General features: G+C 44.9%; 3 protein-coding genes across 6 annotated transcripts; 1 reads left to right on the top strand and 2 right to left on the bottom strand.

Annotated features, from left to right (window-relative positions):
* Positions 1-15,764: 15,764 nt before the first annotated feature.
* Positions 15,765-22,583, bottom strand: LOC117060326 (complement receptor type 1-like). Its single transcript, XM_033172540.1, has 5 exons — positions 22,517-22,583; positions 21,234-21,407; positions 19,276-19,443; positions 17,003-17,206; positions 15,765-15,850 (listed from the first exon to the last, which is right to left on the bottom strand). The coding sequence occupies exons 1-5, from the start codon at positions 22,581-22,583 to the stop codon at positions 15,837-15,839; spliced, it is 627 nt and encodes a 208-aa protein (XP_033028431.1). The 3' UTR covers positions 15,765-15,836.
* A 2,784-nt stretch (positions 22,584-25,367) lies between these two features.
* On the bottom strand, positions 25,368-37,279 carry HINFP (histone H4 transcription factor). Of its 4 annotated transcripts, none has more exons than XM_033171946.1 (10): positions 37,183-37,279; positions 35,448-35,623; positions 34,436-34,662; positions 33,821-33,932; positions 33,077-33,229; positions 29,909-29,986; positions 29,697-29,817; positions 28,415-28,553; positions 27,382-27,506; positions 25,368-26,565 (listed from the first exon to the last, which is right to left on the bottom strand). In XM_033171946.1, exons 2-10 carry the CDS (start codon positions 35,611-35,613, stop codon positions 26,091-26,093), a joined length of 1,596 nt encoding a protein of 531 aa, XP_033027837.1. In that variant the 5' UTR covers positions 35,614-35,623; positions 37,183-37,279; the 3' UTR covers positions 25,368-26,090. The 4 variants fall into 4 exon arrangements, with proteins under 4 accessions (XP_033027837.1, XP_033027836.1, XP_033027838.1 ...); XM_033171945.1 differs by lacking the exon at positions 37,183-37,279 and adding an exon at positions 36,871-37,022; XM_033171947.1 differs by lacking the exon at positions 37,183-37,279 and adding an exon at positions 36,150-36,231.
* A 3,105-nt stretch (positions 37,280-40,384) lies between these two features.
* Positions 40,385-55,256, top strand: C15H11orf53 (chromosome 15 C11orf53 homolog). The gene is made up of 5 exons (XM_033172539.1): positions 40,385-40,394; positions 46,388-46,497; positions 52,993-53,035; positions 53,983-54,284; positions 54,828-55,256. Exons 1-5 carry the CDS (start codon positions 40,385-40,387, stop codon positions 55,233-55,235), a joined length of 873 nt encoding a protein of 290 aa, XP_033028430.1. The 3' UTR covers positions 55,236-55,256.
* Positions 55,257-60,948: the final 5,692 nt, after the last annotated feature.

Here is a 60,948-nt window from a genome sequence, read left to right as displayed (position 1 = left end):
GAGATTTCATAGATAAAGAAGAGACAAGACCAGCCTCAAAGGAAAACTGTTGAACAATTCCCATAGATTGCAGCCACAGCAGAAAATCGAGCCTAGCCTGCGCCAACAGCAAAGCCTCCATCCTTGCTATGAATCGAATGCAGAGCTGGCCACTCAATCTAGGAGCAAAGCTAGAAAGAAAGAAAGGGTACCACAATGGCAGAAGCTGTAGTGCAGGAACAGGGTGCACCGTGCACGGGAGAAGGCGTGCAAGCAAGGCAGGCTAGGGTGGTACAGTCAGCTCTTACCATCAGCTCTCAAGGCAAAGCAACAAAAACGCTTATTGCCAGCTTGGCTGCAGGTAGGCAGGCTATGAGAATTGGCCTCCTCTCTCCCTGTTCTGGAAGCTTGGATTTCGAAACGGACCCTACAGGGTAATAATAAGCAGAGAGCTGGGAGGGTTTCTGGGGAAGTGTGCACCCGTGGGTGGGCAGAAGAAAGCCGGCGGGACCCTCCTCTTCTCCCTACCCCCCTCCCCTCCCCTCTGGGCTCAGCCCACTCTGCTCCTTTGCAATTCTTTAACCCACATTTCTGAACACTGCAGTTTCCTGTGCAGTACGGAGGGAGGCACAGAGAAGCAAGCAGCCTCCTTTTTTTGGGATGGGCTGGCACCTGTCCTTGACATCAGAAGCACCATGGGGCACTGTCTATTTCACCAAGTGTCCTTTTCCTCCCCCCCCCAAAATAAATAAAACGTAATCAAGATCTCTCCCCCCCCCAAATACAAAAGCATCCACACCACAAACACACATTTTTCTTAGTCTAAATGTTCCTTAGAGGAGGGCAGAAATGCCACTGAAAGAGGGTGAGAGGCGTGGGTTGGTCTCCTAAAGACCCTCTCTAGCCACAGGTTTCAAACCACATGTGATCATGTTTCAGGGATTTCTTTTATTTCTGGTTAAGCCAGCAAATGGTGTTAAGACGCACTGCTTATTTGCAATCTGATCTTGGATCTATTCAAGAACTGGCCAATTGGCCTTTTCCTGTAAATCTTGCCTGCTCTTTACTGAAAACTCATCAATTTCCCCACCCCACGGAATCCCAAAACAGTGCCCCCTAGAGGAGGGGCAGCTGTGGATTTTGAACACTTCTTCCCATTTTTTCCTCTGCATTTGAGATATTTAACAAGTGAAGCCTGGCTCTTTGCATGTTTCCTGGGAAGACAAGTTCCACCAAGATCAGTGGGGGCTTCCAAAAACATGCAAATGATCCGGTAGCGATAATCTTTAGATAATCCAAATGTTGAAATTCCTGAAATACCCCCTCCCTTCGGGTGAAGTGATAGTTGAGAGTTGCAAGCCTCATTCCTCTAGTCAAAATCTTTTTTAAATGGCTTCCAGTTGAGGCAATTATTTGAAAACAAAACAAATGAAGTTCTGAAGGCATTTTTAGGGCATCAGAATTGCTTGTCTTCTAGGTTTGGGTGGGATATTTTATATGTGTATTTAACAACAACAACAACAACAACAACAACCCTTTTAAACCAGCTTAACGCAGCCATCATAATCACACATTTCCACCACCCCTTCCCACAATCTTCCAAAACTACAGGATGGGAAGTTGATGTTTGTGTGTGTTAGAGAGAGAGAGAGAGAAATTCTGGCAAATTGAAATCCACTCCCACCCTTGAAGCTCATCTCAGGCTTTCATGATGCTACCAGAATGAATTCCCTTTCCAAGACTGAGAATTCCATCCTCATTCTCTTCTCTCCACCCGCCTCCCCAAATTTGCTGCATCCCAAAAGAGCATCCTGCAGAGAGGGCAACTCTTAGACCAACTCAGGCCATAAATCCTCTCTCCCCCCCCCCACATCAAACACACAAGGACCTCCTAACAGGAATGCCAAAAAGTTTGCTGCACTAGAGATGGGGGGGGGGCCGGTGGCAGAGGGGGGGGGAGGAGCAGTCTCTCCACCTGCGCTATCCAGGAAGGACAGGCAGGATGGTAATCGATTTCACCTTGATTTCATTTATTATTATTATTATTATTATTATTATTATTATTATTATTATTATTATTAATCTTCCAAAAAAAAACCTTCTTCCTTGCCCCACCTCTTCCTTTTCCACCCCTATAAGTGAGGGGGAGGGCTTCTCATGCACACCTCCAGTGCCACTGATCTCAGTGCCACACCAACATCAGCTTCGGTTCAAGCCATGCATGGGGGGGGACACCCCCAATAATAAAGGGCTCGATTTTCAGCAGGGAAAAGGGAGGGGACGGTGTCAAAAGATGCTGCCTACTTCATCCCCCACCCCACCCCACCCCGCACACACACCTTAGTTCAGACTCACCTCGCTCTCTTCCCTTCCTTTTTATTGCTGGCTCAGCCCCCTCGTGTCTGAATGTGACGGAGAGCAGGCTCCCCTTTTCTGCTGGGGTGCTCCGGGCTTCTGGGTCCTGCCTGGCGCCACCCCCCAAGCTGCAGACATGTGGGGTGGGTGGGTGCTCGCGTCTTCTTCTTCTTCTCCTCCTTCTCCTTCTCCTCTCTCCCCCCTCCCTCTTCTCTTTGCAGCAGCAGCTGTTTTTTTCCTCCTTTTGGAGACAAAAGGGAAAGGATGCTGAGAGACGGACGGAGGTCCTGGGCTCTCCTCTCCCTCTTCCCAAAGGATGCTCTGCTGCGATGGGCTGGGCAGGGCAAGGACCAGCCCGGCTGCCAAGAAGTGACTGCAGAGCAGACCGGGAGAGGGCAGCTCTCAGCTCCTGCAGCCGTCCTTCTCCATCCTCTCAGAGGAAGGTGGTGGTGGGGCTTGGGCTTGGGGGGAGACGCCAGCCAGTCCCCCCTGCTCCCCACTTTTCCTCAGCCAAGCAGCAGCCCCTTAGCAGCCCCCCTGCCCTCCATCAGCCCGACGCCGCCGGCTCCTCTGACTCTCCAGGTTCATCCCCTCCTTGCTGAATGTCACAGGCACCCAGCTAGCAGGGCGGGCCGGAGGTTGGGGGGGGGGGAGAGGGAGGGATTGCTGGGCCGGGCTTTCCAGGCAGGTTTCTGCTTTCTCAGCCAGCATAACAGCTTCCCTTAAAGGGACCAGCCGGCCTATGCTCTTAAAAGTGGAGGGGGAAAGAGGAGGAGGGGGAGGAAGAAGAAGGAAAAGAGCATCATGCCACCAACTGCAGCCCGGCAGGCCCCTGGGACACGCTTCCTCCTCGAGGGGGCGCTCCTGCTGCCCCCACAAAAACCCCAGCAAGCTGCTAGTCCTCTGCAGAGAGGGCTAGAACGTTTCCTCTGGCCTCCACTCTTAAAATAAGATTAATAATAACAGGTATTTTTTTTTAGCTTGTCATTGATTTAAATTATTTTCTGAATGTTTTTAACAGGTGGCTGGGGAAACCCAGCCAAATGGGCGGGGTATAAATAATAAAATTAATGTTGTTGTTGTTGTTATTCTTACTGATGGTTATCTTGTTATACTGGTGATTATACAGGTGAAACTCAAAAAATTAGAATATTGTGGAAAGGTTCATTTCTTTCAGTAATTCAACTTAAAAGGTGAAACTAATATATGAGATAGACTCATGACATGCAAAGCAAGATATGTCAAGCCTTTAGTTGTTATAATTGTGATGATTATGGCGTACAGCTGATGAGAACCCCAAATTAACAATTTCAACTTTGGGGTTTTCATCAGCTGTGCGCCATAATCATCACAATTATAACAAGCAAAGGCTTTGCATGTCATGAGTCTATCTCATATATTAAACTCCAGTAGCTAATGGAAACAATTGCTTACATAAATGGACTTTTCCACGATATTCTAATTTTTCGAGTTTCACCTGTATTGTTGGATGGCGTCTTGTATTTCTCCTCCAGCATCTCCTGCAGCCAAGCTGGTACCAGGTGTTCCTCTTCCTAGGGGTGGGTGATGGGTGGGGAAAGAAGCCCTTGCTAACACGTTATCAGGACTTCCCCCTTCTTCAAACCAAGTCTTCCTAAACCAGCCTTAAACTGAGGTGTCATTTCACAATGTTTTTTTTAGCTTCAAGTGAACAGTTGCAACTTCTCTCAAACACACGCTTCTCATGGGACTGACAGCATCTCTCCAGGGTTTCAGTCAGGAGTGTCTCCAAAGCCCTACCTGGCGATGCCAAGGATTGAACCTGCGGCCTTCTGCATGCAATGGAGATGCTTCCCCACTGACCTATGGCCCTTCCCTTAAGTTTGTTCCTATGGGCAGGTGGCTGGGCCACCTGTCATTTCCTGACTCCACCTGCAGCTCTATGAGTTTCTCATCTTAATAGAGTATTTCCACACAGGGCCATTATGCTAGGAACATAAAAGACCCAATGCACAAATTTGCATCACATTTCCACTTGCTAATTTACATAGTAACTGAGCAAATTAAGACAATGAGTTTCGGAGGTCTAACTGTCAACGTGCTTTGCAGAATATCTAGTTCTTACAATTTTTCCGTAAGCTTTATTTTTAAGGGGTGGCAAATTTAAGTTGCACAGACACAGTTAAAGCTGGTTTGGTGTCCTTGCTTAACAAATCCAATCTCACCTCCCATCCCAAACTGGACTTCTTGCAATAAGGAAGGTGGCAGGAAAATACCCTGGGAAAACATGGGATACAGTTACTTGATGCAACTTCATCTAACTTTCTCACAAACAAATCAGTGGGGGTGGACTTTGGGGCCTTAGATTTCGGCGTGGCCGTGTGACACCAAAATTCAGCATCCCCCTGCCCCTTGCATTCCAGTCTACATCACAGCTGAGATGCCCTCCTGCGGCACCACCGCTCCAAGCCCCCTAAATCCACCTCTGAAATCAGGATGAATGCTCAATAAATTGTCTAACCCTCTTTGCAAACTTGCTCAACAAATAGGTTGGTTGGAAGCAACCTTGGTGTTTACTCCAAAATAGTCATGTTTCCCTCACTCCCGTTTTATAGAATATCTGCATGACGTCATCATCAAATTGTTGTCCTCCTGTTTTCTCAGGCTGCAGACGATATGACTTTGGGGGAGAATCAGGAGTGCTACCTGTGCAGGTGAAGTTTGCCTTAGCACAACTTTTCCGCCTTTCTGAAAAGGAATGGCTTTTAATATATGCAGCGACATATTATGCATGTTAACCCAGCACAACACCTTCAGGACTTCATTACCATGCTGGTCACAGCCATTTCCACTGCATGTTTCCTCTTCTTTTAATTTTCACTTTCTCGTGTAATACTTTTGCAATAGTCTTTAGCAGGGCATCCCTGAATGGGTGATATCAAAGGGCAGCAGCGGGAGCGGGGTGGGGGGGCGAGAATCCCTTTGGGGTCATGTTGGAGGTGCCTCCTACTATTGTTATGTTTTGTTATTTCTGTGAGTATTGTGGGTGCTCCCTGATGATAGCAGAGGGAGCTCCATGAATCATGGAATTGTAGAGTTGGAAGGGACCCTGAGGATCATCTAGTCCAATCCCCTGCAATGCAAGGCAGGAATGTGCACCTGTGCCATACGGGGATCGAACCTGCAAGCTTGGTGTCATCATCACCATGCTCTAACCAACTGAGCTGTGGGGAGTGTGTCATTTTGTTCCATCTTTTAGTGTAAGCTTAAGATGGGGAGACAGAAACAGAAGTGAGAGTTCCACATGCGTGTCTATTTGCTGGGTGAGGCTAATTGCTTCTGTTTCATTGCTGTATTTTGGCTCTGCTAGTAGTTATTATGGGTCCCCATATGTTAGTTGTTCCAGCTTCTATTTATGTTTAGGAGGAAATCTTATCTAAGTGTGATCTGCACTGCACTAAAATGTGGATTCCCCTCCCCCCCCACGTTCTTTGTATTTGGCATTTATTTGTGGTATTTTTAAGATGCTGTGAACCGCTTAGAGGTTTTCTTTAAAATATGGAACAGTCTATGAATTACCTAAGGAAGCAAATATAATTTTAGAGCAGATTAAAAAAAACTGACTTTAAAAAAGCACCGCTCCCCGACACCTCAGTCTTTCTAATCAACATCTTCGTTTTATTTTGCTTTTATGCCTTCTTCTTTTTAACACTGAAGGGATTCTCCATTTTCTGCATCTGTCCCTGGTCTGGAACTCCTTCCCCAAACAGGCAGCTCTCATGGGACTCAGTTACGTTAGTCAAAAAACAGCACTTTGAATGTATTATAAACATGCAACACCAGATGGCGCTGGAGAGCAAAGAAAATTTCTTTGCAATTTCCCCATAGTGCTTTTTACCTTTCGTTTTAACGACTTAATTTCTGACTTATTTATAGCGGGGGGGGGGTTTCCCCTGTGCGTAGATCCACCCCGTGAACTACAATTCTCAGAGCGGTTTAACAACAGATCCCTCTTTTCAGGGAACTCTGGGAACCGTAGCTCTGTGTAGGGGCCTCCTCACAACTCTCTGCACCCTTAACAAACTACAAGTCCCAGGAGTCTTAGGGGAAAGCTATGATTGTTTAAAGCGGTATGCATGGTGCAAATGTGGTCCAACTCTACATGTTAAGGGCATTACTTAAGGAGGAGAATGTGAGGTCTGGTTTTACTCCATGGGCAGAATGCTGCCATCCCCTTGTGAGTCATCTGCTTCACCCAACAAAATCACCTTGCCTGGAAGACAAAAGGCATATGGAAAAATGAGTGACATTAATTTATCACCATCTGCTGCCAATCTTTCCCTGTGCCATGAAAAAAAAAAGGCTGGGGGTTGGGAGGAAACTGAGTGACGTGAGGGTAGAGATTGGTGAGCAAACTTGGAAACACATAAAGAGAAGCAAAGATCTCACACTGAGTCAGACCTCCAGTCCCTCAAGTTCAGGATTGGCTCCTCTGACTGACATCATCTCTGAATGACATCATCAGCATCAGGATACCGCTGTAAACAGCCATGGCTTTCCAAAGATTCCCAGGAGCTGTAGTTTGTTAAGGGCACTTAGAGTTGTGAATAGGCCCCCTATTCCTCTCACAGAGCTCCAATTCTCAGAACAGTGTAACAACCAGTCAAAGGGAACTCTGGGAATGGTAGTTCTGTGAGGGAATAGGGGGCCTCCTACCGACTCTCAGCACCCTGAACTGCAGTTCCCAGAATGCTTTGGGGAAGCCATGACTATTTAAAGCAGCAGCATAGAATCGTGGAGTTGGAAGGGATCCCGAGGATCATTGTTCAACCCCTTGCAATGCAGGAATATAGTCAGGGTGCTGTCAGCAGCTCCTGGCTAGTTGTCCAGGAAAGTATAAAGACAAGGAAAAGTTTCTTACAGTCCTTTTTTATTTCATACTTTACAGAGAGGCTATAGAACCCAGCTACTTGTTGTCCCAAGTAAATCACCTCCTGTCTCTCCCACTTCCTCATTTGTCACTTCTACCGGTGCTGCTACGTGCCCTCTGTCTTTGAGCTCTTTGCTCCCCTACTTTTAAGGCTCGCCGGGTTCTGGGAGAGCTTTCTAATGACAACATGTCAGCCAGGTGTTGTTCTGGCTCTTCCATGATCTCCCAACTTTCCCCCTCATCTGCCTCTGAGCTGTGACTTCCCTCAAATCCCTGTTGTAAATCTATACTGTCTTCCTCTTCCTTTTCCCTGGAAGGGTCAGGATGGGGAGGCGATCTCCACCATTCCTCCTCTGCCCAGTCCCTGACACATATGCACCCATACGCGGATCAAATCTGTGGCTTTAGTGTTATCAGCTCAGGAGGGGGGGGGGCTGAGGGAAGTCCCCATACAATGGAAAATAGCAATGTGATGGATCGTGAAATGTTTGTATTTTGTTTGTATGCTCTAACCAACTGAGCTAATTGGCCATCATAGTGCTTTAAATGTATAGTGTGAATGTGGCCTAGAATGAGTGGACTCTGCCTGTCGTTCGCTGTCTCTTGTCTGTCATTAACTCTGCAGTGGCAGACTTTGGGCTCTCAAATTGTTTTTGCACCCCCACCCCACCCCACAGCACCTCTTGTACTCCATTCTACAGCATTCTGCAGTGTGGCACCCAGTGTGACTGCACCCGTTGTGCTACCCAAAAACCACCTCTGAACTTTGGCTCCACCTACTGTCAGCTTCCTGCCTTCCACCCCAATAATCCCAATGAGCACCAGCCACCGCTGGCCTCAGAGAGAGAAGGGTCTTTGCCGTCCCCAATGGGGTGATTTTTCTACTTCATAGGTGGGAAACCAATGACCCTCCAGATATGAGATGTTGCTCAGACCAGCCCAAGCCAGCAATCCTGTATACCTGAAGGAGCGTGTCCACCCCCATCGTTCAGCCCAGACACTGAGATCCAACGCCGAGGGCCTTCTTCCCTCACTGCAAAAAGCAAAGCTACAGGGAACCAGGCAGAGGGCCTTCTCGGTAGTGGCACCCGTCCTGTGGAACGCCCTCCCATCAGAGGTCAAAGAGATAAGCAACTACTTGACATTCAGAAAATACCCGAAGGCAGCCCTGTTTAGGGAAGTTTTTAATCTGTGACATTTTAATGTATTTTAGTATTTGTTGGAAGCCGCCCAGAGTGGCTTGGGGGACCTAGCCAGATGGGCGGGGTACAAATAATAATAATAATAATAATAATAATAATAATAATAATAATAATCAGGACTGATGAGAGTCGTAGTCCAACAACATCTGGAGGGCCATAGATTTCCTATTTCCACTGCTCTGGTGGGAAATGCCAGGGATTGCAACCTCCTGCCTGTGAAGAAGGCATTATGAGCAGCTGGGAAGGGAAAGCCAGCCCTAGAATGGTGCTTGATGAGGAACATCTAGAAAACTTGCCCATTTTCGAAACACCCTTGGCCCCGTTCACAAGGCAATTTCCATCCTAGCGTATAGCTTGAATGTGCCCTCTTGTGGCAAGAGCAGAGATTTACCATTCCAGAACAAGCTACTGTAAAAGGCACTGGCAATCTGGAACTCACTGCAGCTGTCTCCAGACTGCCCGTATTTTGCAGGGGAAATTCAGTCACATAACAGAACCCTGAGGTTTGTGCAGTACAAACGGATTGAAAGCACTCTGTCGCCCCGGTGCAACGAATTCACTTGGAAAAAAAAAAAGTAATCAGACTTTTTTTGCACTTGAAAAGTGTGAGATAAACCATTTATTTACCGGAAAATGTAGTACCTTCCTGCAAACAAATCAGGATGAATACAGGCTGAATGCGCGATAACGACTGGGCATCATCTAACCTCCACCTAAGGTGCACCTGCGAACAAAATTCTGGATGCATGTTCCAGAAATAGGTCACCTGCAGGATCCCGTGGATGCATCTTTACAAATCTACCCCTGTTGGCATTGTGTTCCCCATGCCCTCTTTCTGGCCAGCACTCTTTCAGATGCAATTCAGTATGTCTTTGTTGTTGTTGTTCAGTCGTTCAGTCGTGTCCGACTCTTTGTGACCCCATGGACCAGAGCACGCCAGGCACGCCTATCCTTCACTGCCTCCCGCAGTTTGGCCAAACTCATGTTAGTAGCTTCGAGAACACTGTCCAACCATCTCATCCTCTGTCGTCCCCTTCTCCTTGTGCCCTCCATCTTTCCCAACATCAGGGTCTTTTCCAGGGAGTCTTCTCTTCTCATGAGGTGGCCAAAGTATTGGAGCCTCAGCTTCAGGATCTGTCCTTCTAGTGAGCACTCAGGGCCGATTTCCTTGAGAATGGATAGGTTTGATCTTCTTGCAGTCCATGGGACTCTCAAGAGTCTCCTCCAGCACCATAATTCAAAAGCATCAATTCTTCGGCGATCAGCCTTCTTTATGGTCCAGCTCTCACTTGTCTTTAACATGCGGCAACTGTACAAAGTGGGGCAGGACGTGGACGAATCCCTTCTGGGGTCTTATCTTTGAAAAGGTAACCCCTGCCCCATGGCACCATAGCATTAAGACATGCTTTTGCAGCATCATTTCATCCCTCCTTCCTATCTTCTTTGCTTCCCTCCACTCTGTTCCTTTTGGTTATATTCCATCCACCCCCCCCCCAATAGAGGCAGGAACACTGTTTCCTCTTCCTGTTCAAAAGCCAGCACAAAATCCTCCCAGGAATCTTCATGAAAATTCCCCCTTCGGGAGCCAAGCTGCTGCTGGAGTAAGCATTGAATGTCCAAGAGAGAGAGAAGCCCCGGGGAGTTTGCATATTGCCAGCTTTGTCCCTGGTGGTTTATCCACAGGGGAGAATCCAGTGGGTAATTAATATTGCTTCTTGCGTGAAAACAAAGTACAGTAATTCAAATGTAAGCTTTCCCTCCACTTTCCCCGTTACTCTTCCTAAGTGTAACCACAAAAACAGGGAGGGGGTGGGTGATTTGCTTATTTTGTTGTTGTTGTTGTTGTTGTTATTTATTATTTGTTATCATTTGGACTTGTACCGCTCAGCTTTGCAATCGGCGCTGCATAAACTTTTAAAGCACATTTGAAGCACACACTCTCCCTTGGGGAATTCTGGGCACTGTAGCTTACCCCTCACAGAGTTAAAATCCCCAGCAAGCTTGAGGAAACTACAGGGCCCAGAATTCTTTGAGGTGAGGCATATGTTTTAAAGGTACAGTATATCATTTACATAGCCCTAGTGTGAGGCCTGTCCTGCAATTAGGCAGAGCAGGGATGGAGAGCGTTTTTCATGCTGAGGAATGCATTCCCTCATGGGCAACTTTCTGGGGGATGTGCACCAATGGTGGATGGGGCCAAAGATATTTGTTTAAGCTCTCTAAATTTTTTAGTAGGGACAGCAGATCTGGCTGCCAAGGAATGCATCCCCTGCTGCCGCCGCCACTGCCACAGTAGCAGCAACAGTTATGGTCCACTCCTTGGAGGCTGGATCTGCCATATCTTTCACATTCAGCCCCCAGTGGTACCTCTACAACTGCCTCTAGGTCTCCTCTCCTACCCTTTTTCCTTGACACCACCCTTCTGTATTCTACATAGGATAGACAGGTTGTCTCTCTCTACATGCACAAACACACACACAGAGGCAGATTAAATCAGGCCTCTGAAATGGGAATTTCAAAAATCCATTGGGAGATTTCAGCTTCTCCAGATACTCTTGTCACTGACTTTACATACCCTCCAACCGATTCTTCTGTTGGGTTATTGTTTAGGGGCATTTTATTGCTGTTATTGATATTTTAAAAATTGTATATTTTTAAATCTTATTGTGATTTATGTGGCAATTGTTCCATTTGGCTGTGTACTTTTTGATGTGTTTCATATATTGTTTGCGACTGTGTTGTTGTTCAGTCGTTCAGTCGTGTCTGACTCTTCGTGACCCCATGGACCAGAGCATGCCAGGCACGCCTATCCTTCACTGCCTCTCGCAGTTTGGCCAAACTCATGTTAGTAGCTTCGAGAACACTGTCCAACCATCTCATCCTCTGTCGTCCCCTTCTCCTTGTGCCCTCCATCTTTCCCAACATCAGGGTCTTTTCTAGGGAGTCTTCTCTTCTTATGAGGTGGCCAAAGTACTGGAGCCTCAACTTCAGGATCTGTCCTTCTAGTGAGCACTCAGGGCTGATTTCTTTAAGGATGGATAGGTTTGATCTTCTTGCAGTCCATGGGACTCTCAAGAGTCTCCTCCAGCACCATAATTCAAAAGTATCAATTCTTCGGCAATCAGCCTTCTTGATGGTCCAGCTCTCACTAGCGTTCATTACTACTGGGAAAACCATAGCTTTAACTATACCTTTGTTTGCGACTACTTTTGTTATATTTGTAATTATGGGGTTTGTTTGTTTTTCATTTTGTAAGCCACATGGAGTGTTTTGTTAACTATGCAAAAGTGGCCTACAAATAAAATATATATGTGTCTATGTAATCAAAACCAGCTGCCTACTTTTAGGACCCGGGCAGGGGCGCTGTAGGGTAAGTTTAAAAGATTCAAATCTGCATATATCAATTTCTATGGATAGATGCAAATTTAGAATTTAAATGTCAAAAGCGACAAGCCTACTAATTTCTCATCCAGATCATCCCAGATAAATTCTTCAGTTAATTTGCACTCCTCCCGAATCACTCCAAATCAGTTCCTCTTTGATTCATTAACCCCTAATTAATTTCCCAGCGGATCCCGTTCCAAATCAATTAAACCCCCCTTCGATTATCGCCCGTTCATTAACACCCTCACCCCATCTAAAGAAAATCTTAACATTAAATTCTTCTCCAAAATTGAAATGCTACCCAGTGGCATAGATCACCCCCACTGCAATTTGATTTCTGCAAATCCATTAGCCACCCAGAAAGACCTGGGGGGCACTTTGGGAAATGTAGACGGTGTGGGGATGGGCAGAGATCCCCCTGGATTGGTAGTAGCATGCAGTGGAGGATTCCCAGGTCATGGGGCAGTGTTTTCTCAGCATGGTTAAGGTCAGCGGTCAGCAACCTTTTTCAGCTGTGGGCTGTCCCTGACCGTGTGGTGGGCCAGACTATTTTTTTTTTTGGGTGGGGGGAATGAACGAATTCCTATGCCCCACAAATAACCCAGAGATGCATTTTAAATAAAAGCACACATTCTACTCATGTAAAAACACCAGGCAGGCCCCACAAATAACCCAGAGATGCATTTTAAATAAAAGGACACATTCTACTCTTGTAAAAACACACCGATTCCTGGACCGTCCGCGGACCATATTTAGAAGGCGATTGGGCCGCATCTGGCCCATGGGCCTTAGGTTGCCTACCCCTGGTTAAGGTCCTCCAACTTGAGGTGTCCACCTTTCTTTATATGTGCAATTGTTAAGAGTTGTGATTATTTTTCAGCCGGTCACGATTTTTGTGTGTTTGGCATAACGTCAGTTGTGATCTTGGTTCTTTTGTGTGTTTTTTGCTTATGACCAGGTCAGTCTGCAGCACATCCCACCGAGAAGTCTGTTTAGGCAAGGAATACATGTCTGCAGCATTGGGGGCGAGTAGAGAGGTGAAGAGAAAATGTAGTTTGAGGAAGCTGCGTGGCTTTGCATTCTGAAATATACTCGGAGTCCAGTGTGATTTTCATGCTCTTTATTCAGCTCATAGTAGTGAGGAATGCAGTTTCCCCAAAACGTTTGCTTTATATACACTATTTACACAATGGGCCCCACGTGATTGGCTAATTCCGGGATACTCCTGTATGCCAATCGGAATGCGGATTCACTTCCACCTGGAGCTGGATTGGGTGGCTCCTGCGGACCAATCAGACTGCTGCAATCTCAATCCTATTGTTCTAGGACCAATCAGACTGCTGCAATCTCAATCCTATTGTTCTGGGACCAGTCAGACTGCTGCAATCTCAATCCTATTGTTCTAGGACCAATCAGACTGGTGCATTTTGGATCCTATTCAACTCAGTACATAACACATTCTCAGCCTGTCCTTCGTGCATTTCTCTGGGCCTCCTCTCTCTCCCCTCCGGTCTGGAGGGAAGGGAAGCTCTGGGCAGCACTGCTGCACTGAGAATATTTCCATTGAAAACCCAGCGTTTCCCCCTCTTTCATCCTCTGCTTTTATCCCCTCTCTCTCCTGGTTAACCTTGGAAGGAGGATCTGCTCCCATCCTCCCCAGATCCCTCTTGTCACCAGCCAGACTGCAGGCAGCTGGCAGCAGGGAGAAAAGGCATCATCATACAATGCAGAACACATACCGGTAGAAGGAGGAGGAAGATTTCCCACAAAGCAGGGACACTTTGAAATGCTAAAGCAAGCTGAGAAGTTTATCAAGTCTTTTTAACGAAGAAGGTGAGACCTATGCACTCACTGCTATTAAGGCAGCTTCTCAAATTTGGGAAAATACTAAATCACTGTCAGAGGCTGGCGGACAACTTAGAGAGGTGAATGCACAAACTATTAAGGTAGGAAAGTCTGAGGTGCGAGGTTGGAGGAAAATACAAGGGAGAGTAGAGTAAGATTGGTCTATAACAGGCTTCTTCAACCTCGGCCCTCCAGATGTTTCGAGACTACAATTCTTATCATCCCTGACCACTGGTCCTGCTAGCTAGGGATCATGGGAGAAAATGTTGAAAATGACTTTGGTTAATAAAATTGAAGCTATGATCCTGGAAGGTACAGGACTTAATGGATTTACCATGCAAAAAAGATTTTGTTCCTGCGTATATACTGGGACGCATCTTCTGGGGCCGAGCTCGCATGTGCCATGCTCTCTTGTGAGATTGCGGCCCTGGAAAAAAGTGTGACTTTCAGGGCTGTGCTCTTACATGTTTTGGGGCACTGTGCACAACCCCCCCCCCCCCCATGAGATGTTCCATTTTAATCAGGCCATTTGAGAGGTATGTCCCTGCCTTCCGCTCCACCAATCTCAAAGAACACCAGTTGCCAGCGCTCCAAGGTCTCAAAGTGAGGTTCTCTCTCAGCACTGCTACCAGGTGGTATTGAACCGGCCTTCCCAGGGATCAATTCTAGAGACTTCTGCATGTCAAGCAGGTGTCCTGCCACCAACCTGTGCGTCTTGACAACTAAGGATTCCAGTCCCCTGGGAACCTCCCCACCCTAAAAGAAAATGGCTGCTTACAGGCAGAGTCAGGACGCATGGGTTCTTTGCAACAGGTTTATTCGCACACAATTAAAAAATTTCCAGTCGCCATTCCAGAAACTGGTTAGGAAGAGGAGATGAATCCAGCGGGGATTATTTCATCAGTGAGCCACGTTCCTGAGAAAACAAGGATTGCTTAAGACCTGCTGAAATCAATAGGAAAGATTATGGAAGGAAACCTTAGCTAATTAGACAACTTGAATGCATTCATCAGTCATATAAATTTGCATACAAATGAATTAGTCATTTTGAATAAATAACAGATTTTCGATGGTGCTTGTATAGCAGGGATGGGGAATCTGGGTGTCCTGTGTCCTGATTTACAGAGGGCAGTCTTATGTGGAGACTTCCTCAGTTTCAGGAGTGGGGAACCTGTAGCCCCCAAGATGTTGCTGGACTACAGCCGCCTACAACCCTAGCTAGCCTGGTCTATGGTGGGTGATGCTGGGAGTAGTAGTTCAGCAACCTCTGGGAGGCCACAGGTTCCCCATACTTGCTCTGTTTGAAGGGCTCTCTGGTCTAAGTTGGGTTTAAAAGACAAAGAACTGCTGGGGAAAAGACCAGGCAGGGGCCCATCAATAGTTGTATTGATCAGGCATACAGGTCGCTGCGTTGCAATCAGTTTCGTCATAGTGGGGAAGACCGTATCTCTTCAAATTATAGTAACTTTTTTCAAAGTTTTGATTTTTTTCTACATATAAATAAGCACGTGCAAATTTTATTTATTTGTTTGTTGCATTTATAACCCATCTTCCCCCCCCATGGAACTCATAGCTCTCCCATTCCTCATTTAATCCCAACAACAACGCTGTGAGGCAGCTGGGCTGAGAGGTAGTGACTGGCCCAAGATCACCCAGTGAGCTTCATGGCTGAGTGGGGAATTGAACCCTGGTCTCCCAGGTCCTAGTCCAACACCCTAACCACTGCACCACCACTGGCTCTCTATTTTACGGGGTGTGCAAGCAGCCACTATATGGGGAACCTGTGGTCCTGCAAGTGTTGCTGGACTCCAGCTCCCATCATTCCCCACCACTGGTCACGCCAGTTGCAAGGCCTGATGGGAGTTTGAGTCCAACAACACAGAGAGAGCCAAGGGCGTCTCCCCCCCTCCCCCCACCTTGCAGCAGGCACCATCTTGGATGAGGTCTTCCCTCCTGTGTGAGAGCAAATGACTTGCTAAGGCGCTCTGCCCGTTGTTAAAATTATTAACATTTTAAGTAGATTTAAAAGGATTCCTAAGCAATTATTAAAATAAGTTAAATAGATTAAATGTCACAGCTCTAGGTGTGAAGGGTGCCTAAAACTTACATAAAAGTCATGTGTTGCAGCGCGCAGAGCAGCCACTCCACAGGGGTTGGGTTTTTTATCCTGAGGAAGCTGCGGAAGAGAAGAAATTGGGTGGTAGCCTCCAGGTTCCCACCAGTACAACTACTGGGGACCCCCTGTGGTGAATACCAGGGCCCCTATTTACTCCACAAGCTCATATTGGCTTTGTATCACTTTCCTCCCAAAGGATGCTAGGAAAGCATACTTTGCTGTGGAGACTATTCTGAGAGAGATTCCTATTGCCCTCCTAGAACTACAGTTCCCAGGATTCCTTGGAAAGCGTGTGTGATGGTTAAGAACATCCAGGGCTAGTCCAAGATATTTGGCAGCCTGAGGTTAAAAAAAAAAAAGGACAAGATGGCAGCCCTTGGACTCCATGCTTCAAAGCCAACTAGACTGATAGCTAAATCTTACTTTAGCACCGGTCAATATTTTTCACCTCACCTTGAGGAAACAAAGCTATCTTAAGGGGCGCAGAGCAGGCCGCATACCAGAGAAGCTGTTCCCTATCATTATCCCCCGCCTGAGGGAGCTGCTTGACTCTGTCTAATAGTAAGGCCAGAAAATGAGAATATCCTAAGTAAAGGTAAAGGTAAAGGACCCCTGGATGGTTAAGTCCAATCAAAGGCAACTATGAGGCTGTGGCGCTCATTTCGCTTCAGGCCGAGGGAGCTGGCATTTGTCCACAGACAGCTTTCTGAGTCATGTGGCCAGCATGACTAAACTGCTTCTGGCGCAACAGAACACCGTGACGGAAGCCAGAGCGCACGGAAACACTGTTGCCCTTCCCACCACAGTGGTACCTATTTATCTACTTGCACTGGCATGCTTTCAAACTGCTAGGTTGGCAGGAGGTGGGGCAGAGCAACGGGAGCTTACTCCGTTGTGGGGATTTGAACCGCCAACCTTCCAATCGGCAAGCCCAAGAGGCTCAGTGGTTCAGACCACAGCGCCACCCGCGTTTTACCTCTAATATCCTAAGTACCCTGGCAGGATCAGAGCAAAGTTCCATCTAACCCAGCATCCTGCTTTCCACACCAGCAACAATCAGATGCCACCATCCCCTCCAAAATTTCTCCAATGAAAACAGGGACATCCTAAGGAAAAGCAAGACATTCTGGGATGAAATCAGAAACTGGGACAGCTTCTGTAAATCCAGGAGTGTCCCTCGAAAATAGGGGCACTCGGAGGGTGTGTACTCACCGCAGGGGACGTAGCAATCGCACTCACAAAAGTCACAGCGAGAGAACCATCGGGTCCAGCCAGATTGCTTGGTGACGCAGGAGGAGATCTTGACGCAGCCATGATTGAGAAAGGCCCCTGGGTACACCTTATGGGGACAGGTGGAGGAGCAGCTCCCATCGATGTCCCGCTCGTTTATCTCAATCCGACCCCGGAGGCAGATCCCTTCGCAGAAAGACAGAAAGCAATAAAAGCAGGCATGACACCAGAATGACTCGTTCAAGAATATGCGGAAATGGCTAAACTTATCGGAAAAATAAGAAAACAAGATAACAAACTTTTAAATAAAAGAATAGAAACGGTTTATTGAATATTTACAAATAAACTGTAAACAGATAAGAACATTGGCAGGATTCCTGTAATAACCAACAGTTTGATAAGAGTATATATTTAAAGTAGATGAATAAATGAGCAAATCAAGTTAATTTTCGGATTTGCAGAAAGTATTAAAAACAAATTTAAGGAACCGCAGAAAGAGGGGGAAGTGATTGTAAAATTACTGAAATGCATAAAATTGAAAATCATTGATAAAATAATAAGAATAATGACTCGTTCAAAGGGATTACAAGAAAAACGAAAAGGTGGAGACATGTAGGGGAAGTATCAGGGCAAGGGGCTGTATCCAACTAGGGTATACAGTACGATCGCATCCTGCACAGGGGTTACAGTTTGAGGATGGTGCATATGCGGCAAAAATGCATTAACTTGAACCAGCCCCTTGGAACCGCCCCCACATGAGCATCCTTACTTTTCTTGAGCCAGGTGTCAAGCAGGCTTTAACCCGCAAGCAAGACAGATAGAGCTTGTGAGATCTCACTGGGTCATCAAAGTTTCCATTAGATCTCGCAAGAGCATCCCAGAGCCCAGAAAGCAAGGCAGAGAGAGCTTAATAGCTTGTTCCATGCCAGGGAAACCCTGCTCTCCGCCATCCATGAGTTTAATTTATGTGATTTCAACCAGCTGGCCTTCAACCACGGAAGGTTGAAGCCGCACAAGTTCAATGCGTGCACGATGTGATCGCAGTGTACTCAGAGGAGACTTGCTGAAATTAATGAACTCAGATCAACCATTAACTGCAATGGTTCTATTGAGACCAGAGAGGAAAATGCAGTGCTATTTTTCTAGAAAAAGAGGTGCCGGAACTCAGCATTATTTTTCTCAGGATGGCAGTGGTGCCCTATAATTCCATAATTCTTTTGGGAATTATAGGGGCAGAACTACCTAAATTGTGTAGAAATTTATTTATGTATGCTACTACAGCAGCAGGAATGCTACTTGGCCCAAAGTGGAAAGAAGCAGAAGTCCCAGTAAAGGAAGAATGGATATGAAAACTTACGGAATATGCAGAAATGGCGAAACTTACCGGAAGAGTAAGAAATCAAGGTAACAAACTTTTAATAAAAGAATGGAAGTGGTTCATTGAATATTTACAGATAAACTGTAAACAGATAAAAACATTAGCAGGATTATTGTAATAACCTCCAGTATATATTTACAGTGTATTAGTAGAATGAGCAAGTTAAATGAATTTGGATATGCAGAAGATATTAAAAATAAATTTAAAGGTAAAGGTAAAGGGACCCCTAACCATTAGGTCCAGTCGTGTCTGACTCTGGGGTTGCGGCGCTCATCTCGTTTTACTGGCCGAGGGAGCCGGCGTACAGCTTCCGGGTCATGTGGCCAGCATGACTAAGCCGCTTCTGGTGAACCAGAGCAGCACACATTTACCTTCCCGCCGGAGCGGTACCTATTTATCTACTTGTACTTTGGCGTGCTTTTGAACTGCTAGGTGGGCAGGAGCTGGGACCGAGCAATGGGAGCTCACCCCGTCGCAGGGATTCGAACCACAGACCTTCTGATCAGCAAGCCCTAGGCTCTGTGGTTTAACCCACAGCGCCACCTGGGTCCCTAAAAATAAATTTAAGGAACTGCAAAATTTAAATTTAAAATTTATTTAAAATTTAAATTTAAATTTAAAACTTATTTAAAAATTTAAATTTAAAAATAAATTTAAGGAACTGCAAAAAGAGGGGGAAGTCAAATTTTCAAATGTTATATTGATTGTAAAACGAATTAAATGTATAAACATGAAAAGTATAAATAAAAACTTTTTTTAAAAAAGAAAAAGAATGGCAATGGTGCCCACCTGAGAGGTGCCGGAACTGAGTTGCAGCAAGTTCCCACTGAAAACAAAGCTCTGGATACATGCAAGAAAGGCACACAAATATACATACTGAGGCAAGTAGGTTTGGGGGTCCAGCGGCCACTCGATTGGCAGGCGCTAGCTGGATCCCCCACCAGCAGGTATCCAGGCCGGCAGCTGTAGCGCACCACCGACCCGACCCACCAGTCGTTCCCATAGACCACCGAATTGAACTCCGTTTCTGGTCTTCCGCAGTTCACTGTGAAAGAAAAAAGGCACACACAGGGACCCTCCAGATGGTTGCTTTGTGGCAACTGTGTTCCGCAACATGCCGTTGACGCAATAATTGTGCATTAGCAGTGGGTTTATAACGGACCGTCCGCACTTCATTCTGCTCGACTGGCCATTCAGCTATGCTTCCTCCTCTCGCCTTCGAGAGCGACACTTTTGCCCAGCCGTGTAATGGTGGCAGGACAAAATCAAAACAAACGGGGAACATCTGCATTTGAAAAAGTTGCAGGATTTAGCAGGAAGTTTCGGGACATACACTGGTTGGAAATGAGGTGGTATGCCTTCCTCAAAACGTTTGCAGGCATATCCACTATCAAAGATTAAGTGTAACTCCCCAGATGCGATCTTGAGAACAAATCATAATGCAGAAAAAATGTGATTTTGCTGGTTTCCGGTGCTGAAACTTACATAATCCTCGGAGTCCGAATTTCAGTTGGCCTCATTCCATTTTCAGTTCATGTTCCCCCCAAAGCATCCCTCCACCCCAAACATTGGGCCCTGCTTCCATTCCCAGGCCAGCATACTGCTGAAGTATTGTCTCACTGGATCAGAGCAAAGGTCCACCTGGTCTAGCATTCTGCTCCCAACCAAGGCCAACCAGATGTCTCTGTGAGCTTCACCACCAGGGAGTGTCTTTCCCTCGAGTTTGTCCCACCTGTATATCAAGATAGACTATCTAGTCACACGGAAGTTCTGTTTAACTAGGATGACAGCCTGCCTGATCAGCCTCTCCTCCACCATGAATCTGAGTAATCCTTTAAAAAAAGAGAAGTTTAATCCTCTTTAAATCCTCCACATCGCCCCTTTCCCCTCCCAGTTACTACTATACGATTAGCTAAATGCTTTACAATCTCCATTCTGTTTTGCCCTTATTAACAACACAATCATTTCCAAGAGCGGTGATGACGTGATTGCAAGATGTACATGTGCTAAATTATGAATTCCCCCCCCCTAAAATAAAAATCCTAAAAAAACCCTCAACCCCATATTCCTCATCAGCAACAAGTGATATTGCTACATTTTTGTTTTGTTTTGGGAAAAGTTAGTTGCATCCAGTGATGCCGTGGCAAATTCAGAAGTACAGGGTCCCTTCATGACCCACACGCTCTCCAAAATTATTGTATGATCTTAGAAGGTTGTATAATCTTATATACAATAATCTTATACTTATACAACAACAACTAGGGATGCAATGCAACCATCAGTTCAGATCTCCAATGTGTTGCCTTTCAGCTAGGTTTCTTTGCACCTATGTGGGCAAATGAATTCGAGTGCTCCAACATCTTATTTTAAAGTGGCTTAAATTTTGTTTTCCATGATGTTCCATTGCACACCATTCTCTTGAAACTGCAGCACTTGGTGTTCCTAAATGTGTGTCCCCCCTGCCCCCACTCTCCCCCCCCCCAACTTGCAGAAAATATGGAGGGTGATGCTCTAAGTATCGAGGGGGGACACACAGAGATCAGGGCCCCATAGAGTTGGCGCCTATACTTTGGAACATACAGAACTCCTCCCCAATCCTCAATGGCTGACTCACCTCCTTTCACTCTGATTGGTTCCAATAAGCATCAAGGATGAGAACAATTTTTCCCAGTGGCTAAAAAATACCCCTCCCCTTTCAGGATATTGGCAACGGGGATCCTGCAGCAGAATTAGTAATGGCCTTTGACCTCTCATGAAGCCTAGACCACTACAGCGCTGGTTGCAGCTTGCTGCATAATTGGGATTTGAACCTAGGTATTCTGGATTTGCACATACCCCGGCAAAATGATTTGTACCCCAACCAGCAGCAGCTTCCATTCCCACACGTGCTTTTCTTCAGTTCTTTGTGCTTTCCTTTACAGCCTCCCATGCAGATGGGGGCAGTTCCAGACCAGTAAGTGTCCAAGTTTGCTGGAAAAAGGATTTTTTTTTTTAAAGTGTAATAATTAGCTGTCTCATAAAAATAAATTATAGTATGTGATTGTTACACCCATTTCTGGAATGCAGAGATCTAAGCTGTAGCCCCAACCATGTCTGTTCAGAAGGAAATCCTACTGAATGCAATGGAGCTGACTCCTAGGTAAGTGAGGTTAGGATCACGGCTTCTTTCTGTCAGCCAGATTGGTATAAATGAATGAAAATGTTCCAACATTCAGTAAACCCCAGCATTTAAGTGACAGAAATAAAACTAGGTAGTGTACATACTTATTGCCAGTGTCATAACGTTTCATTTATTTATCTGTTTAAATAGGAGTTTGTACTTTCCTACTTTAGAGTCTGCAAAGTGTCCCACAACAATGCTGGCAGAGGCTGATGAGAGTTGTAGTCCAAAACATTTGGAGGACACTAGATTTAAGAAGTCTGCCTTGAAGTTTGGCCAAAAAAGAAAGAAAAAAATCTCACAAGATTTAAACTTGACATCAGAAAAATTTAGTTTCAAATTTTTCAAAATCCAAATTTGTGAACTATTTAATATTAGTTTAAGTTCCTGGAATTACACAGCACAATAAACAACAATGGCTTTTAGCATCAAAACAAGCAGAGCAATTAAGTTATTATCTTGATAATCCTTTTTTACAGGACAAGCCTATCCATGTCCCATTGAGTTCAATGAGGCTTGCTCCCAAGTAATCAAATAAGACTGCAAACTTAGCCACCCTATAAAAGTGCCTTCTTTTTAAAAATTTGCTATATAGTAGGATTTTGTGTGTGTAAACTTTTATCATCATCTTTCCCTTGAACTACAATAAAAAGGTCAGTATTCTTCCCCCATTTTACAGATGTGTAACTGAGGCTCAGATAGATTGTAGTTTGTCCAGGGTCAGCCAACTAGTTTCTGGCAGAGTGAAATATAAACCAGGGGCTACCTGGATCATTTAACTATGCACCATGAGTTGGAAACTTTATTTGCGCAACTGACTTGTAAGACTCGCCACTCCTTCTGCAGCCGCTGACCCAGAAATCAGTGCCTCTTAACCCAAAGAGCTACTTTAGCATGGATGAAGCTAAGGAGGAGGACGCTCAGCCCTTCCCTTGTACCTTGGTTCCCTGTGACTTACCTTCCAACTCCTCGCCTGAGAGGAACTCGCAGAAAGAAAGGAGGAAGAAGAGAATAATCAGTGCCATGGTGGATACAGCAGGGCTGGCACCCTGCCAGGGGACAGCTTTTCAGTGGCTTCAAAGGGAGAGGTGGAATTTGGGGAATAAGTTTTTTTTCACCTGCCCCTGTGGGCATGGCAAAGTTGAACTGATCGCCAGAGGGCCTTGCAGCAGCCCAGATCCATTCAAACTGCAGAGAAAATCGCCTTCGCTTCCTTTTTTTCCAAGATACTGTGCAGCGCAGGGGCAGGTTGGGAAGCTTCCATTAATCCCTCCACAAACCCTCCCCGCCTCACCCAGCCTCTCCATGCCACAGATAATCCCACAGCAACAAGAGCGATTATTTTCTCTCTCTTCCGTAAACCTTATGATACCACAAGTCCTGGAACCTCACACAGGAGCACCAAACATAGATGCTTTCCTAAACCAGCCATTTTCAAGTAGTCAGTGTGGGGAAGTGGTAAAGGTTTGGAGACCACAGAGAATGGTGAGACACACTGGATAGAATTTGGGGTATGGAGACCTAGCACTGGGTGGCTTTTGAGCAAACCACGTCCTATCAGCTGCCTTAAACCTACCTTACAGGGCTGTTGCATGTGAAAATGTAACAAGACAATACAGAGAAAAAGCATTTCAAAGAAAGCAACCTGGGATAACCTCTGGAACAGAAGGCAGCTTCTTTGCAAGACCGCTCCATAAAGGGATGGGTAAGGAGATTACAGGAGGGTCTCCTAAGGATATTGGCTGTGTCTCTCTCTCTGTGTGTGTAATGGACTGTTTTTAAAAGGGGGAACCCAGGAAAGCATGTAAATACTGTCCCAGATAGCTGCTCCAGTCTGTCATTTCCAGGTGACAATCTTAAGGTGAAGGGAGGGAGGGAGAGTCAACTTTCCAAGTGCGAGTTATATTGCAGGAACCTTGGTCCAGAGTTTCCTGGGACAAAACCTAGAATGCCAAGCCCTGGATTAAGAGCCTGCACTGGGAATGTGCTGCAAACAGAACCAGCTGTTCAAGATATATCCCAGATTAAGGCTGAAGGGGAATATAAAGCAGATGCAACATGCATTTTACAAATTTCCAGCCCTTTCTTTACCAGGCTTCAAGTACTCATCATGAGGCTAAAGCAGAGGGACCTTTTTAGCCCTGTGAACCACTTTCCCCCTTGGGAAACCTACCAGAGGCATCAGTGGGTGAGGTCAGCATCAATAATGGGTGTGGCCCAAGGCAAAAGCAACAGTTATGACTCTTGCCTTTGTGCAGCCAGCTATGTTTCAACCACACAAGTGTCAGATTCTTGTGCACACACCTGTCATCCTCCATCCAGGCAAGTAATAGGTTTCATCACAGGTCAAGAACATACTACAGTCAGGCAAAAGCACAGAGAGCCAGGTCTGTGGCAGGCATAGCCTGAGCAGAGTCCCAAGGCCTGGAGCACCTGTATTTGGCTCCCAAATCAGAGATTCCCCACCCCTGCATAGAGGATTTCTGGAGTCATCATATGGGTATCTCGGGGGTAATGGAAAATCACCCCCGAGATACCCATATGACGACTCCAGAAATCCTCTATGCAGGGGTGCAAAGTATAGATACAATGGGCAGCAACGGGGTTGTCAGGAGTGGGTAGATTTTTGAGGCTGGCAGCTGCTTGGTCCTGCAGGAAGGGAGAGATGAGCAGGAATTTGTTTTTGACCTCATGCTGGGTCAGAGGAGCGAGGACAAGTCTTGCTGCTGCCAGTCCAACGCCAGAGACAAGTTGCCGTTTTTCACCCAATCATTCTGTGTGGAGGGGTCTGGTAGCTACAACAAAAATGGCTGGCTACTGAACTCAGCCAAAATTGGTGGACCCCTGACCAGGTGACACCATGGCAGGTGTTGGCAGAGAAAATGAATCCAGATGAGGCAGGAAATGAAGCCAGCTGCATGCAGCAGAGGAAGGCAACCTCCCCATACCCCACTTTTAGAGAAGCCATCCCAGAAACTTCTTCCTGGCTGCAATACAGCCACTTGTTTTAAACTGTTTTTAATGTTGTATTTTAAATTGATGCCCCTGGGACCTTACGGTGAAGAGCAGGAAAAAATATATATATTAATGGGCGGTATTCAACAAACTTGTTACGCCTCCCCCTGTGCAGTCCCTAGATCTGTTCTGGGGTTTTCCCCAACCCTCCAGAGCAGATGTTGGGAGGGCACTGGAAGACGAGAGCAGGGGAAAGTTCCATTACATGAGCTTGAATGCTTGCATTAACAGAATGATCATATAGTGCTACATTTGATACCACATAATAATGAATCACGATGCCAAGCATGACCACAAAACCCATCTCCAAGTCTTCATGCAGCTCCACGCCGTTCATCAGTTGTGGCAGCCACCCCACCCTGGCCACCAAATCAAGGATTTGGGCTCTTGAACTGCCATCTGTCTCAAATCTGACCCAATCACGTGCACCTACAGGACAGATTACAGCAAGTCTACCACAAGACCTGGTAGTGTTGTTGTTCTTTAATTAATATTTTTTGTAACACAAACCTTGCACGCCAGGAGCCGGAACCCCAATGTGGGGGAAGGACCACAGGGCAAGAATTAGCACCCTGTTTTGTTCTGCTCTGCCTCTCTGTGCTGTGGGAGCCACTGCAACACACTGCTTCCTGCACTGCTCAGGTAACATGAAAGCCTGCAGCTTTCTACATTACCCAAGCGGCTCCCATGCTACAAAGATAATGCAAGCAGAGGTCATGCCAATGACAAAAATGGCAGTAAGCAACTAACTGTGGAGTAGCAGGTGGGAATAACAGGGTCTCAAAATCTCACACTCCAGAGCAAACACAAGAGTTTATGAGATAACAGTGCTGTAACTCTCTTGGAACACTCAAATGCAGAACAGTCTGGAACGGGCGGAGACTGCATCAGGTATTACTGTCTATGCTGGGCAAACGGGATAGCAGAAAGCATCTCAAAAGGCAGGGGTACCAACAGTTGAGAGGCAAGAGGCGTACGAAACAACTACAGTGTCCGAATGTGGGGCTCACAGTAAGGAACGAGGCTGGCAAGGATGCAGCCAAAAGAAAAGTAAACACTTCTGGCAGGGGCACTGGTAACCATCAAGGCAAGGAGCATGAGTTGGTGTCTTGGAAAACCCACTGCTTTGACTCACCCCTGATATTTTGTATTCTCAGGATGGTCTCCACAGCACAGGGTACACCAGAGGCAGCAGCCGTCCTCGCCTTCCTAAGTAACTGACAGGTGAACCAGCCCCTGCCCTCTGTCCTGACCATCTCAGAAGGTGGCTTCCTTCTTCCTTTTTCCAGACCACCCACCAGATCCCCATGGCAGGAGAAAAGAGGAAGAATCTGTTGGGTCTGGAGCCTAAGGAGTACTGCTTGAAGGGTGGGGAGAAACAAACAGTCCCCTTCTCCCTTCTCCAGGTAGCATCATCTGGTTCTCACGATGTGCCACAGAGGAGCACAGGGAGCCAAAGCATGGCATTCATGACTCCAGGCCACCTAATGGATTGGTGGAAAGGACCTGATAATTCATCACACAATCTGGATGCCCAGTTCCTCAGCTGTTTTCTGAAGCCTGTCCATGACGTTCTCCTCCAGGTCCGTGGCAAACCCACTAGGCGCAGCAGCCCGGCTCTGAGAGGGTGCATTGGCCATGACGTAGTATACAGTCTCGCTCTCCCCATGCTCGTTGGTCCTGTTCACAACGCGGATGATGGGGCTGGATGGCGCACTTGGTTCTTGGTCTGGCAACGCATCAGCCTCTGGCTGAGCAGGCCCCTGGGGGGGTGTGGCAGCTTGCAAGTCCACATCAGCATCTTCCTCCATTGACGGTTCCAGTATGATGCCCTGCAGGCTGCCCTCGGCCCCCGCCAGCACCACACACTGGGCTGTGTCGTCCAGGACCTCACCCTGCTTCTCCCGGTCCTTCAGCAGCTGCTCTGTCAGTTCCACGCTTTCATAACGCACCAGCTGCAGCCTCATGTAGCCGTCCTCGTGTTCCTTGTACCTGGGGGAGGAGTGTTGTGGGTTGGTGGGGAGAAGGAATAAGCGAGGTGTAAGCCATTATGGAATGCTGCATTCTAAGCTGATTGTGCACAGTATCTACTAGGGCTGAAATCACAATGCCAGACCAGGTGGAGATGGCTGATATAAGAGACGGCCAATTTCTAAAGATCCAAGGGACACGCTGGAAAGGTGTCATGCCACCTATGGGGCAAATTCACATGATAATTCTTTATACGGAAATCTCACCTCAAGGTGAGACAATGCTTTAAGCGCATAAGAATCCCAGAGAAAAATATTCCATCCCACCTGGCTATTAAAGTAATGGGAAATGAGTCAAAATTCTGTAAAAGGCAGAATATGAATGTTTTTGCAATGCAAAGGCTAATTGGCAAGTTTTGCAATGCCAACTGCCCCACCTAGTGGTTCTTGCAAGGAGCACAAGAGCTGGTGATTTGGTGATTTTCAGCCTGTTTTTGCAGATCACAAGCCACTGTACTGTGGTAACCACAGCCATTTTTGTTTGTCGCCTTGGCTCCAACAGCCCAGCTTTGTTTGCCTTTTAGGGGTGGGGGGCACATGATTTAAGAGGGGACTGGCTAGAGCTCCTTGAAGTCTGGCAGCTCTGATTTAGCTTTTCCCCAGAATGCCATTGGGTACAAGATGGCAGCCAACAGCCTACTGGAGTAGCAAGTTGATTTCCCCCCTCAAAATCTTGCAAACCCCGCCCCCCCCAAATCACTCAGGCTCTCATTGCCTGCAAATGAGGGCCACAAAAAAGAGGAGGGAAGGATGAAAGCCCATCCCTAAGCCTACGTACCTGAAGCGAGGATGACCCGAAGGCCACTTGAATTGGTGTTTTTTCCTGAGGTGCACAGTAAGGTTGTTCCCACGAGTGAAGCACTTGTCACAGACGTGGCACTTGTAGCGGGGCTCCGAGTCACCCTGAGCAGGTGCGGAAAAAGAGAAAGCAAAGGTATGCATCTTTTGGTTTGCTGGAAACTTCCTATACACCATCTGCATTGAGCGTGCTTTCTGGTCACCACAGCAGTGGCGAGGCACAAATATCTTCTACCAGCGCATCATTCAAGAGCACACGGTTTAAGTCCTGGATGAGAAATCCAGCATGCTGCAAACCTCAGCTTTCATTGTTTTAAAAAGCAAGTTTTTAGATTGGGTAGACAGCCTGTTGCCCTCTGGATCTTATTGGGCTATGATTCCCATCATTCCTGACCACTGGCCATGCTGGATGGGAATGGTGAGGAACTGTAGTTCAACAACAGCCTGAGGGCTTCACATTGGCTACCCCTCTGCCCAAAAAGTCAGACTGGTAATATCTTTAAACAAGGGACTGAACTGAAGGGGAAGAATCCCAGTTATGCTTCACCCCTCCCCATGGCTGCAGTATTTTCAGGGAGATAATCACACAAAATTAGCTGGTGCAAATATTATTATTATTATTATTTATTAAATTTGTATACCGCCCTATACCTGCAGGTCTCAGGGCGCTTCACAGGATAAAATCAGAATATAAAACCTCAAAATAAAAACAAAAACAACCCAATAACCCTCCCCCAACACATATTAAAAGGGCACAGGATGTCAATTGACCAAAGGCCTGGTTAAAGAGGAATGTTTTTGCATGTTACCTAAAGGTGTATAATGAAAGTGCCATATATCCATATGCCCTTTTGCTGGAAAACTGAATTTCACTTTAGCTGTAGCTGTTGGCATTGTAAAATCTCAACCATATCCTTCATGAACCCTGCAAAGATTTTTATTGTCCTCTGGGCCTCAATGCCCTTTTGAAAACCAAAGAGTAAACAGCCCCAGGCTCTGTGACTCCATCTCACCTCATGAACCTTCTTGTAGTGCAGCTTGATGGAGCAGAGGGACCGGGCGCTGAAGTTGCAGGACTCAAACTCGCAGTGGTAGGCCGGCTCTTTGCTGTGTGTATCCAAGTGCTTCCGTAGATCAATGAGATTCTTACAGCTGGAAGGAATAGGCAAAAGGAAGGATCTCAATCTCTGGCACACTAGGACCGTATCTGATAGTCTGCAGAGGCTCCGAGCCAGAAGGTGCACATGTTGTATCTGCGCTGCTAATGAAAACAGCTCTACTATTTTCAAGTGCAGGAGAGTTCCCAAGAAGAATGGCTTGGTTTTGCAAGAGTGAAAAATGTTATGCAGTGACTCAATAAAAGCATGCACTAAGGCTGAATTCTCTTGCCACTTTTGGATCCGAGTACTAGAGGGACTTCCTTCCACCAAACAACCCCCTGTTCCACATTCTATGATCACCCCCAGAAGCCACCCTCTGTTCACCCTGCAGATTGTGACCAGGAAGATGGTCTTCTCAGTTGTGGTATCCCATTTATGGAATGCCCTCCCCAGGGAAGCTCACCCGGTGTCAATTCTGATGTCAATCCAGCATCAAACAAGGATGCTTCTATTTACCCAGGCACTCCAACATTTAACATGTGCTAGTTTTCAGAAGGCTTTTCCTGCTGAGCATTTTTTGTTTTGACTGCTGCTGACCTGCTAGCTTTATGTTTGTAGTGACAGACATATATTTGTTTTTACCCCTTTAATGTATGCAGCCCTGAGAGTTTTATACTGAAGGGTGGCATAGAAATTTTTAAAATGAAAATAAATAAATACATTTTCCCCAGAGGACGGGACAATAGCGGCCTGACAGATCAACCCCTGAATCCATAGATATTTGAATATCATTTGAATTAAGTATGGTGGCTTCTTTTATTAAAGTTAACAACACCTACGTTGGGAAGGTGGGTAGATTAGAAATTTTAGGCAACAATAACAATAATACAATTCAGGGCCAAACAATGGGAAACAGTTGTCTGTATGTTTCCATCCTACATTTCTGTCAACACTCGGGCCTCTGTAATTCCCAAAATCTTAAGACAGTGAAAAAGAGCCAGCTGCTTTTGAAAAAGTGAACAGAAAGCACATGGATTTCCCTACCACGCAGAAGAAACCTTCATGTCAATTGCAAAAAATGCTGCTTCCTTCCTTAATGTTCAGGGCTCTCATCCAGCCTCCCTCTCTACCTTGCTCTGCAATTCCGTGCCCACCCTCCCCCTGCTTCCCTCTCCCTGGACCAGCCTCAGTTTACCTGTGGTCACAATAATTGCACTTGAAGGGTCGCTCCTCGCTGTGCCGGAAGCGGATGTGGTTGCGCAGGGAGGAGGGCAGAGGGCAGGTCATGTCACACAGAGGGCACTTGTAGTGGTTGACTGCCAAAGAGGAAGAAGTGGAGAGATTAGCACCGGGAGGGGAGGAGGGATGGAGGAGGGAAGAGAAGGAGAAGCTCCTGCCACCACCTACCATGATTCCTCATATGATCACGCAACAACCTCTCTGTGGCGAACCTCTTCGAGCAGTGGGAGCACTGGAATCGCTGCTCTGTAAAGAGGAGGGAGAAGGTGAAGATGAATCAGATACGGAACAGAGAGGGGCAAGACTCAAGTGGAGAGTGTTTCTTGCCCTTGGAAACTTTTGGCAGCAACTGGCCCCTTCTAACTGGGTGCAAAGCCTTTCTAGTTTCTTACTGCAAAACCCACAGAGGGTATCCTGCCCCCCCGAACATCCTCCCTCCCATGTGCAGTTCATGAAGTGGAAACAGTAGCAAGCTTCAAACACTTCTTTAAGACCCATCTATCTATGCAGTCTTTCCCTGTCTCACAAGATTCATCACACTGCTTTGTTTTACTGATGCAAACTTTCTATTCACTGGAATTTGTTTTAACTTTGTTTATAAATGCTGTGATATGGTTTTTTTTAAAGAAATGATCTCATTGTGCTTTATGTAAACCACTTAGGGACCTCACATAGTAAGAAGAATAGTTCTTAACAAAATGGTTGAACCTAGGAATTGACAAGTTGTCAGGCATCATGGAACTGCCCCGTCTGTGGGCATGTCTAACAATTTCTGCTGCTTCTGGAAAGACATCTCAGGAGTTCCAGCATCGGCTTAATTGTTTCTTTTAAAGGACTGTTTTTAGACCTCATTTTGATGCCCATCAGAAGACATTTTCTTTTTTTTTTTTTTTAATAAGATTTTATTATTTTTCCATGAAACAAACAAAACAACATTAAACCTACATACATAAACACCATAAAAACATAATAGACAAGCAATAACACAAAAATACATCAAAACCATATAACAAAACAAACTTATACAAACCTTACTAAATCCTTATCTCTGTTTCTAGACTTGTTTTAACTTCTTAGGGGGACTTCCCCTGGTCCCTCCTCTGTCTTCAAAAACCTATATACTTTTAAGGTAGCTTCATTTCTTTTATCATTGACTTAAACTCAACATTCTAATATTTCTTAAAATTATCTAAACGAAAATATTCCTTATCATATATTCTACATCTTATCATCAGCTTCTTATACAAATAGGTCTATCCGATCAAATATTATCTTCTTTAACATTTATAACTCTACTTAGACTTCAAAAGCCGATTCTTTTATATATTTCTGCACAAACATTCAGACATTCATTTTAACATGATTAACTAAATAGTCTTTGAATTTCTTCCAATCTTGTGACACCTTCTCCTCCCTCTGGTCTCGGACTCTGGCGGTGAGGTCCGCAAGCTCCATATACTCCATCAATTTCTTCTGCCATTCTTCAATAGTCGGTATCTCTTCGCCCTTCCAAGTTCTTGCCAATAAAATTCTAGCAGCTGTTGTGGCATACATAAAAAACACTCTGTCCTGACTGGGTATCTCCTCGTTGGTCATGCTCAAGAGAAAAGCCTCTGGTTTCTTGCAAAAGGTAATTTTCATTACCTTCTTAAGCTCATTATAAATCTTGTCCCAGAAGGCCTTTACCCCTGAACACGACCACCACATGTGATAAAAAGTTCCTTTTGACGATTTACATTTCCAACACACGTCCGACATTTTTGAGTTCATTCTAGCTAGCTTAACTGGTGTCAGATACCATCTATATATCATTTTCATTACATTTTCTCTTAAACTATTGCAAGCTGTAAAATTAATATCTTTCCTCCACAATCTCTCCCAGTCATCCATCATAATATTATGACCAACATCTTTTGCCCAATCTATCATTGTTGATTTAACCAACTCATCTTTAGTATGCCACTCTAGCAACAAATTGTACATCTTGGAAAGGTTATTTGAGTTCGATTCAATCAGTTCTGTTTCCAGTTTTGATTTCTCTACCTGAAAACCAACTTTTTTATCTAGTTTAAAAGTTTCGTGTACTTGATGATATTGCAACCAGTCAGGGACTTGACTTTTGACTTGATCATAACTTTTCAGCTTAAATGAGTCCCCTTCTTGTTGCAATATGTCCATATATCGCAACCATCTAGCAGACATATTTGGTCTCTTGTAGGCCTTAGCCTCCACTGGCGATATCCATCTAGGTGTCTTTCTCTCCAATAAGTCTTTGTACCTAATCCAAACCTGATACAAAGATTTCCTGATTATATGACTCTTAAAAGTTCTGTGAATTTTAACTTTGTCATACCAGAGGTATGCATGCCAACCAAACATGTTATCGTGTCCCTCCAAGTCCAACACATCTACGTTCTCTAATTTAAACCAGTCTTTTAACCAGCAAAAGGCAGCTGCTTCGAAATAAAGTTTTAAATCCGGCAGGGCAAAACCACCTCTCTCTTTGGAGTCTGTTAACACCTTAAACTTGATTCTCGGCTTTTTGCCCTGCCATATAAACTTCGATAAATCCCTTTGCCAAGTCTTAAAGCAGTCCATCTTATCCAAAATTGGTATGGCTTGGAATAAAAACAGCATCCTTGGTAGAACATTCATTTTAATGGCAGCTATTCTTCCCATTAACGACAGTTTCAATCTTGTCCATATCTCCAAGTCTTTTTTTATCTCTATCCACAGTTTTTCATAATTGTCTTTGTACAGGTTCACATTTTTTGCTGTGAGATTGATACCTAGATATTTTACCGATTTAACAAAAGTGAGGCCAGTGCCCTCCTGTAATCTTTGTATCTGTTCTGCACTCATATTTTTACTTAAAACTTTGGTTTTCTGTTTGTTTAGTTTGAAGCCAGCTACACGTCCAAATTGTTCAATTAATTCTAAGGCTTTGGGGACACTGCTTTCTGGTTCTTGTAGGGATAGCATCAGGTCATCTGCAAAGGCGCGTAATTTGTATTCTTTCTCTCCCACTCTGATTCCTTTTACCTGTTTCTCTTTTCGTAGCATGTTTAAAAGGACCTCCAGGACCGTTATAAATAAATCAGAAGACATTTTCACAAGCGGCACAACTAATACACTTTCAGTCCCAGTATGGTTTTACATAACGTGTAAATGTAGCTGACCTTTTATGTGGAGTGATGAAAAGTCTTTTTTGTGGACAATCTTTTTTGTGGGGCTCTGGTGACCAGACGTTCCTTAAAATACCACCACCAAGTGTCACTTTTCCCAGAAAGAAACTGTGTCTAGGCCCTCTGACTGCTTGGCTGCTCAGATACTCACGTTCTAAAGCTGTCTGCCGGCGGATGTGGTCAAAGAACTTGGTGTTGTTGGAGAACATCCCGCCGCAGGTGGGACATGCCACCACCTTCTCCTGCGTGTGGCTGCGCAGGTGTTCGCGCAACTTACACCGGCCTTTGAAGGCGCAGTCACAATCTAGACCCGGGAGGAAAAATGATTAGAATCTTATTTGTTCTGACCAGGTCTAAGGATGCTAGTTAAGTATGATCCATTATGAAATCATCCAGAGGAGCCTTCTGGGTTGTCTCCCGTGTTACAGAGGCCTGACTGACCTCATCTAGAAGCTGGGCATTTAGTGTTGCCCACCCCATGCTGAGGAACAGTCTTCCAGCAGAGATTCCACCGGCACCCCCACGTTTGACTTTCTGGTGTCTCTTGAAAATTTATTTATGCCAAGAGCTTAATGATTATGTGGATTGTTTGCAATGGTGTGTTTTATTACTGCCTTGAGATTTTACCACATTGCAGTATAAACAAATAAATAACAAACACACTCTGAGATTTTGCTGCCCTGAGATTTTACCACATTGCCGTATAAACAAATAAATAACAAACACACTCAACAGAACTGTGAAAAAAGATTTTCTAAATCCCACAGTATTTTAGATCTTTTGTTCTGGCTCAAAGCAACAGGAAAACCTGGGGTTGCCAAGATGCTCTGAATGCCACTGTGCAGATACACCTCACCTCAAACCCCAGAGACTCTCATACAAGGTGAACTCCTACCTTTCCAGCCACAGAAGAACATGTGGTTGTCCTTCCCAATTGCCTTGTACTCTGTGCAGAAACTGTGATCTTCCACATGCCTGTAGAACCACTCGGGGTTATCAAACCCTCTCTGATGAGAAGACAGGGAAAGGAAGATAATTTCCTAATGAGCTGCAAGTAGGGCAGCAGAGAAATAGTAACATCTTGTAACCCAGCCAGAGAATATTTGGCAGGCCAACTTATCAAAATTAAAAACCAATAGGATTTATATACATGTCAATCTCAATTTCAATCTCCAGATGTTTTTGGCCTACAACTCCCATGATCCCTAGCTAGCAGGACCAGTGGTCAGGGATGATGGGAATTGTAGTCTCAAAACATCTGGAGGGCCAAGTTTGAGGAAGCCTGTTCTAGAACTTTATGTGTGTTTACTCAGTAGTGAGAAGCATTTGTACAAATTGATAGTTTTGTTTTTAAAAAAAAGAAAAGTGCAGTTTAGCTATAGTCCATTAACAAACTCCATTGCCTTCCTCATTGAATCTGGCTGTTCTCCAGCTTCATACACTAAACAGTCTACCCACACCACCCCAATGCTTCCCCTGGAAATACTTCAACATCCATCCTGTCTCTCACCTCACAGTACTCCCAGAGGCAGAGGAAGTTCTCTTGGATCTCGGGAATAATGTTGCGACTCTGGAAGTCCAACTGACAGGGGGTTAGGTCCGACTGGCTCTGTAAAGCGTGTAGTCCCCACTGCTTTAGCTTGGTGTGGTAACAATGGAAGTAAACATGGCGGACCAGCTCTGTAGGGCTCTCGGGAGAACAGAATCCACACTCCTGCCAGAGGCAGGAGTATTCTTCTGAAATGCAAGAATACAGGAATTCATACTTGCAGATAGATGAGGTCCTGCAGGTCCAAGGAACTTGTATGCATGGAACTAGAAGACCTTTCAAAGGCAGTTCTCATCCATAAGTATGGGAATGACAAGCTTTCTTCATAATGCAAACAACAAAAGTGTCTTTCTCACAATGTATCTGGTTTGTGGCAAGTGCTAGTTTTAGAGTCTCCCCTTCCCTTCTCTTTTGGGAAATACCACCCTAACTTATGTGTAGGGCTGCTAACACTACTTCATTTTTTTAATGTGAAAGTCTATGTTTCCCATATTTCATCAAACTGTGTTCCCCACTTTTTAAGCCTACTGGGATGCCCACATTTTCACTAGTCACATTGAAACTATACTGTGTGTTATCTGCTTGGTTCTTGCACTCCTGATCTGCAGCTCCATGCTACTTAAATTCTAAACACAGAGAATTGAGGGCACAGCAGTGAAGGGCTTGCAAATTCACTCCATACAACCCTAGTGTGATCTTGACCACACTTTGGCATATCCCAAGCATTAAGTCTTTACAGCTGTCGTTTTCCCACTACTAGTGTCCACCACCAACCCTGGATACTGCTCTTCAGTTTGTCAAACCATTGATGATCCCACCCCCCATTCAATAAAATCAAGCAAGTCAATGTTATGGCAGGGCTGGGGAAAGAGATCTATCTTGTGGGGGACCACAGAAGTAGCAGTTTTCAGAGAGTAACATTGTAACTTACACTAAATTCAGGGTCAGTCTCATTTTATACTGCACCCCTTACCGAGAGAATCCACTTCATCATCCTCATCTTTGTCACGGAGATGCTGCTGCAAGTGCTTTGACACATGTTCACAGAACTCCTCCATCTTTGAGGCCACAAAGCTGCAAATTTCCCACTCACACTGCAGGACCAAGGCTACCTTGTGGCCCACCTTCCCAGGAGGCATGTTAAGAGCACTAGAGAAAGACAAAGAAGAAATTCTCTAGAGAAATACAATCTCTCTTAGATTCTGAGATAGAGACTGACAGCCTTCCTCTCATTCTCTACCACAATGCAAATTACCTCAACAAAAGCATATACAGGTATATACAGTATGTGTGTGTGTTTGTGTATCAGATAGATAAGAGTATCATCTTCTCCCATGTACCTCCCTTAGCCTAACATTATTTAGTGGAATTTTACTGGAAGGCTTTTGACTTTTCGTTTTTAGAAAAGTATCCAGCTTCCACAATTAGAAGAACATTGGCTCTCTTATATTCCCTCATCTGCAACACACACACAGCATTACACTAAAATTATATTTGAACTTCTAAATGTGAACTTTTACAGGTTTGCAGTAAAGTCATTTTTAAAACGAAGATTTTCCATTTTTTAATCTGATAGTTGAATTAAGGTTTAAACACCGGACAGAACAGAAATCCACACTTGGCAATTTACAGTTCAAGTGTTTTTTACATTATTGCAATCCAATGCAGAGTTTACCTGGGAGTAAGTTCCACTGAACTCAACAGTACTCACTTTCACATAGATATGCATATGATTACACTGCAAAGAAGGGGTTCGTCTAAAATGGGATAGTAAGAGAGAATGCAATTACTGTAACTGTTTTCTAATTTAAGGTATCTATACACTGTTTTGTAGGTTAGCTTCGCATAAAAAAATAAATCAGCCCGCAGAAATAAAAGTGATAAAATAATACAGAAATCTCTACATTGCGCTTTTCAAGCACTCAAAGTACTTCAGATACATTACCTTGGTCACCCTTGGAACCACCCTGTAAAAGTAGGTGGATTTTGTTATCTGACCGACTCTGCCAATGGGCAAGGTTGGCTCAGGTGTGGGGAACCAGATGTTGCTGAACTACAATTCCCATCAGCGCGAGCATGGAATGATGGGAATTCAACAACATCTGGAAGGCAAAGGTTCCCCATTCCTGCAGGAAAGCAGATTCCCTGAGGCTAGCTTGAAAAATTGGAACACAAGCCTTTCAGCTTCCCCAGTCATTTTACTTATTATTTTTAGACCACACATAAAGCCCTGACGGTCCTAAGTCTTTCGTTTAGAGTTCCTAGTAGGGAAGCTGCTGCTGCTGCAGCCTCTCCCAAAGCGAAAGGGTAGCTGCTGTGTCGACAGATAAGAGATATATTTTGTTTTTCAGCTAAAGAAGTGGAATTTGGTTATGTTTCATGCCGCTGCCCCTTACCTTCCTCAGATCAAGCTGTCCCCAAAGAAGGCCAAGGCAATCCCTCCATATACTGAATCTTATCTCCCCTCCTTCAATTCGGAAGCCACCCCCCACGAACGTCCCATTCTCCCCCCCTCCCAGGCTACTCCACCCTGCCCGATTTTCTAGGGCTCTAAGCAAGACAAAACAGCACCAGGCAAGGGGATTCCTACTCCCTCCCCACTCAAGAGCCCAACTGCCGAAGAAGCAAAAGCTCAGGGGAAGAAAAATACCTTCGGGCCTTGAACCCAGGGCTTAGAAGCAGGAACTAGGCCCCGTTTCCATAGTTACCCTCAGTTTTCCGCCCTTCCAACTTCCAGCGCGCGATCGCCTTCCCCTCCCACCTCCGCCACCTGTGCGCCGACGAACCGCCGGAATGAACCCTCTCGGCCAATGAGAGCGCCAGGAGCCGCTGAGACAGCCAATGGTGTCGCATGAAGGGCGGGCCCCAGCCGGGCTGTCAAAACATAAAGTGGGTATCGGGCTGTTGAGTCCGGCTGGGAACAAGCGGCTCCAATGTTTTGGTTCCGGGTTGTTTTGAAAGCCTCGTGGGTATTTAAAAGGGGACATTTGTAGGGAGAAAAACAAACAAATCAAAGAATAGAAAAAGACGCTGTGCGTGTAGTAACTAGTACTTATACGTTTTCTCCAGTTATTATGGACTGGAACGAAGACTCCACCCTTCAGCTTGTTCTTGTGGGTGCTTTTGTTTTTCTATGTAGTTGTGTGTTAGCCTGCTCATCAATAAACAGCCTCTTGTTTGGGGCTTCCAAAATGATTAAACTTGCCTTGTATTAAATAAGCACTGTACTATAAACGCCCAGGACCATCTCATGCCCACTTACAATGTAAACTTCTGGTAAAACACTCCCTCATCACTTTGAATGCTGTGTATAGTTTTGGTCACTGCATTTTAAAAGGGGTATTGGTAGGGCTGTAAAAGGTGCAGAAATGTGCATGCACAATGGAGTCATTTCCCTTTGGGGAACAGTAGCCTAAACAATGTTCGGTGCTTTTTAGTTTAGAAAAAAGTCAAGTATGCGGGGGACATGATTCAGGTTTATAAAACAATGCATGATGAGCAGAAAGTGGACAGAGACATTTTTCTTCTCTCATAATGTTAGCACCCAATGAGGTCACCCAATGAAGCTGAATGGTGGGAGACTCAGGACAGCGCCAAAGTGGGGCAACAGATGCCAGGGACATCAACAGAAGGTGAATGTTGTAAGATTCAGGATAGACAGAAGGGAGTCTTTGTTCACACAGCAGCACATAGTTAAACTATGGACTTTCCTTCTGCAAGTTGCAGTGATGGCCACAAATTTGGATGGCTTTACAGAAGATGAGACAATTGTGGCCACAAACTTGGATGGCTTTACAGAAGATGAGACAATTGTGGACAATTTTGCTGTCCCTGGCAACTAGCCACAATGGCTATGTTCTGCCTCCACTGTTGGAGTCAGCATGGCTCTGAATACTAGTTGCTGGGAATTCCAAGAGGTATCTTGTTGGCCATGGTGAAAAACTGGATGGGTAGGTTTTTGTCTGATCCACCCAGGCCTAATCCAGGGATTAAGAGCAGTCAAGAGTTAGGCAATCGATCTAAGAACAGGAGGTGGGAACAAGAATTAACCAACTGGGCATTGAGATACACAGCCAAATAGACCTATCCCATATTTAGCCATTACTGTGAAATACTTATACCTGGCCAGGGTGATCAAGGGCAAATCAGTACAAAATGGTGGCAGCAAGTGGTGGAGGTTACTCTGGAGATGGAACAAAGGCTATGTACACACTAATATATTTAAAGCACACCTCTTCCCCTAAAGAATCCTAGGAGTTTTCCCCTCATGGAGCTACAATTTCAAGCACCTTAAACTACAGTTCTCAATATTCTTTGGGGGAAAGTCATGTGTTTTATACATGCATGGTGTGCATGCAGCCAAAAAACACCTGCAGGCTCATAGAGGGGCATCTTCGTGGCAATGGCATCCTAGTCCTCTGAATGGCAAGGTCTAGGTTTTGAGAAGCATCACCTCTCACACTTTCTGCATTCAGAGAAAATAAATTGGGTATTATTCAACAAGAAAGGTTAAGCCTCATGTTCATATTAATCACATCCCCGACTGCTAAACTCTGATCTTGCAAGGCTTATCTTGGCTTACTGATTGCTAAGAATTCTGGTTTGATCAAGCAGCTAAGCTTCGTGAAGTTTCAGATGCTCACTGCTCATGCAGCTGGTTATCATGAGCTTTAGGGATTTCAGATACAGCAGAATCCACATTGCTTTTCCACTGAAATTTGACAAAGTGTTAACAAAACAAAAAGCTATTTCCTGCAACATGATATGCCATGTGTTGTGCTGCATTCGATCAGAACATGAAAAAGACGCTGAACTTGTGTAAACAACTTGCTCTTTACACCACCATCCCATAATATAATCCAGCTCCTGACAGCTGCAGTTCACTACCAAAGCAGAGTAAACATGAACCATTTGACTATTCATCAAGTAGATGGTTTTAGCTGAAAGATAATGTTATTGAACACAAATTGGCAAATACCCCCTTTACTTATAGATCTGAAATTCTGCATAGGTGAATTTGAATTCTGAGATGCTGCCAAATTTTGAATGTGTACATTTCATTTCAGTCCTTTTTTTTTTTTAGAGAGAGAGAGAGAATAAGGCAAGGAGCAAGAGCCTTCCCCTTGCTTTCTTATGAAAAATTTATTTAGATTTTTAAAAACTATAACAATAAATTATACTAGAAATGAAGGAGAAGAAACCTAACTAAAATTAGAACAAAAATTAAAAGTTTTGAGAAACTCCCTTTGGAAGAGGCTTCTAAAAATTGAACGTTGTTAATTGTTAAAGGTAAGGACTCGGGTAACTGGGCTTCTATGCATATAGTGTACTTAGCAGAATGGTTCAACTAGCCTTTGGGGGGGGGGGTCTCTTGGATAGCCCATCCTCTGTGGAACATTTAGTTCAAAAAGGGTCTCTGCAAGCAATTAAGTTACAAATGCTGAATAGCAGTTCTAAGAATAATCTAAGCAAACAGTTTTGAACAGGTCCCATCATCTTTAAACATTCATGCACTTGAGGAATGTTATGTTAGAACACACTACAGCAAAAGCATTTAATTTTAAAAGAACACCTCATTTATTTTATTTTTTATTTTCCCCTCCCCTGCTTCTTTCTTCTGAAGTATCCTTTTGGTCCAGTGAAAGAGCCTTTTCATGGTGTTCCTCGCCGGCCATGCAAATTGCATCTAAACAGACATCAAAGGATTTGCATGTACGCAAATCCCAGGCAAGCCATTTCAGAGGCATTGCCCCAAATTGTGGAGAAGGCCATTTCCGTCTGGCTCAGAATCAAGCTTGACCAGGAACACCCCTTTGCAGTGGCTTCATTTGCAGATAGGAGCTCATGAAAGTTGATCATCCCGCCGTAAAGTCCTGCCGAATACAGAGGTGGAAGTGAACACTCTTCGCCATGGAAACGGGTAGGTGTAATCGGCGGCACACTCTCTTGATGAAAGTCGTGTGATGATGGTTACACAAAAGATCAATTATTGAGAATTGAAAACATACATATTTATGTACTAATTTCTATAGACACAAGACAGTAAATGGGGCCCCAGACTGGGGTGATGCCTTTGAAGGACAGGTCCATGGTGAAGTTGGGAGCCTGATCATTTCATTCCTAACAGGGTAGCCTCAGGCAAGATACTAGCCCTCAGGCTTAGTCCTTCAAGAGCAGTATGATAACGAAGTCAGTCTTTCTACAGGGTTGTTGTAGCAATTACTAAGATAATGGCTACATTTGGGACAAATGTACTGTGGCTTAATAAGCTGAGATGTCCACTTTTGCCTATGCATGCAACTCTTTTTCTTCTGCTTCTGCAGCCTGAATGAAACATGGGACATCTTAAATTAAACATAGTTTCCTCTTTAGTCCAAACTAGGAAACTGTGATTACTTCAAGATTTTAAACCATGGTTTGAGATCCCGTCTTGTCCTAACCATAGTTTCTTTATCTGGACAAAATGAGAAACTGTGGTTAGCTGTACATTTCTGCAGTTCATTCAGGTACAACACAAAGAGAGAAGAGAGGTCATGAGAAAGGAGAAGAGAGGTCATGTGTGTAAGCAAAAGGTTCCTGTCTACACATTTCAGCCTATTAATCCAATGTATGATTGTTGAAATGCAGCCAATGTATTGTGTGAAGCATTTGAAAATGTGTGTTATGTAAATTCTACCTAGTATTTATTTATTTAGCAAAATTTATACAGTATGCTGCTTGATTGTAACAAAACCTTTAAGTGATTTAGAAGAATAAAACATTATCATTATCAAGAAAAGGCAATCACTGAACATTTGGCAGACTGGAACCCACTAACTACGCACACAGGTTTATGACAAAATCTGACACATAAATCTTCTGTTGGGTGGGGGGTTGGAACTGGGGAAGACTTAATGTTTTCTTCATATTTTGTTGAAAATCAATAAAAAAATCAATAAAAATATTTTATAAGAGAAAATTAAAAGACAATCAAAACCAGGTATTAAAAACATTCAAAATGCAATTAAAATCAACACCAATATAACAATAGATTAAAGCATATGTGATATTATCTACATGTCTCTGGACAGGTTGCCTAAACAAAAATGTTTTAAGCAGGTGCCAAAAAGAAGAAAGCGAAGGTGCCTGATTTCAGTAGGCAGGGAGTTTCAGAGTGTAGCTGTTGCCACACTAAAAGATCAATTTCTTACAAATATTATTTGGCACCAGTAACAGTCCCAGTTCAGCGGATCAAAGTGGTTGAGTGGGCATATATGGAGTAAGGCAATCCTGCAAATAAATGGTCGTCTTATTAATAGCTCAATTGGTTAGAGCATGGTGCTGATAACACCAAGGTCACAGGTTCGATTCCCATATGGGACAGCTGAATATTCCTGCTTTGAACTTGATGATCCTCGGGGTCCCTTCCAATTCTAAAATTCTGTGATTCTGGTCTTTTGTGCCAACTAGGAGTGGGTGGTGGCGATTACCTGACCTCCTGTTACCAACATTGCCATGGCTTATCAGGAGGGGAAGGGATGAGTTTGCAGTGGTGCTAATGTACCTACAGAGGCACTGGATTGACTCTGCTGCGTGTTTGCACTGTGCCAATTTCGGTAAGCTCAGCTCCTCAACTGACTACTACTGGCACCGACCTTGTACATATTACAAGAATCTTATTGGATTGCTCTGGGCTCTCACTGGGCACTCAACACAACAACAAGGTGCTTCCGGGTGAGTACTTAATGTGGGCTTGGCACTCCTTGTGCATGCAACTTTTTTGCAGTGATGTGATTGGCATCAAAACACTGGTCAATTTAAAAAAAATCCTTATGTAATTCTGATTTACTCTTTCTGGGGGATATCCAAGAATTTTTTTAAAAAACTCTCTTGCTAAAAAACCTGATCAAAACATTTCAGTGACTCATTTACAAATCAAACCCTCATCTGGAAGCATCCTTTGACTCCAGTTATTAGCTTAGGGTGGCAGCAGCACTGACCAAGCCTGCAGATGTTCAGGGCATTTGATGTCTACAAATATATGCTTGCCTTTCCCAGGTATTAATGCCAGAAGGTACCTGTGCTATAAAATGAAAAGTAACATTTATTCCCAGTTTTTATATATAACCAGGGCTTTTTTTCCCAGCCGGAGCTCAGCTCTGAGAGAACAAGGGAGAAGTTCGTTGTGAGCTCCAGCATCTCTTTTTCTAGAAAAATAGCAGTGAATATAGTAGAGAAAAAAGCAGAGCAATTCAAACATACCCTTTTCAAATCCATAAGCCTACCTTTGCCCAACTTGGGGACTTGAGATATTTTGGACTATGACTTCATCAGCCCCAGGCAGCATGGCCATTCTAGCTAGGGATGGTGGGAATTGTAGTCCAAGATGGCTGGAGGGTACCATGTTGGGGAAGGCTGCTTTAGCTTAAGAACAAACCATTTAAATCTCTGAATAGTATTGGTGGTAGTAGGGTAGATGAACCTTGTGCCCGAGGCTGTGTGCAATGCACAGACTGCTATTATTATTATTCCCCTTCCAACATATATAAACACATAAAGGAACATTAAACATTAAAAAAAAAACTTCCTGATACAGGGCTGCCTTCAGTCATCTTCTAAAGGTTGTATAGTTACTTATCTTCTTGACTCAGGGGTCACATAACTCCAGACCCTCCAACATTTCTCTGGTGAAAATAGGGATGTCCTAAGCAAAAGTGGGACATTCCAGGATCAAATCAGAAACCAGGACAGCTACTGTAAATCCGGGACTGTCCCTGGAAAAGAGGGACACTTGAAAGGTCTGGCAGCCTAAGCAGGAAATTGGAGAAAGCTAGAAACAAGATGGTCAGCTTCTTTTTTTCTTGTAGGTGATCTCGGGGCTCGTCCAGACCTCTGCCTAATGTGAGCTTTGAATCCCTGGTACCTCCTTTAAGTTACCTTCATCTGTGCAATGTTCCCCTCTAAATACTTCTGTCCCACACTTTCTCCTGCTTAAAGCTGCAGACTCCCTATATGCAATCAAAGTAGCTCTCCTATTTGGATTTTCAAAGCATAGGGAGACTCTGGATTTAAGGAGGAGAAAGAGCAGGGCAACAGTAGTTGGAGGAGAAAGCCACACGGATGATGAAGAGGAATTAAACGAGGCCCAAGGGGTTCACAATCCACATCCAGCCAAGGTATGGATAGGCCCCCATTCTTTGGGGGGGGGGGACTTCTGTTGAAGCTCCATCCCTTCCTAGCAAAACTAATCTGGCAGGTGAAACAAAAGCTCCAAATGCAAACCCACAAAAGGTCCGAATTTTGGAACAGCAAACCAGCACTGGAAAAGATCAAACAATTCCCCCGTAGGGCATTAATGTTTGTTTTAGCTCAGGAAATGCTCATCTTTTTTGTTTTCTAAAGGATTAAGCAGAGCATCACGCTCCCACCTGTAACATTTGACTAAAAGCTCTCCCCAGCCTGATGCAGGCTTCCATCACAGGTGCAGGTTCTTTCCACGGGCAGAACCCAATGGGGCAAATGGAAGAAAGGAGATCCTGCCTCATTATCCTGGGCTGGCTGGTACAGGGATGGGCACTCTGAAAAAGGGCAAAAACATACAAACAAATGGCCGGTTTAAAGGCACGACTCAGAGACATAATGAAGTGAACAATGGGCATTTTTGTGAGTGCGATACAAAATCCTTTGTTGCGAAGGGCTGGCACACGGTTCTCTGCACAAGGGGCAGCTGTTTGTAGGAAGAGGATGCACCACTTAGCCAAGCTGAATGTTTTATTCATAGCACTAGAAATCACGGACATCCAATGAAGCCGAATGATAGAGGATTCAGGACAGACAAAAGAAAACCCTTCTTCACACAGTGGAACTCACTCCCACAAGAGGGTACTGACAGCCACCAAACTGGAGGGCTTTAAAAGAGGGCTATATGAAGTCAATGGCTACTAGCCACATTCGCCAGAGGGGGCTAGAAACTGCAGGAGGGGTGTATGCTCTTGTGCTCAGGGATGCTTAAGGGTTTCCCATGGGCATCTGGTTGGCCATTGTGAGAACAGGATGCTGAACTAAAAGAGCTCTGGCCTGCTCCAGTGGCCTCTTTTGTTATTATTACTATTAATATTTATTAAATTTGTATGCTGCCCTATAACCATCAGTCTCAGGGTGGTTCACAACACAATTGTTACAGTATACAAAGCACAAAAGACATAATAAAAACAATCAAAGCACAAAATACAGAATCAAAATAATCAAAACAAAAAGGCAGGCTCTTACCATGTTCATACTGTATTAGTTTCTGACTCCCACTGTTTTAACAATAGCTACAAGAAAAGGTCCGTATAGTTAAAGCTATGGTTTTCCCAGTAGTAATGTATGGAAGTGAGAGCTGGACCATAAAGAAGATTTATCACCGAAGAATTGATGCTTTTGAATTATGGTGCTGGAGGAGACTCTTGAGAGTCCCATGGACTGCAAAAAAGATCAAACTTATCCATTCTTAAGGAAATCAGCCCTGAGTGCTCACTGGAAGGACAGATCCTGAAGTTGAGGCTCCAGTACTTTGGCCACCTCATGAGAAGAGAAGACTCCCTGGAAAAGACCCTGATGTTGGGAAAGATGGAGGGCACAAGGAGAAGGGGACGACAGAGGATGAGATGGTTGGACAGTGTTCTCGAAGCGACTGGCATGAGTTTGGCCAAACTGTGGGAGGCAGTGGAGGATAGGGGTGCCTGGCGTGCTCTGGTCCATGGGGTCACAAAGAGTCAGACACGACTGAACGACTGAACAACAACAACAACAAGAAGAAGAAAAGGCACCCCCTCTAAATTAGGTTGCTGAAGCAAATAAAGTTTGTGGGGGAACCAGGACTGAATTTGTCTGTGAAAGGACCATGAGATGCTTTCTGGTCCTGAAAGCAAATCGCTGGGCTAAGTATGTGCAGATACCGTATGCATAAAAATACAGGTGAAACTCAAAAAATTAGAATATTGTGGAAAAGTTCATTTCTTTCAGTAATTCAACTTAAAAGGTGAAGCTAATATATGAGATAGACTCATGACATGCAAAGCGAGATATGTCAAGCCTTTAGTTGTTATAATTGTGGTGATTATGACGTACAGCTGATGAGAACCCCAAATTAACAATTTCAACTTGGGGGTTTTCATCAGCTGTGCGCCATAATCATCACAATTATAACAAACAAAGGCTTGACATATCTCGCTTTGCATGTCATGTGTCTATCTCATATATTAAACTCCATTGGCTAATGAAAACAATTGCTTACATAAATGGACTTTTCCACGATATTCTAATTTTTCGAGTTTCACCTGTATGTGCATTTGTGAAAACAATGTACCGGAGTACATTATATTAGGGGAAATAGTTGTAAAATGTGTATATTAGCCAAAACTGCACACAGGATGTTTATCGGAGAAAATTCACATTAAAATGCTGACAAATTTTCAGGAGGACTTAAAAAAAAAAAGCAAATTGCTGCAGAAATGTAAAGAACCAAATTTAAGAATGCAAAAAAGTGAAACCAAAACTGACGGACTCCTCCATGTGCTTTCTGTGGGAAAAAGACTGTGCTGGCTGCAGCTTCTGGGAGCTGTAGTATAAAACATCAGTTGGGCATCAGTTTTGTTGGAGGCTGCATTGATCTCTGCCCTTCAGTCCACCAAAACCCACCAGGCTTCACCCCCTATGTTACCAAAACCATCCAGGCTTTGTCCCTGCCCCTGCCCATTGATCAGGGAATGGTGTCTATAGCATTGCCTTGCTTTATCCTCACAACAACCCTGCAAAGTAGACTGGACTACCTAGTGAGTAACCTGGTTGAGTAGAGAACATGTGGGCCTCCTCACTATTTAAGCATTGGGCACAGAATGAAGTCCCTTTTGGGTGTCCTCCTCCACACTCATGCTTCTTTCTTTGGTTCAGTCCCTGCAGAGTACGGCAAGCGGGTTTATCAAGGAGTCCGGGTCAAGCACACGGTGAAGGACCTGCTGGCTGAAAAGCGTTCAAGGCAGACCAGCAGCTCACGGCTGAACGTAAGTGCATGTTGAAAAGTGCAGTGTGATCTGGAGCAAGGATCCTGAACTGTAGGCCTGGGAGCCAAATGCGGCCTCTCTATCCAGCCCTCGGGACTGTCCCCAGGCCTCTAGGCCACGCCCCACACTGCCCCTGCGCCCTTGGCCCTTCCTGAGTGCATTTGCTTGGATGGGTGAAGGATGGGGGAGATGGGGGTGTGCGTGTCTTGCATGGTTGCAGAAACCTCTGACTTAGGCATGGCTGGAGTGTAACCAGGTAAAAGTCACATCCATTGCTGTGAATCTGGTCTCACCCATGTCAAGGCTCTTCCCAGAAAAAGGAATGCATGCACACAACAGATAGTTAAGTATTTATTGTCAAAGATAACACTTCTGCAGCTCTGCAGACCTACATACACCAATCTAACAGCTGGGCAGCTATTTCCAGGTCCATGCTCCATGGAGCGGTTGCATCAACTGAAGACCACTCCCCCTTAACCTGTTTATGTATCTTCCCCTGATGGGCTGCACACACGCAAGCAGAGACTGTGCCTGCGTGGAAACTTCCCCTGCTCATCCCTTTTCATTTCCTTGCTGGTTCTGGGAGACAGGGGAGCAGGAGAGGTTGGGGAAGCACCTGGCCTTTCATTTGCCTGACCTGCCTCTTCCTCTGACCCATCCCGTGCTCCACCCTCCAGCTCTGAAGCTTTCCCTGCCTCGAATTCTTGCCTCCTGGCTAGTGCAGGTGCCCACAAACCATTGCATCCCTCTTTGGAGTCTAGACTCCAGCTAGCCCTGCCCTTGGTGTGCATGCACCAGCGTCTTGCTGGTCCCTGATATCTTCAGAAGTCTGAAAGAGGTATCTCAAAAAGAAGCAGATCTCAAAAAGCGCACTAATGCCAAAAGCTGGGTAATGATCAGTGCTGGTCTGCCTGCAAACTAGGTGTGCAGCAAAGCCACAGAACAAAGCTGAAACCTCTTTGGCTCTTTAGAATTGACCTTTGCAGACTCTGGATTACAAGTGTTCCCCAGATGTTCTCCAAATGCTCAGAGATTCCCCACATATCTGAAATCTGAATTTGATGTTCAGTGGTATTTGATTTCAGCATTTGACAGTTGAAGTACAGCAGCATTTGACAGCCGACATGCGGTGGTGTTTCATACTTTACATCGATGGATGTCTCATACTTGATGTTGATGTTTCATACTTGATACTGATGGCACAAATAGCATTTAGTCATCTGGCATCATGCAATGGCATACGGAATGTGACAGGGTGTGATAGCTAACATGCAGTGGCATTTAGTATATGACCACCTCTTAGCCGATTTCATATTTGAGGGCTGACAAAACAACAATGAGTTGCCAACAAAGCCACATGTCTTTCAAGTCTTGGGTAAAAATTCACCTTAAAAAATGTGAAGAGGATTTAAAGATAGAGATACAGATCCAAAATCTGAATGACAAAATCAAGCTTAGACTACTCTGCAAGGTAGGTCTCCACATTTTGCAGATGTTGAGCTGAGGTTAGGAATGTCAGAGAATTTGGAAGGAAATGGGAAGATACCCATATATATTGTTCAGCCTGGCCACTGAGGTCCAGCTCCAAGGGCCTTCTGGCAGTTCCCTCACTGTGAGGTTACAGGGAAACCAGGCAGAGGGCCTTCTCGGTAGTAGTGCCTGCCCTGTGGAACGCCCTCTCATCAGATGTTGAGGAAATAAATAACTCTCTGACTTTTAGAAGACATCTGAAGGCAGCCCTGTATAGGGAAGCTTTTAACATATGATGTTTTACTGAGTTTGATTTTTTTAATTTGCTGGAAGCTTCCCATAGTGGCTGGGGCAACCCGGTCAGATGGGCAGCATATAAATAATAAATTGTTATTATTGTTCTTCTTAATAGAGGAAATTGCCAAAATTTGCTTATTTGGCGCATGTCTGCAGCAGAAATAAATCCATAATGTTATGAGTATTACTGTTGCTGTTGATTTCAGTCTGATAAAATACGTAATTGATTACATACCCCATTTGCATTGTGCTTCCTTTGCATAGGAATGAACGGGGTGGAATAATGTTAATGGAAACATAATTTACGCAGTTAATCATCTCAGTTATGTATATTCGCCACAGGGGCCAGTGAGGTGAATAGGGTGGTTCTTGGTGGCAGGTGAACTGTGGCTGCATATGATGGATACAGGGCAAGACAGAAAACAATGCCTTCTTGCATCCCTAGCTGAGGCTGGGAGAATAACAGCTTGCCTAAGGATGCTGAGTGGGTGGCGGTAGGGCATCAGCAAACAGCGAACCAAAGACCTCTTGGTTCACAGCCAGATCTGCCTCTCAGAGTCAATACAGTCCAGCAGCTATCAATGGGCCCATTCAACCCAATCCAAAAGCTACAGTGTGGGAACAAACTTCCTTGTTTGCACAGAGCCGAGGCAGCACTCTGGTCAGTCTCGCAATGGTGTTGTCACAGTTATCACAAAACAGATACTATAACCCTGAAAGCAAACAGCAGGTGAGTGGGGGTGATTCGGCCAGCTGATGAGGAAGGCGCTTGCCTTTCCTTGGAAACTGATATTTAGTGCACCCAAAACTCTGATTTGCCAAAGCAAAACGAAAAACAAAAACAAAACTTTTCATGGGCAGATGATTCTAGACCTGACTGTGGAGAAAGAGGGTGGGGTTCAGCAGATGGCCTCTTGTCTAAATGAACCATCAACACTGTCGGGATTTTGAAGACCTGGCTCTTACCTGACAATCATGAGAGGCACAATTTGCATGGTGATGATATATGCGCTGTTTGCATTTTTGATTTCCCAGGAGGGTAGACAAGGGCTTCATGTGTGCCTTGGATCAACAGGGGTTAGGCAGGGGCAGTTGCGTAGCGTGTGTTGCCAGCACCCGGGGCAAGGCAAGTATCATTGGCGCCACCCACCAATAGGCTGCAATAGACAGGCAATGGCTCCGCGACCTGAGTGGCAGCCGCAGCAACCCATGAGTGTTGAGTATGGCAGAGAGTGGGATGGAAGATTGGTTCGGAGCAGGTATCTTTCTAAAGCACCATAGCAACTAGCCTTTTCCCAGATCCTCTCCTCTGTCCGCCCACAGAGAGCCAGTGTGGTGTAGTGGTTAAGAGCGGTAGACTCGTAATCTGGTGAACCGGGTTCGGGTCCCCCTGCAGCTGCTGGGTGACCTTGGTCTAGTCACACTTCTCTGAAGTCTCTCAGCCTCACTGAGAGTTTGTTGTGGGGGAGGAAGGGAAAGGAGATTGTTAGCTGCTTTGACAACTTAGGGTAGAGATAAAGTGGGATATCAAATCCAAACTCCTTCTCCTTCCTTCCTTCCTTCCTTCCACACAAACATTGTGAGATTTTCTGTGTGATGGGGAGGGCACACTATTTTTAAAATTTTCATTACTTCTTTCTTCTGAAATTCTGCGCCCCTAATGATTTTGTGCCAAGGGCAAACGCCCCTGTGGCCTTGCCCATGGTATGCCAATGGTCAGGGGATTCATTTAGGAAGAACAGTCCCTTACAAAATACCACTCACATTTCAGGCCACACATTTTCCTCCTCCTCCTCCTCCTCCATATCTGGCCAGTTCTGCACATCTCTGACTCTGTGCATCTTCTTTTGGAAATGGGACTTGATAGTATAAAACACTGTAAACCCTTCAGGACTGGCACCTGTTTCCCCTTCAAAGTTTGTAAAGTACCATGTGCCTGCATGCTGCTATATAAAGCAGCAGCAACGACAATATCCTATCGTCTCCTTCCAACTGTAAACTCAGCGGGTGAGTGCCAACTGCCATATAGTTAGGGATGGGTGAACCTGTCAAATTCGGTTTCACATTTTTCCAAACTTAAGTTCAGTTTCCCACATCTCCGCACCACTTTGAGAATCATTTTTACAAGGTCTTCATGAAAATCGATCAGCATTTCAGTGCAAAAACTATCCTAATACGCGCACCCCCCCCCTTTGTATGCAATTTTGCCTAATACACACATTTTTGCAAAGTGATTTCCCCAAATATAAAGCATTTTTATATGTTATCTGCACCAGCATATGTATTTTTTTGGTACACCCCCCACAGAGACATTTTTGTACACATTACTAGGCTGGAGAACAGCATTGTGACATTTGGAAATTGTGAATTCTCAAGGATGGCTGCATTTCTGTTCACCTATTGTTTTAGGAAGTGCAAATTTGGAGGATATGCCTCAAAATGCAAACTTAATTGAATTTCCCACCTTTCTCCACTTGTAGCCAAAACAGGGAAAAGCAAGAGGAATGTACCAGCATGTTCAGGAGAACTCAGAAATTTGCAGTTCTAAAAATAAAAGAAAATAAAAGAGGGGAAAACCTAAAGGTCAAACAAACAAACAAACTAGCCCAAAAAGGAGAGAGCATGGCCAGTGGCCACAGAATGCTGTCTGTCTGTCTGGGGAATGAAGGAAGAAAATGGGGGATGGAATGGAGTTTCCTGAAAGGGGATATGGTTTCCCGGCTGGAATCCTGCACAGCAGCATTCAAGTCAGAAACATTCTGTTGTATACCTCTACCTGTCTACTTGTCTACCTATTGATTCTTTTTATAATTTTACGTTCATATGATGTTTTTAACATTTTAACTGTACATCGCCATGATATTTTTCTTTTGAGTAGGGCTTTTTTTCCAGCCAGAACTCACCGGAACTGAGTTCTGTCACCTCTTTGGTGCATTCCGGCACCTTTGTAGCGTTGCAGTGGCAGGAGAAGAAAATAAGTGTTTTTTTTTTTTTTTTTAAAGGTCCTCTCTCTAAAAGCTCAACAACTTGGGCTGGCTGTTACCCTGTTCCACCTCTTTTTCTAGGAAAAAAGCCCTGATTATAAGTTACCATTTTGTAAAATATTCTTATAAAATAAACAACGCTTATTTTGCAGCCATTTGTGCTAGAATATCCCACACATCACTAAATGCAAACCAGTAAGAATAATAAATATTTCTAGAATTTGGAAATTGTCCTTTTTAAACACTCAGGGCGATTCCAGACTCTCAATATGTTCAGATGGGATTAAATCACATACCAGCAAATTGAAATTGTGCTGTTTTACCTTATAGGGAGGTTTTTGTGCAATAAACCCACTTCCCCCAAAAGATCAGACTTGTTCTGCAAAAAGGTGACACACAACAAGGCGCTGGAAAGTGTGGGAGGACACTTGCCTTGATGCAACCGCATATGATATTTAAGAATTCTTGGAGAACAGGTGGGGTCCCGGCAGGCTGCAGGTGGGCAGATGTCCACATCTTCAAAAGGGGTGGGGGTGGGGAGAAGACCCAGGTAACTACCAACTGGTGAGCTTGGCATCGATACTGGGAAAGGTCCCAGAACTACTATCCGTCTATGAGCACTTAGAAAAGGATGCTGTGATTACTAAGATGCAGAATGGGTTTCTCAAAAACAAGTCATGCCAGACGGATCTCATTTTTAAATAATGGAGTTACGAGCTTGGTGGATCAGAGGAATTCTGTGGACGTTGTGTATCTAGCTATCAGGGCATCTTGATTTCAGTAAAACTTTTGACAAAGTCTCCCTTGGTATTCTTGCAGAGAAGCTGGTAAAATGTGGACTGGATGAGATAACTGTTAAGTGGATTTGTAGCTGGTTGAATGACTGGACCCACCAGGTGGCTCCACACTGCCAGTGATTTTGAGGAGTCATAGGCTCCAGACATCCCAGCCCCAGTACTGAAGGTCCCTATCTTAGGGAGCTTGTATTGCTGGAGAGCTCCTGCCAGCCAGAGCCAATAATACTCAGCTAGGTGGACCAATGTTTTGAGTCAGTGATAGGCAGCTTGGTAGGTAACCTAACAAGCCCCCCAGAGCGATTACAGTATGTGAATCAGTTTTTCCAAAACAATCCCTGGGAAGGTGTCGGCTTCGAGTTGCTGATTGTATATTGCATCACTCCCCCCCCCCCGCCGCCCTGTGGTTTGTAACTATGGCAAGATCCAATGAGCTCATTTCCATGGAAGAGCACATGGCCAGGTGGGAAGCTGAGTGTTGCTAACCCGAAGGAAGTCTTGACACTGGCAAATTTTAATTCAAATCCAAACCTCTAAATTTGGTTGCTTGCCATGTCAGGAACTTCCTATTTTCACTATGCAAACTGGAGGGAGGTTCAAGTCCAATGGGAGCACTTCCTACTCACTGCAAGAGTCTTGTTTTTGGTGGAGGACGGAGGTCTGGGTGAGAATGAAGTGGCCCAGTTTGTATTGAGAGAAGGTAGCTCTCTCACACTTCAGCTTTTGCAAACCTAGTAATGCCTTCCAGATGTTCTCGGACTGCAACTCCCACCAGCTCCAGCTACCTGGGGCACCAGATTGGTATAGTCGCTAAGCTTATGCTAGCACTTCATGCTTGCTTCACTGGCCCCAGAAATTCACTGGGATTCCCAAGGTATTGCCCAGTCAAACCTGGTAAATGTAAGAGGGAAATTATTAAGATTTCAACACCTCGCTCTTTTTCCTTTCAGGGAAGTCTAGCCACAACACAGTCGTCATTTGTCCCACTGGCAGGTGAGTATATTCCTTCCTCAAAGAGCCCATGGGGACATATGGTAGATGGGTTGTGCTGATTTGTCTTTCTTGAAACAACCCAGTGAGCATGAGATGGCATAGATGTGTGTGTGTGTGTGTGTGTGTGTGTGTGTGAGAGAGAGAGAGAGAGAGAGAGAGAGAGAGAGAGAGAGAGAGAGAGAGAGAGAGACTGAGTGACTGAGAGATGGTTAAATATCTCCCAAAAAAATCTCCTGGTCACGATTAGTGGGAGAGAAATAAAGGCAATGCTAAGGAAGGGAAAGAGAAGGGTTAAAGTGATGGAGTTGATTTCTAATGAAGCAAAATGGACCGAGAAATCTGTGGCTAGCGCAATTTAGGAACTGACTACAGTATAGGATATTCAACTAAGTTTTACTCAGAGTAGATCTATTAAAATAAATGGACCAAACTTAGTCATGCTCATTAATGGCAACTCTGAGTAAAACATAGCTGAATGCTGCACAGAGCAATACAGGCAAGAATTGGCCACAACAGCAGTGCAATAGGCCATTGACCAGTGGATAATTATATGGCTATTCCACTGAGTTTAGGGGGGTCTAAAGCAAACTGGAAATTCTGAACTATGGGCAGGGTGGGAAACCATTAAAGCTGAAAACATTAGATGGGGGATGTTTTGAGCAGACGTCCTGTGAAAAACGGGTGAACAAAGTGTGGATAATTCACAATAAATGTGCAGTGTGGAAGCAGCCAAAGCGTTTCTTTGTTCAGAACTACTGTTTTTACCTCTATGCAAATGCAATCAATTATTCATATGAACCTTAATACAATTAATCAGCTGTGATTACGTTAATGGGATGGCAGCTCAAACGTTAGTGTATGTATTGATATGCTGTGTCTATCCCCACTTCAACTCACTCCCTGTTGGCTTCTGGTGCTACGGTAACTGATTTCTCCACTGCCAATAGGTTCTTCTGCTATGTCTGGTTACTATGGCATCCGAAGATCCCTAATGGCAGATGTGGATTTACAAAACAATAAGCAGATCTCAAGTGATGTCTACACTTCCTCCCTCATAGCAAAGCCGTTTGCGTACGACTCACCGGCAGTTCAGGGGTATCCTTCGCTTCTAGACACCCATTTCATTGACCAATATGCTGACCACCGAACTGCATCCGTCACCTCTGGAGCCTCGTCCCTCTTTAGTGCCTCGTCACCACTGACATCGGTCATGCCATCCTTCCCAAGCGACTCGGCACATTTTTTAAGTGTAAGTACATAAGATAAAACACACTAGACCCGTGAAGCTGGATTGAGCCCAAAGGCCCATCTAGTCCAGTCTCCTGTTCTCACAGTAGCCTCTGGGGAACACACAAGCAGGACTTGAGTGCAACAGTCTGCTCCCCACCTGAGATTCCCAACAACTGTGTGAAGAAGAGTTTGGATTTGATACCCTGCTTTATCACTACCCTAAGGAGTCTCAAAGCCTGTCCAGCTGCCACATTTTGGATTAGTTGTAGTTTCTGGGTCACCTTCAAAGGTAGCCCCATGTAGAGCGCATTGCAGTAGTCTATCTAGTTGCCATTCTGTTCTGACAGGGCCAACCAGATTCCCATTATGGGAAGCCCTCGTGCAGGACCCTGATGTGTCCCTGCAACAGTTAACTCGCTCTCACAAAGAAATAAACAGAGACTATCTAGGAAAGGCCTTATCATGCCTCCCTGCCCAAGCGGCTGCCTGTAACTCTGTAGGGAGGTTTGCTTCTTGCACCCCTTTGAAAACTCTAAGCTGTGGGCCGTTTTCTTGCTTGCAGAGAGACTCCTGGGAACAAGCCATGCCCGACAGCCTTGGCCAATCGGATGTGTGTCCCCCAGACTCCCTTCAAGCACCTTCCATCACTGCCAGCTGCCTCTCCTCTCATGAGCCGGGAGTTTCCTCCCAGTACAGAAATCCCAGCTGGAATTCGCCCATCTCTGGGACTCAGTCCTACTCTTTCCATGCTCTGGACGACATCCACTATGCAGCTGGCTACTCTGCTGCGTCTCCCTACCCATTCTCATCTTTTATGTCCACTGTGGCCAGTGACCTGACTCCCAAGATGCTCCAGACCTCTTCAGAGGAGTCTTCAGACACAGCCCCTCTCCCTGACAACAGCTCCCTCTGGCCAAAGGAAGATGGGAGCCCCCTTTGGGGGTCGTACGAATGTCGAAGGACTTACTAAACCAAAGAGACTTGCGACTGAGGGACAAACATAAGCCCCTTGGGTTTTATTTAAAGAAATGCTTAAAGTGGGAAGGGTTCTGACCATCATGACTTGCGACTGAGGGACAAACATAAGCCCCTTGGGTTTTATTTAAAGAAATGCTTAAAGTGGGAAGGGTTCTGACCTGTGTGGTGTAGTGGTTGGAGTGTTGGACTATGAACTGAGAGGTTCAAATCCCCACTCAGCCATGAAGCTTATGGGGTGACCTTTGGCTCATCACAATCTCTCGGCCCAACCTACCTCACAGGGTTGTTGTGAGGATAAAATGGAAGAGAACCATGCATGTCACATTGAGTGGTTTGGAGGAAAGGTGGGATATAAATGTAATCAATCTAAGAGGTGGGTGGACTTTAGGCTTACGGGATCAGCTTTGGTTTTTGCTGCCAGTATGCCAACTGGGGCCCAGTGCAAAATTGTGGCTCAGCTGAGTGAATATTCTTGAATAACTGAGGAACATGGTGCCCCTGGGCACATGCTGAAGCCAAGAATGCGTGATCAGAACTAGAGCCAAGCTTGCACAAAAATCCACTCCTGGTTTCCCCCCAAGCATTATTTTCAGCAACCCGGGGACATTTTTAAAATGTTGCTGCTGTTAAGACAGCTGGGCATCAGAAGGCCTTGCCAATCTGCTGCAGGTTTCCCAGAGATCTACCTTCTGTTCATCCCTAGACTAAAGCTGCACACACACAAAAACTCCACACTTATCAACAACCAGCCAGTATCATCCAGATTGTAAGGCACCATCTGCACTACACATTTACAGCAGTATCATAACCATTTTAAACAATCTTCCCCTAAAGAGTCTTGGGGAGTGTACAGTAGTTTGTTAAGGGTGCCGAAAGCAATTGGGAGACCTCTGTTCCCCTCAGAGAGCTCCAATTCCCAGAGTTCCCTGGAAAGTGGGATTAGTTGTTGCAGCACAATTCTATGAAGGCTAGCAAACTAAGATATTCAGGAGACCTCACCCATACATGCCAGTCTCCCCTTGATGGTGCAAGAGTCTCTGTCCATCACAGGCCTGTTAGCTAGGGTTGTGCAGAAGCAAAAATAAAAATCCAAGAAACTGGAATTATTCTCCACATCTGCTTTCTCCAACCTACTCTGCCCACCACACCCGTTTGGGACCCCGTTTGGTATGATGCTGATATGGAGCAGGCATGGCTGAGATCATGCAGGAGATCATCTCTGGATGGTTTTGACTCTGCATGAAGAGAAAGAAAGGGGAAATGCAAGATAACTTTGAAACACACACAAGCACCACACCAAGGGACCAAGGGACTCAAACATATGCTGACAGCTTCTGGTTGTATAATAATAGTTCATTGAGAGGTCTTCTGCAACAAACCGACATCTGCCCATAAACAGACCTTTCGCAATCAGGGAAGTGGTGGGGGAAAGCATGGCAAAGTGTGGGGTGGCACTTCCTTGATGCTATCCAAAAACAAAGCAGAATAATGTTCAATAAATAGCTGGTGTCGTCCAGCCTTCCCTTCCTGCAAACAAATCAGGGCAAATACTCAAGGAGCGACGCTGCAGGAGAAACTGTGGACTTCTCCTGAAAATATTTCCTAGACGCCAGGGGGTGCTGTGCACACACCGTGAAACCTCTGTCTGCATTTTGCCATCATTCAAAGCATGAAAAGAGCACCAACCATGCATTGCAGCACTAGTGTAACGACAGCTGCTTTGCTGTGCTCTGTTCTGCTATTTAAAAAAAAAAAAATCATTTGCATGCCAAAAACCATTTTCTCCTTTTGGGTCATAGAACTCGGAGAAAACCAATAGGTCACCTCCTGGTCCAGTTCCCTGGGTTTCAGGCCACATTCCTAATACAAATCCCCCCCCACCTGAACCCTTTGAATAGATGAATTTTTCAATTTTGGTTTCTCATTTTCCCAGTTTAAGTTTAGACCTTCATTTTCCTTCATCAGTTTGTGAGGAGGTTTTGTTTTTTTTAAGTCCTCTCCTCATTAAAATCGACCAACATTTTAGTGCAAATTTCTCCTAATACACCATTTGTCCTGACAAGCACATTTTTGCAAACAATTTCCCACAACGTAAAGATTTTAAATGTTATTTTCACTAAATATATAGGCATTTTAATGCACATTTCCCCCTAATAGATGCACGTTTGTACACATTACTGGGTTGGATAACTGTTTTTACAAAATTCAGAAAAGGATAGCTGTGTTTCAGTTTGCAAACAGTTTCAGAAAACTGTTTTAATTAAGAGCCAAACCAAATTTCTTCCCTTTTTTACCCAAGAATTATTAATTAATTAAATTATTGCTTTCCTTCTTAGATTTGTTAATCGCTTGCTACCAGAAGTTCTCCAAGTGACTTACAATACTGTTGAAAACATAAATACGGTAAATTGATAATACCAGAAAACAAGGGGGTGGGGGAAACAAACCCCATAATAGTCACACCAAGTTTTGGCAGCACAGAATAACTAGCAATATCATCCTAAGTCTATCAAAAGCCTGGAGGGGAAAAAATGCAAGTATTTACCAGAAACTGATAAAATGTACTTGGAGCCAGGAAGACCTCACTGGGGAGAGCACTCCACAGATGAGGAGCCATAACTGAAAAGCCCTTATAAACAGCGTCTGATTCTCCCTCGGAGCTGGGACCTGGAGAAGGGCGTGAGATGATGATCTAAGGGCCTGCGTGGGTTCATATCCGCAGAGGCATTCTAGAAAATATTGGCGTCCCACGCAATGAATAGCTTTAAATCTCAAAACAAGCACTTTGAATTGGGCTCAGAAGAGGCAGCCAGTATAGCTTGGAACAGAGAATTGATGTTATATTATCTGTTCATCTGAAACCTGTCAACAGGCAACCACATTCTGCATGAACTGAAGCTTAAAAGCTTGTTTTTCCTATCACATTCACGTTCTGTCCAACCAAATGCATGGCATTCCCAAATATGATCACCAGGTGGTGGTGTTTGCGCATATACTGTACAACCCCACCCCACCCGCTTACCCACCCCTGGCTTTCCTTGGAAACTTGCCGATGATGGCGAGGCTCTCAATATATAAGCACCCCACATGAGCGATGCATTCTGGGATATATCCCAGAATCCTCTGCTGTGCACAGTGGTTCTGTGGCAAATGCAAGAGACTGCTCCTCAGTGGATAAAGCCAATGTTGAGAATATTTCTCTGAGGATAGGAGGTGTCTAAAACTAACAATATAGCATGTTAATTCAGAAATTTAAACTCTCACACAATAGGCATTTTTGATCTATTTTTCATACCCAGCCATAAAATCCTACTTTGATATGTGTCACAAGGGAGGCTCAAAAGCAGGGGAAATGTTTCCTTTCACCACCATATCAACTTAAGAGAGAGAGGTTGTCACAAGGTGGGCAGAGAAACCATTGAGTTTAGAGCCAGCCCGACTTCTGGGCTGGCTGGTCATTGGTTCGTGGCTCGCAAGATTCCTGCTGCATTCCCTGGAGGTTGAAAATGCTTCGGATCACTTGCTCTGCTACCTACACCAAGCTGATCTACCCATGATACAAATGGAGGTGATAGAATTCTGGACTGTACTGTTTTAGATTACACAGCTTGGAATGCTCTTCCCATTTACCAACAGCGGCAGTCCTGACATGCAGTAAGGTAGTTCACCAGAGAGAAGGTTTGAGCAAAGTATTTTGTGCTACTTTGCTTCACACAAGGGACTTGTGGTAGATCTCTCTCATTCTCTCTCTCACTTTCTCCTGCAGTCTCAAGTGTAGTTGGAATTCCTGTGGACAGTTCTGGTCGCTTCACCTATAAAATGATATTTCAAAGTCGTAAAAGGTTCAGAAAAGGGCAATCCAAATGATCAAGTGGATGGAGCAGCTCCCTATGAGGAATGGTTGCAGCATTTGGGGCTTTTTAGAGGAAAAGTGAGTTAGAGGGGACATGGTAAGAGGTGTATAAAACAGAGAAAAGTTCTCTGCCCTCCCCATAGCACTAGAACCCAATGAGATAATCCAATGAAGCTGAATGTTGGAAGATTCAGGCCAGACGAAAGAAAAGACATCTTTGGAACTCACTTCCACAGGAGGCAGTTATGGCCACTGACTTTGGATGGCTTTAAAATATGAATAGGCAGAGAAATGGAGGATAAGGTTATCAGTGGCTATTTAAGCCATGATAGCTATACTCTGGATGGAGGCAACAAATACTTCTGGAAACCAGTTCCTGGAAACTGTAGGAAGGGATGGTGCTGTTGCATTCAAGTTCTGCTTGTGGGCTTCCAAAAATGGGCACCTGGGTGGCCGCTGTTAGAGCAGGATGCTCGACAAGGTGGGCCACTGGCCTGATCCAGGAGGCACAGCCCAGAATTTTTAGGCCTTATTCCTGCTGGCTAAGTGAAGGAAGACACCTGAAGGGGGTCCCACAGGTTTATGAGAGAAGGGTTGTATGGTTTGAGGAAGAAGAAGGCTGAATTTATAATGGAAAACGGGTTCTCTTATTGCATCGCTTTCAGTTTTTTTAAAACCGTGACCAATTTTAAAAACCAGAAGAATATTGTGTTGCCGTTGTTTTGAACATATGGTGCCTACAGTTTTAAGGAATTTAGGAGTGAGTTTGTTTTTTAGGGTTTTTTTTTTTTTTTGCAAAGGGAGGAACCCCCATTTGTTTTCCTCGTGTAAGACCAGGTGTTTTCACCTTCCTCAAAGACAGCTTTCACCAGCCATGGTGCTCTCCAGATGAGCACCAGGTTAGGCCTGATAATCTCTACCTGACCTTGAAGCTCACTGGGCGGCCTTGTGTCACTCACTGTCTCTCAGCCTGTAGCCTACCTCACAGGGTTGCTGTGAGGAGACAGAGAACCGTGCATGTCACGTTGAGCTCCTTGGAGGAAAAGTTGGGATATAAATACAGTAAATCAGTTAATGGGACTTGTAGTCCAAGACCTCTGGAGGGCACCCGGTTGGCGATGTCTGCCTTAAGATACCTGAGCAAATAACAGAAGGTCTGACCCCTTGGACTTGTAGGGTGCCAAAGTTTGGAGCTCTGGGTCCCAGCACCTGTCGGTTGCTCAACATTCCGTTCCATTTTGGAATTCCTGGTCGTTTTTCTTTTCTTTCTCAAAACCGTTTCGACTTGTTAGGTTGGAAACCCAATCCCCTGCAGGCTATGTGCACAGCCGACCCAACCTCCTCAGGGTTATTTTGGGCTGTTGCCACATCGCTTAGGAGGCTTGAACCAAGCAAGACCCAGAGAGGAAAATTACACTATTATACATGTGTATATATTCAAGCAATCCTGGACTTTGCCCCCGAGACAAAGCAGGATGTTGAGGAAGGCAGGTGCCACGCAACAGCTATGGCCCAGACTTGTGAGATGCAGATTATAGCCCGGTAAACGAAAAGGCCCCTCATTTGCAGACCTTGCTTGCAACATGCAGTTCAAGGGCAAACTCTGCAGCATAGCTAGAGGCTGCGTTCAGCCCGGTGTTATGAAAACAAGAGGAGGAGCCCTTTTGGATCGAATCAAAGCTAGTCCGGCATTCTGCTTCCAGTTGTAGAAACCAGACTTCCCTCCCCACTTTTAATTATTCTTCATTAGCTGCGTTTATATTCTGCCTTTCCTGAAATATGCCCCCAGACCTGGTACAGAGACAACACCTTAGAGCATGTACAGAGTGCATCTCTCACCACCCTCAGAACA

This window comes from Lacerta agilis, chromosome 15, assembly GCF_009819535.1.
Source record: "Lacerta agilis isolate rLacAgi1 chromosome 15, rLacAgi1.pri, whole genome shotgun sequence".
NCBI lineage: Eukaryota > Metazoa > Chordata > Lepidosauria > Squamata > Lacertidae > Lacerta > Lacerta agilis.
The sequence above is the reverse complement of the archived record's forward strand: the minus strand, read 5'-3'. Positions and strand labels throughout refer to the sequence as shown.

Bases quoted from the DNA above. Each gene is read 5' to 3' on its own strand.
- HINFP (XM_033171946.1), bottom strand. From the start codon at position 35,613: ATGCCTCCTGGGAAGGTGGGCCACAAGGTAGCCTTGGTCCTGCAGTGT. The intron at 34,663-35,447 runs GTAAGGGGTGCA...CTTGCATTTCAG, and splicing joins TGATGAAGTGGATTCTCTCG to AAGAATACTCCTGCCTCTGG. The intron at 33,933-34,435 runs GTGAGAGACAGG...TCTTCTCATCAG, and splicing joins GCCTCTGGGAGTACTGTGAG to AGAGGGTTTGATAACCCCGA.
- C15H11orf53 (XM_033172539.1), top strand. The intron at 46,498-52,992 runs GTAAGTGCATGT...TTTTCCTTTCAG, and splicing joins CCAGCAGCTCACGGCTGAAC to GGAAGTCTAGCCACAACACA. The intron at 54,285-54,827 runs GTAAGTACATAA...TCTTGCTTGCAG, and splicing joins ACTCGGCACATTTTTTAAGT to AGAGACTCCTGGGAACAAGC.
- LOC117060326 (XM_033172540.1), bottom strand. From the start codon at position 22,583: ATGGCACTGATTATTCTCTTCTTCCTCCTTTCTTTCTGCGAGTTCCTC. The intron at 19,444-21,233 runs GTATGTGCAAAT...TTTCTTTCACAG, and splicing joins GTACAAATCATTTTGCCGGG to TGAACTGCGGAAGACCAGAA. The intron at 17,207-19,275 runs GTATGTATATTT...CTTTCTGCGAAG, and splicing joins CCCCAAACCTACTTGCCTCA to GGATCTGCCTCCGGGGTCGG.